This window comes from Aegilops tauschii, chromosome 6, assembly GCF_002575655.3.
Source record: "Aegilops tauschii subsp. strangulata cultivar AL8/78 chromosome 6, Aet v6.0, whole genome shotgun sequence".
Lineage (NCBI taxonomy): Eukaryota > Viridiplantae > Streptophyta > Magnoliopsida > Poales > Poaceae > Aegilops > Aegilops tauschii.
Window position 1 is genome coordinate 218412047 of NC_053040.3, and position 72089 is coordinate 218484135.

The following is a 72089-nucleotide window of genomic DNA, read 5'->3' on the forward strand; positions in this document are numbered from 1 at the left end:
AAAGAATAACTTTGAGGTGGTTTCATACCCTACCATAATCTGTTCGTTTGTTCTCCGCTATTAGTGACTTTGGAGTGACTCTTTGTTGCATGTTGAGGGATAGTTATATGATCCAATTATGTTATTATTGTTGAGAGAACTTGCACTAGTGGAAGTATGAACCCTAGGCCTTGTTCAACACACTGCAGTACCGTTTACATTCACTTTTACCGATTACTACCTTGCTGTTTTTATATTTTCATATTACAAAAACCTATATCTACCATCCATATTGCACTTGTATCACCATCTCCTCGCCGAACTAGTGCACCTATACAATTTACCATTGTATTTGGTGTGTTGGGGACACAAGAGAATCTTTGTTATTTGGTTGCAGGGTTGTTTGAGAGAGACCATCTTCATCCTACGCCTCCCATGGATTGATAAACCTTGGGTCATCCACTTGAGGGAAATTTGCTACTGTCCTACAAACCTCTGCACTTGGAGGCCCAACAACGTCTACAAGAAGAAGGTTATGTAGTAGACATCAAGCAGTTTCTGGCACCGTTGCGGGGGAGGTGAGTGATTGAAGGTATATATTTAGATCTTGCAATCGAATCTTTTAGTTTCTTGTTTTATCACTAGTTTAGTCTATAAAAGAAAACTACAAAAAATGTAATTAAGGTTGCCTCATATGCTTCATCTTTTTAATGTCTTTCGTGAAAATGATGGGAAGGAAATTGTGCTCAAGTACTAGAAGAAGAATTACATAGAATACTTGGCATAAAATATGTGAATGATGAGCATGATTGCAATGTTTTTAGTATGAATTATTGGAATATCCATGATGCTAATGATATGCAAAGCTACAAGCTGGGAAGCTATGTTTGATGAAGATGATATTTTTTGTCCCCCAAGTTTTGATGAGCAAATTTATTATGATGAAAGCATGCCTCCTATTTATGATGGTTATATTGATGAAAGTGGGTTTGGAAGAGTGTCAACTTTAGGAAGTAATGATCCCACTATTTTGGAGGGTGTTGAATCTTATTGTGATAATTATGAAAGTGGATTTGGAGAGGTCATGCCTTTATTTAGTGATGAATCCACTATTTCGGAAGAGGTTCCAATTGATTATGAGAATAAAGTTGCTATCTATGATGATTATTGTGATGACTTGTATGCTATCCATTTTAATTTTCAATTGGATTATGCTTCACATGATAGTTATTTTGTTGAGTTTGCTCCCACCACTATTCCAAATGAGAAGAATTTTGCTTATGTGGAGAGTAGTAAATTTTCTATGCTTGTAGATCATGAAAAGGATGCTTTAGGTGCTGGTTATATTGTTGAATACATTCATGATGCCACTGAAAATTATTATGAGGGAGGAACATATGCTTGTAGGAATTGCAATAATATCAAGTTTCCTCTCTATGTGCTTAAAGTTTTGAAGTGATGCTTGTTTTGCCTTCCTATGCTAGTTGATTATTGTTCCCATAAGTTGTTTGCTCGCAAAATCCCTATGCATAGGAAGTGGGTTAGACTTAAATGTGCTAGTCATATTCTTCATGATGCTCTCTTTATGTTTCAATTCTTATCTTTTGTCTGAGCATCATTGAAATCATCATGCCTAGCTAGGGGCGTTAAACAATAGCACTTGTTGGGAGGAAACCCAATTTTATTTTATTTTCTTTGCTTTTGCTCCTGTTTAGTAATAAATAATTCATCTAGCCTCTGGTTAGATGTGGTTTTATGTTTTAATCAGTGTTTGTGCCAAGTAGAACCTTTGGGAAGACTTGGGTGAAGTCTTTGCGATCTTGCTGTAAACAACAGAAACTTTAGCGCTCACGAGATTAGCTGCCATTTTTTTACTGGAGAGTGCTATTTAGTTGATTCTTTTTGAAGATGATTAATAGACAAATTCCACACGTCCGGAAATTTATTTCAGAATTTTTGGAGTTCCATAAGTATACGTTTGACACAGATTACTACAGACTGTTCTGTTTTTCACAGATTCTGTTTTCTATGTGTTGTTTGCTTATTTTGATGAATCTATGAGTAGTATCGGAGGGTATGAACCATAGAGAAGTTGCAATACATTATATATTACACCAATATGAATTTAGAATGAGTTCAGAACAGTACCTAAATGGTGATTTATTTTCTTATACTAACGGAGCTTACGAGTTTTCTGTTAAGTTTTGTGTTGTGAAGTTTTCAAGTTTTGGGTAAAGATTCGATGGACTATGGAATAAGGAGTGGCAAGAGCCTAAGCTTGGGGATGCCCAAGGAACCCCAAGGTACTATTCAAGGACAACAAAGAGCCTAAGCTTGGGGATGCCCCGGATGGCATCCCCTCTTTCTTCTTCGTTCATCGGTAACTTTACTTGGAGGTATATTTTTATTCACCACATGATATGTATTTTGCTTGGAGCGTCATTTTATTTTCTTTTGTTTTGCTTGCTGTTTGAATAAAATACCAAGATCTGAAATTCTTAAATGTTAGAGAGTCTTCACATAGTTACATAATTATTCAACTACTCATTGATCTTCACTTATATCTTGCGGAGTAGTTTGTTGTTTGCTCTAGTGCTTCACTTATATCTTTTAGAGCACGGCGGTGGTTTTATTCTGAAGAAATAGATGAACTCCCATGCTTCACTTCTATTATTTTGAGAGTCCTAAACAGCATGGTAATTTGCTTTGGTTATGAATTTAGTCCTAATATGATGGGCATCCAAGAGGGATATAATAAAAAAATTCATATAAAGTGCATTGAATACTATGAGAAGTTTGATTCCTTATGATTGTTTTGAGATATGAAGATGGTGATATTAGAGTCATGCTAGTTGAGTAGTTGTGAATTTGAGAAATACTTGTGTTAAAGTTTGTGATTCCCGTAGCATGCACGTATGGTGAACCGTTATGTGATGAAGTCGGAGCATGATTTATTTATTGATTGTCTTCCTTATGAGTGGCGGTCGGGAACGAGTGATGGTCTTTTCCTACCAATCTATCCCCCTAGGAGCATGCGCGTAGTACTTTGTTTTGATAACTAATAGATTTTTGCAATAAGTATGTGAGTTCTTTATGACTAATGTTGAGTTCATGGATTATACGCACTCTCACCCTTCCACCATTGCTAGCCTCTCTAATACCGCGCACCTTTCGCCGGTATCATACACCCACCATATACCTTCCTCAAAACAGCCACCATACCTACCTATTATGGCATTTCCATAGCCATTCCGAGATATATTGCCATGCAACTTTCCACCGTTCCGTTTATTATGACACGCTCCATCATTGTCATATTGCCTTGCATGATCATGTAGTTGACATCGTATTTGTCGCAAAGCCACCATGCTTAATTTTTCATACATGTCACTCTTGATTCATTGCATATCCCGGTACACCGCAGGAGGCATTCACATAGAGTCATATTTTGTTCTAAGTATCGAATTGTAATTCTTGAGTTGTAAGTAAATAAAAGTGTGATGATCATCATTATTAGAGCATTGTCCCAGTGAGGAAAGGATGATGGAGAGTATGATTACCCCACAAGTCGGGATGAGACTCCGGACGAAAAATAAAAAAATAAAAAAAGAGGCCAAGAAAAGAGAAGGCCCAAAAAACAAAAAAAAGGAGAAAAAGAGAGAAGGGACAATGTTACTATCCTTTTACCACACTTGTGCTTCAAAGTAGCACCATGATCTTCATGATAGAGAGTCTCTTATTTTGTCACTTTCATATACTAAGTGGGAACTTTACATTATAGAACTTGGCTTGTATATTCCAATGATGGGCTTCCTCAAAATGCCCTAGGTCTTCGTGAGCAAGCGAGTTGGATGCACACCCACTTAGTTTCTTTTGTTGAGCTTTCATACACTTATAGCTCTAGTGCATCCGTTGCATGGCAATCCCTACTCACTCACATTGATATCTATTGATGGGCATCTCCATAGCCCATTGATACGCCTAGTTGATGTGAGACTACCTTCCTCCTTTTTGTCTTCTCCACAACCACCATTCTATTCCACCTATAGTGCTATGTCCATGGCTCACGCTCATGTATTGCGTGAAGATTGAAAAAGTTTGGGAACATCAAACGTATGAAACAATTGCTTGGCTTGTCATCGGGGTTGTGCATGATTTAAATATTTTGTGTGATGAAGATAGAGCATAGCCAGACTATTTGATTTTGTAGGGATACCTTGCTTTAGCCATGTTATTTTTAGAAGACATGATTGCTTTGTTAGTATGCTTGAAGTATTATTGTTTTCATGTCAATATTAAACTGTTGTTTTGAATCTTATGGATCCTAATATTCTTTCCACAATAAAGAAGATTACATTGATAAATATGTTAGGTAGCATTCCACATCAAAAATTCTGTTTTTATCATTTACCTACTCGAGGACGAGCAGGAATAAAGCTTGGGGATGCTTGATACGTCTCCAACGTATCTATAATTTTTGACTGTTCCATGCTATTATATATTCTGTTTTGGATGTTTTAGGGGCTTTATTATACACTTTTATATTATTTTTGGGACTAACCTATTAATCCAAGGCCCAGTGCAAATTGTTGTTTTTTGCCTATTTCAGTTTTTCGCAGAAAAGGAATATCAAACGGAGTCCAAAAATAATGAAACCTTCGGGAGAGTTATTTTTGGAACGGAAGCAACCCAGGAGACTTAGACTAGACGTCAGGGAAGCTTCAAGGAAGCCACGAGGTAGGGAGGCGCGCCCTACCCCCTGGGCACGCGCCCCACCCTCGTGGGCCTCTCGTGGCTCCCCTGACCGACTTCTTTCACCTATATATATCCATATACCCTAAAAACATCTGAGAGCACAATAGAGCGGGAGTTCCACCACCGCAAGCCTCTGTAGCCACCAAAAACCAATCGGGACCCTGTTCCGGCACCCTGCCGGAGGGAGGATCCCTCACCGGTGGCCATCTTCATCATCCCAACGCTCTCTATGACGAGGAGGGAGTAGTTCACCCTCGGGGCTGAGGGTATGTACCAGTAGCTATGTGTCTGATCTCTCTCTCTCTCTCTCTCTCATGTTCTTGATTTGGCACAATCTTGATGTATCGCAAGCTTTGCTATTATAGTTGGATCTTATGATGTTTCTCCCCCTCTACTCTCTTGTAATGGATTGAGTTTTCCCTTTGAAGTTATCTTATCATATTGAGTCTTTAAGGATTTGAGAACACTTGATGTATGTATTGCATGTGCTTATCTGTGGTGACAATGGGATATTCACGTGATCCACTTGATGTATGTTTTGGTGATCAACTTGCGAGTTCCGTAACCTCGTGAACTTATGCATAGGGGTTGGCACACGTTTTCGTCTTTACTCTTCGGTAGAAACTTTGGGGCACTCTTTGAAGTTCTTTGTGTTAGTTGAATAGATGAATCTAAGCTTGTGTGATTCATATCGTATAATCATACCCGTGGATACTTGAGGTGACATTGGAGTATCTAGGTGACATTAGGGTTTTGGTTGATTTGTGTCTTAAGGTGTTATTCTAGTACAAACTCTCTGATAGATCGAACGGAAAGAATAGCTTCATGTTATTTTACTACGGACTCTTGAATAGATTGATCAGAAAGAATAACTTTGAGGTGGTTTCATACCCTACCATAATCTGTTCGTTTGTTCTCCGCTATTAGTGACTTTGGAGTGACTCTTTGTTGCATGTTGAGGGATAGTTATATGATCCAATTATGTTATTATTGTTGAGAGAACTTGCACTAGTGGAAGTATGAACCCTAGGCCTTGTTTCAACACACTGCAGTACCGTTTACATTCACTTTTACCGATTACTACCTTGCTGTTTTTATATTTTCATATTACAAAAACCTATATCTACCATCCATATTGCACTTGTATCACCATCTCCTCGCCGAACTAGTGCACCTATACAATTTACCATTGTATTTGGTGTGTTGGGGACACAAGAGAATCTTTGTTATTTGGTTGCAGGGTTGTTTGAGAGAGACCATCTTCATCCTACGCCTCCCATGGATTGATAAACCTTAGGTCATCCACTTGAGGGAAATTTGCTACTGTCCTACAAACCTCTGCACTTGGAGGCCCAACAACGTCTACAAGAGGAAGGTTGTGTAGTAGACATCAAGACCCTTCTTGTCGTGGAATTGTCACGGCAGATGTCCTTGAGCTAGGACTTAGTCGTGGAGCCATCGCAACTAGGAAGCTTAAAGGGGTTATGCGGGACAAGGAACACGAGGGTTTATACTGGTTCGGCCCCTTACGGTGAAGGTAAAAGCCTACGTCCAGTTTAGGGTGATATTGATTAGGGTTACGATCACCAGGAGTTAAACAACTAAACCCGGCTCTCGATGAGATTGTTGTCGCCCTCAATCCGCTGCCGGGTCATCCCTTTATATAGGGAGGCTGACGCCCAGTAGCCCTTAGAGTCCCGGCCGGCTTATAAGATTATCCGGCTCGGACTCTAAACTATACTTGCCTTACGCTACAAGTTCTACAATAATAATTATAACTACGGGCCTTAAGCCATATCCGGGTCTCAGTCCATCTCTGGCCCATCGTCTTGAAACTTGGCTCCGGGCTTCTAGCAACAACCGTACGAGTAACCCGGCCCCTCCTGGCGGGTGACTCTAAGGTCCATATCCTCAACATTAGGCCCCAGATTGATTTGAGCCGGCTCATGTCAATCTTCAACTCTTCTGACAGAAAAAATCTCCGGCTTACCATTCATGGGAAGGCCATAACCCGGAGTGACGTCATCCTCTGGACTCCGGATAATCCGCCATGACGTCATCCTCCATTAAGTCCATTTTTTACTCCGCCAGATCCGCAACGGATCTTTGCTTTACTGTCATTCCGAATATCGAGGCATCGTGGGGGGGGAGATAATCACGCCACGGTCTCCTTGAATCTCGCGCCCACTTATGACCTCGCCTTATAAATAGGCCGGCTCAATAGGTTCTTCTCACGCTCTCTTCTTCCTCCTCGCGCTGTCGCTCTTCTGCCCGAGCTCCGCCACTGCCGCCGCCGTCACGCCCCTGGTCTTCATCAACCCGGCCGCTGCATCACCCTGATCCGGACCAGATTCACGGCAGCGACCTCCGCTCTTTTCCAACTCCGGTGAGTCTCCTTTGCCCTGTCAGATAGATCTACTGTAGGGTTCGTCTTGTGTTCTTCGCGTTCATCACCATTGCCGCAAACCTCAGTAGCTTTCGTAGTCACCGCACTTGGTTGATCTTTAACCTTGCATAGAACTAGCACGGTAGTTGTTTAGGCCTCATTTCAAGTACCAGTAGATGTCCTTCTACTATATAGATGCTTCGTTCGAGCTCAAAAAACATCCGCTCGTCTGTTTCTAGGTCTAGAAAGTTTTCATTCCACCCGACCATTTTGATCCAAAAAAGTTACTGCCATATGTGAAACCTGTTTTACCACACTTAGTAAAAACTGCAACCACTGAATCTTGGCGGCTTACATTTCCGGCTTAAAGAGAACATGCGCCATAGAACTTTCCGGTTTTAAAGAGAACTATGCTCTGTAGAATCCTCCGGCTTAACTGTGGTAAAACCGTAGATAACCAACTTACTCTGAATCCCCCTGCGGCTTAAATAACCCACTGTATCTGAATATATATCATTAGTCCCCTTCATAAGCCGCCATCTTAGTTTGAACAATAGATCTCCGGCTTATATTTAACCCGGACACTTTTCTCTTTATCATAGACCACCAACCTTCACCATGCCTCCCAACGCTCCCATCACTTGCAACTGGATGAGGTCCAACGTCACCGACGAGACCCTGGCCAATTTCGTTAAGTCCGGATATTTACCCAAGAAGGAAACCATGTCCTACCGTGCCCCTGACCCGTCGGAAGAGAGACCACAGCCAAGGGACGGGGAGGTAGTGATCTTCGCAGACCATATGAGCCAGGGCTTCGCACCGCCCGGCTCAAAGTTCTTCAGGGACGTGCTCAACTTCTTTGACCTACGGCCTCAGGATATAGGACCCAACTCCGTATCCAACATCTGCAACTTCCAAGTCTTTTGCGAAGTGTACCTTGGAGAAGAGCCCAGTTTACTGCTTTTCAGAGAGCTGTTCTACTTAAACCGCCAAAACGAGTGTGCCAACGGGCCAAGTCTGGAATTAGGCGGCATCTCCATCCAGCGGCGTAGGGACTGTTTTTTCCCTTACGCAGAGCCGCCAAGCCACCCCAAGGACTGGAATATGACTTGGTTCTACTGCCAAGATACGTCCCCGGCTGATGAGAACCCGCTGCCCGGCTTTCGCCCAACACGCCTAGAGCCGACTCATCCGCTATCCGACAAACTGCCTGCCGCGGAACGCCAGCCTCTGCTTCCAACGATCAATAAGATCAAGGCCCTGCTAGGCAACGGTCTGAACGGAATTGATCTGGTCCGGGTCTGGATCTCATGGCGGGTGATCCCATTGAGCCGCCGCCCCGGCTTAATGTGTGAGTACACCGGGCGAAAGGATGACCCGCAGAGGCACAGTCGCAATGATCTTCCAGAAGACGTTGCAGAAGAAGAGACCAAGGCTCTTCTAAACGAGAGCTTGGCAGACTACGGAAGAACCTGGCTAGCCCCCTTCTGCAAGACCAATCCAGCCCCAGCGGTAAGCCGCTGACTTTAACTTTTATCTTCGTCTGCATATAACCTTCAACTGAACCGTTTTAAGAATCAATCATTGTATCTCTCAGGCTGATGATAAATTCTGGCGGGTCAAATATGACCATGAGGCGGCCAAGAAGGCCAAGAAGGCAAAGAAAGCCGCCAAGAAAACCGCCCCTCGCAAAAAGGGAAGCAGACCCACTGCTTCGGAGTTACTGCAATTAAGCGACAGCTCCGAGTCAGAGGTAATCCTTAAACCTTTAAATTCTTGCTATATTTGTTGTTTGTTGCTGTCCGCCTTATCAACACTTTGCTTATTGATAGGATGACACCGGCGCCAGTAACCCGGTGGTTGAAGAGGTAACGTCACTTTCCTCCGACTCGGAGCCTTTGCCACAGCTGAAAGTCCGAAGAGTAACCCGGAAAGTAAGCTTTTCACATCCATTAGCTCATCAAGACCCTCAATTTCTTTTGAAGCAACAGGTTCACGAAAGCCGGCGTCACACCCGGGCCAGCAAGGACACCGACCTCTCCGTTGGGTTACCTGACGCAACAAGGAAGCGTTGCACTGAGGTTTTTTCTCACCTGTACCCTTTTCATCCGTTGGCGGGTGTTATCCGTCGGCCACTCAACTCTTCTGACTCCAATTATCAGGAGACCTCCCCCTCTTCGGGTGACTCCATGCAGTCAAGTCTGCCGGCCTTCAAGACTGCACCCGGGTAATAACAATCTCCTTACATTATCTGTCTGTACTTACTCTTTGTGTGCCTAACACTTCTGCCTTTTCAGTGCCCAGGCAAAGCTCACCAAAAGAGCAAAGAAGACCAGGTCAGCCGGAGTGCCAGACTTGCCTGAACCGGAGGCGACGGCTCAAGAGCCGCCAACTGCCTCCGCCCTCGAAGCCACCACTCCAATGGACACGGCGCCTGAGGCCCCTGCCCCGACTACCAAGACAACGACCGAAGCTTCGGTTAATCCGGAGGCCTCCGGCTCAGCTCCACCAGCAGACGACCCGGACGTGATCATCACCCGGACGGAATTCATTGAGCCGGGGAGACCGACCGCGTTGGCCAAATGCTCCGCGAAGGGGGAGTTACTGCAGCCCCACCGGGTGAACCTGGATCTCTCCGGCTACACCGACTTGAGCATTGGAGAGCTCGTCTCTGGCTACATCAGCCAAGTCCACAAGAGCCGGGACGCCGAGGTTGCCATGGTCAACCAGATCCAACAAAAATCCGAGGTACCCTTCTGCTGTCTTCTTACTTTACTGCATAGTTACCTTTGCCATGCTAGCCCCCAAGTCGATGACTTATACTTGAATATGTTGTAGACTTAGGTTCCGGCTTACGCAACTGAGCCGGCAGTACGTAGATAGATACGTTCAATATGCATTAGCCCCCAAGTGCCAAGTGCCTTTGCTTGGAAAGCGCTTGGGACTTATATAACAACTGTTACTTAACCCGGAAATACATGCAGGCTATTGGCAAGAAACTAGAGGCGGACCTTGCGGATCTCAAGAGCCGGCTAAAGATGCAGGAGACGGAGACCCGGAAGGCAAACGCCAAGTTTGTATCCAGCATTGCCACTCAAGAAAAGTTGAAGACCGAGTTTGATGCTGAGAGGAAAGCCTGGGTCGAAGAGAAGGCCGCACTGGTAACCCGGGCAGAATAGGCGGAGAAGGCCCTTACTGAGAAGACCGCTGAGCTCTCCGGCCTAAAGCGCCAGGTTTCCCAAATGGTGGCTGCTATCTTCGGTAAGTCGCCTCACCGGCTTTCATCAAGTCTGTATATGTCATGATTCATCCTTGTCATCGGCTTATCTGATCTTGTTAAATAGGTCCCAGGAGTGCCAACCTCAACCAGAGCGTGGTCACCAAGTTAAAGGCCGTGTACACCCTGGTGGAACAACTCTACACCGGGTCACAGCGTGCCTTAGCTGTGGTGGCCCTATCCAACGAGGTGCCAACTCATCTGGCCGAAGTCCTGCGCCGGCTCGCTGTTCTGCCGCAGCGGATCCAGGAGCTACGACGGGCCTCCGCGAGAGCCGGAGCAATTGCCGCGCTGAGCCGGGCCAAAGCATTCCTGCCGGAGCTAGACCCGGCAGACATCGCCCTGGGTTACCCAAGCCTGAAGGAAGACGGCTCAGCCTTCGACCAGAAGGACTTCGCGGCATGTGAAGGCTGTACGCCCGGTGGCCACCCTCATCGGGAACGACACCGACTTAACCAAGTACCAGCCAGGTTATGATGCGGAGAATCAGAGGATTCCAACCCCTCGCTATGAAGCCCTCAATCTGATCCCTCCGGCTCGTCAGCACACCTTCGCCCCGGAGATTGACCCGGCCGGGTTAATTGACAAAGAAGCCCAGTTCGAAGCTCTCAGCGGCATCAACTGGAAATCATCGACCTTCGAGGTCTTGGGATCAACCGGAGGAGAAGACAGAAATGAGCCGGGGACTTCAACTCAGCGGGCATCATAAGTTAGCTGGCGGCTTATCAAACATTCTTCCATCTTTTAGACTTGAAAAATTATTGTAATGGAGCAAGTGCAACAATTTATCTCTGCCGTGTCATCGTGCACGTTTTGAATGCAAAAGCCCTTTGAATTTGTCTCTTTGATGTTTCTCCGGGTCACAATCATCCCTTTGTTTTTCTCAACCTCAAAAGATGCCTTTAAATATCTGCATAGAAAAGGCAAATCACAAGTCTCGAGGCGGCTTACCGCCCTGAGAATCAGGTGTTTGAGATAAATAACCCGGAATATGAATCAAAAAAGGCTGGTCCTTAATTATACTTTGAACATAGCCAAAATAACACACTTAACAGCCTGTAGACATCTTCCGGTTTAAACAACCCGGGCAGTAAAGTTGACACCTTAACTCTGATTTACTTGCTTTAATGACACCCATGACGAGCAACTAACACTGTAAACCAAAGTTAAGCCGGCAAGTGAGACCCGGCCATGCATACCTCAGAATAAACTTGTGAAAAAGCAGAATAACTTAGGGGCTTCCGGTTCGAATACGACCAAAGACCTGGCCCCAAGGGGTTAAGCTAAGATTCGGATATGATCATATAGCCCCCAGTGGGTGTGGCGATGCCAATCAAGAGGGTACCGACAGCTATGTTCTCTTTGGTTCGAATACGACCCATGTTTGAACAGGAAGCCCCCAAGTGATTCTTAAAATTGTTTAACGACGCTGATTCGAATACGATCCACGTCGGTTCTCAGAGGGGTTAAGCTGTGATTCAAATATGACCAAAGGCAACTTCCCAATGAGCTCGGCACTTTGCCAATCAAGTGGGTATCGACAGCTATGTTCTCTTTGGTTCGAATACGACCCATGTTTGAACAGGAAGCCCCCAAGTGACCTTACTGCTTACGGCTAGATTCGAATACAATCATAAGCCAGATCCTCCTTTAAGTCAGCATGTAAAAAGCAACACACGCATATTTGGAGGAGAAAAAAGGACAGAGGTCCTGCTTTATTGCTTATCATAATATATACATGTCTGAGATAAATATGTACACCACGAGAGCCGGTAGCTCAAGTGTAGTAAGGCCGAAGCTGAGCTATGTTCCACGGCCGACGGGTCTCCTCCTCAGATTTACGCGAATCTTTATGCTCCCGAATATCAATGAGGTAATATGACCCGTTGTGCAAGTTCTTGCTGACCACAAAGGGCCCTTCCCAAGGTGGGGATAACTTGTGTGCATCTGTTTGATCCTGGATGAGCCGAGCACAAGGTCGCCTTCCTGGAAGACCCGGGATTTGACCCGGCGGCTATGATAACGGCGCAGGTCTTGTTGGTAAATCGCTGAACGGGCTGCTGCCACATCACGATGTTCGTCCAACAAATCCAGAGCATCTTGACGCGCCTGTTCATTATCCGTCTCAACATAAGCCGCCACGCGAGGTGAATCATGACGGATGTCACTGGGGAGGACTGCTTCTGCTCCATAAACCATGAAGAAAGGCCTGAAGCCTGTAGACCTGTTAGGAGTAGTGTTGATGCTCCATAAGACGGAAGGCAACTCCTCCACCCAACAACCCGGCGTCCGTTGTAAAGGGACCAAAAGCCGGGGCTTGATACCCTTCAGAATTTCCTGGTTAGCTCTTTCAGCCTGACCATTGGATTGAGGATGAGCCACTGAAGAAACATCAAGTCGGATATGCTCTCGTTGACAAAATTCTTCCATGGCGCCTTTGGAGAGATTGGTGCCATTGTCAGTTATAATGCTGTGCAGAAAACCAAAGCGGAAAATCACCTTTTTCATAAATTGAACCGCCGTGGCTGCATCGCACTTGCTAACTGGCTCAGCTTCCACCCACTTTGTGAATTTATCAACTGCCACCAAGAGGTGGGTCTTCTTATCCTTGGACCGTTTAAAAGGCCCAACCATAGCAAGCCCCCAGACCGCAAAGGGCCAAGTGATTGGGATCATCCTCAACTCCTGAGCCGGCACATGAGCCCGTCGTGAGAACCTTTGGCAACCATCACATTTACTGACCAAGTCCTCTGCATCAGCGTGAGCCGTCAGCCAATAAAAACCATGACTGAAAGCCTTGGCCACAAGAGATTTTGAACCGGCATGATGACCACAATCCCCTTCATGGATCTCCCGCAAGATCTCTTGGCCTTCCGCAGGGGAGATACAACGTTGAAATGCCCCTGAAACACTGCGATGATGTAACTCGCCATCGATGACGATCATTGACTTAGCCCGCCGGGTTATTTGCCTGGCCAAAGTTTCATCCTCAGGCAACTCTCCCCGGGTTATATAAGCCAGATACGGCATTGTCCAGTCTGGTATGACATGAAGAGCCGCCACCAGTCGTGCCTCCGGGTCAGGGATAGCCAAGTCCTCCTCCGTAGGCAACCTAACCGAAGGGTTATATAGGACATCCAAGAAAGTGTTAGGCGGCACCGGTTTTCGCTGAGAGCCTAGCCGGCTTAAAGCATCAGCCGCCTCGTTCTTCCGGCGATGAATGTGCTCCACTTGGTATCCCTGAAAGTGCCCAGCAATGGCATCAACCTCGCGGCGATAAGCCGCCATGAGAGGATCCTTAGAATCCCAGGTGCCTGATACTTGTTGAGCCACCAGGTCTGAGTCACCAAAGCACCTTACCCGGCTTAAGCTCATCTCTTTAGCCACCCGAAGACCGTGGAGCAAAGCCTCGTATTCAGCCGCATTGTTAGTGCAAGGAAACATCAACCGTAGCACATAATGGAACTTGTCACCTTTAGGGGAAGCCAATACAACACCAGCCCCCGAGCCCTCCAACTGTCTGGACCCATCGAAGTGGATAGTCCAATAAGTGTTATCCGGCTTTTGCTCAGGCACTTGAGACTCCGTCCAATCATTGATGAAATCCACCAAAGCCTGAGATTTAACAGCAGTGCGTGGCACATATTTGAGGCCATGAGGTCCAAGTTCTATAGCCCACTTAGCAATTCTCCCTGTAGCCTCTCTGTTCTGGATAATATCACCAAGAGGGGCAGAACTGACCACAGTGATGGGATGACCCTGAAAATAATGGTTGAGCTTCCGGCTCACCATGAACACACCATATACGAGCTTCTGCCAATGCGGCTATCGCTGCTTGGACTCAACGAGCACCTCGCTGACATAATAAACCGGCCGCTGAACCGGATGCTCCTTACCCGCCTCCTTGCGCTCCACCACAATAGCCACGCTGATGGCTCGTGCGTTTGCTGCCACATACAGTAGCAAGGGCTCCTTATCAACCGGAGCAGCAAGGACGGGGGGCTCTGCCAGTTGCTTTTTCAAATCCTCAAAAGCGGTATTAGCTGCATCATTCCAGACAAAGTTATCAGTTTTCTTCATCAACTGATATAAGGGCATAGCCTTCTCACCCAAATGGCTTATAAACCGGCTTAAAGCAGCGATGCGACCCGCCAAACGCTGAACGTCATTTATACATGCCGGCTTAGCTAGGGAGGTGATGGCCTTGATCTTCTCCGGGCTAGCCTCAATGCCTCTGTCAGAAACCAAGAAGCCCAATAGTTTGCCTGCAGGAACACCAAAAACACACTTGGCCGGGTTAAGCATCATCATGTAGACCCGGAGATTATCGAAGGTTTCCCTTAAGTCATCTATCAGGGTTTCCTCCTTGATGGATTTAACCACAATATCGTCCACATAAGCGTGAACATTGCGCCCGATCTGTTTATGAAGACAATTCTGTACACAACGCTGGTAAGTCGCCTGTGCACACTTGAGTCCAAAGGGCATAGAAACATAGCAGAAGGCTCCAAAGGGAGTGATGAATGCCATCTTCTCCTGGTCCTTAACTGCCATCTTAATCTGATGATACCCGGAATAAGCATCCAAGAAACTTAAGCGTGCACAACCTGTCGTAGCATCAATGATTTGATCAATACGGGGGAGAGCAAAAGGATCAGCCGGACACACCTTGTTCAAATCCGTGTAGTCCACACACATCCGCCAGGTGCCGTTCTTCTTGAGCACGAGCACCGGGTTACCCAACCATTCTGGGTGAAAAACTTCAACAATAAACCCGGCCGCCAAGAGCCGGGCCACTTCCTCACCAATGGCTTTCCGCCTCTCCTCATTAAACCGTCGAAGGAACTGTCTGACTGGCTTAAATTTCGGATCAACATTGAGAGTATGCTCAGCGAGTTCTCTAGGTACACCTAGCATGTCAGAAGGCTTCCACGCAAAGATGTCCCTATTCTCACGGATGAACTCGATGAGCGCGCTTTCCTATTTTGGATCCAGATTGGCACTGATGCTAAACTGCTGAGATGAATCTCCTGGAACAAAATCAACAAGCTTAGTTTCATCAGCCGACTTAAATTTCATCGCCGGCTCAGCCTCCGTAGTCGGCTTCTTTAGAGAAGTCATGTCTGTTGGGTCAACATTGTCTTTGTAAAACTTCAACTCCTCTGTTGCACAAACAGACTCTGCATAAGCTGCATCACCTTCCTCACACTCGAGAGCCACTTTCCGGCTGCCGTGAACCGTGATGGTCCCATTGTGACCCGGCATCTTGAGCTGTAAGTACACATAACACGGCCGTGCCATGAACTTGGCGTAAGCCGGCCGTCCAAATATAGCATGGTATGGACTTCTTATCTTGACCACCTCAAAGGTCAACTTCTCCACCCTGTAGTTGTTCTCATCACCAAAAGCCACTTCAAACTCGATCTTGCCAACTGGATAAGCCGACTTACCAGGTACCACACCATGGAAGATAGTGTTTGACTGGCTGAGGTTCTTATCAACCAGCCCCATACGGCGAAAAGTCTCATAATATAGGATGTTGATGCTGCTGCCTCCATCCATGAGTACCTTTGTGAATTTATAACCCCCCACCTGAGGAGCCACCACTAAGGCCAAGTGGCCCAGGTTATCCACCCGGGGACGGTGATCCTTCCTACTCCACACTATAGGCTGCTCAGACCACCGCAAGTAGCGTGGAGCCGCCGGCTCAACAGCATTCACAGCCCTCTTGTGAAGCTTTTGATCTCGTTTGCACAAACTAGTGGTGAACACATGATACTGTCCACCGCTAAGCTGCTTTGGGTTGGTCTGATAACCCCCTGTTGCTGCTGGTGACCCTGATCCACCTGTTGATTAAAGCCCCCTTGACCGTTCTGAGGACCAGAATTTGAGCCGCCGCCCGGGCCATGAAAGCCGCCGGCGCCTGAGCCGCCGCCCGGGCCATTGTAGCTCTTAAAGGCCTTCATGATCGCGCAATCCTTCCACAGATGAGTCGCTGGCTTCTCTCTAGAGCCAAGCCTTGGACAAGGTTCATTCAACAGCTGCTCCAGCGTCGGACCTGACCCGCCGCCTTCGGGAGGGGGCATCCTTTTGCGTCGCGGGTTACTACCTTGGGAGTTGGCGTTGGCTACAAACTCTAGGCTGCCATCGGCCTTACGCTTGCCTCCTCCTTGGTTCCCCGGGTTAAACTGAGGACCCTTGCCATTGTCGTTCTTCTTTCCCTTCCCTGTCCTTTCATCGTCTGAAGGGGGATCCTTGGTACCATCAGAATCGGCGTACTTGACAAGAGCCGCCATTAGGGTACCCATATCGGTGCAGTCGCGTTTAAGCCGCCCGAGCTTCATCTTAAGGGGCACAAAGCGACAGTTCTGCTCCAACATTAAGACTGCAGAGCCGGCATCCATCTTATCTGATGAATGTATGATCTCCTTGACCCGGCGATCCCAATGGGTCGTGGATTCACCCTCCTACTGCTTACAGTTAGTCAGATCCACAATTGACATCTGCCTGCAGGTATCTTTGAAGTTTTGAATGAACCGGGCTTTCAGCTTAGCCCAAGACCCAATGGAGTTCGGCGGTAGCCCTTTCAACCACGTGCGGGCAGTTCCATCTAACATCATGGTGAAATATTTGGCCATGGCCGCCTCACTGACCTCCAGCAATTCCATAGCCATCTCATAACTCTCAATCCAGGCTGCAGGCTGTAAGTCCGCCGTATAGTTAGGCACCTTCCTAGGGCCCTTGAAGTCCTTAGGTAGACGTTCATTACGGATGGCTGGTACCAAACAAGGGACACCCCCGGTCCTGGTAGAAATACCCACATCAACGGACATCGTCGGATAAGCCGGGGGGTCTGGTAAGCCGTCAATTGAGGCACCTGCTCCGCCTCTTGCCGCGCTTGGTTTGCTGCATAAAAGGCCCCATTATGAGCCGGGCCATGGCCAGGGGGCGGGTTATGGCGTCGGACATTACTTGAGCCGGTTGCTGAGACCATGTGCCGGCTGTAACTCGGGCTCTGGCCTGGACGAGGGGTCGAGTGGATCCTGTCCCGGCTGTAGGAGTACGCCTCTTGCTGTGCCAGTGCCGTCTACAGGAGTTCCCTGACCCGGCGGGTTTCGATGGCCGCCGGAGAGTCGCCGTCAATGGGAAGAGCCGCCAGTCGCGCTGCCGCAGCCACCATGTTCTCCAGCGGGTTATCATAATGACCCGGGGGTATTGGCACATACTGAGGTAGGGCAGGGGGCACCTGGGGAGGCCCCATCACTCGTGGCTGAATAAGGGGTCCAGACCCGGGCGCAATGACCCCTGGCGGGTTACTAGACCCTGCACCCGGCGTGTTGAAGAGATTGCGTGGATCGTAAACCGGTGGGAGTCGAGACTGGGCCTTCTGATGCCTCCTTCTCATGACCTCGTTGGCCGCGTTCTGATCCATCGTGAGTTGGAAGGACTGCGCCTGAATCAGCTGAGTCCGGGCGTCGAGAGCCGCCCGCTCCGCAGCCAGCCTGATCCCTTCCGCTGCAAGATCCTCTTTAGCTTTTATCAAATCCAATTTTAACTGTGCCACCTCCGCATCATGCTGAGCTTGATTCGCTGGGTCAACCGTGGCGGTTAACAGGGCCGTCATCTTGTCCGTGAGATCCATCAGCACCTGAGCCGGAGAAGGCACCGGGTTTCCCGATCCAGCAGCGGGGTTCTGAATAGGCTGCGCACCAGCCATAAAAACTCCAACCTGACTTGGCGGCTCAAAAAGGTCCGGAATACTGTCGCCATCGGAACAACCCATGAGCCTGCCATCTTGAAGTTGGTACAACGAGTTTGATTCATCGGTGGCCGATTCGCCGTCAGAGCCGGCGGCCGTCTCATCACCGGATCTAGATCGATCGGAGAGTCCTCCATGGATGCACCCCACAAAAGCATGCCTTAAGGCAGGCCGGGCCCGGGCGGGTCGCGCAAGCTGAGCCGTCTCGATGAGATCAGCGCAGAGACCCGGCTCGGGGCCCGGCTCACCAATCTTGCCAATGAAAACGTGAATTCGCCGAAGGGGACCCGGTACCCGTATTCAATTGAGCCGGCGTCGGGGCCCCAGTTTGCATCGTCGATGTAGAGCTTGCCGCGACGACTCTTGGTCATCCGGCCCACAGCGTATCCCTTGAGCCCTTCGAAGCTGCCCTTCAAGAACTCAAATCCACCATGCGCTGGCCCCATGGTGGGCGCCAACTGTCGTGGAATTGTCACGGCAGATGTCCTTGAGCTAGGACTTAGTCGTGGAGCCATCACAACTAGGAAGCTTAAAGGGGTTATGCGGGACAAGGAACACGAGGGTTTATACTGGTTCGGCCCCTTACGGTGAAGGTAAAAGCCTACGTCCAGTTTAGGGTGATATTGATTAGGGTTACGATCACCAGGAGTTAAACAACTAAACCCGGCTCTCGATGAGATTGTTGTCGCCCTCAATCCGCTGCCGGGTCGTCCCTTTATATAGGGAGGCTGACGCCCAGCGGCCCTTAGAGTCCCGGCCGGCTTATAAGATTATCCGGCTCGGACTCTAAACTATACTTGCCTTACGCTACAAGTTCTACAATAATAATTATAACTACGGGCCTTAAGCCATATCCGGGTCTCAGCCCATCTCTGGCCCATCGTCTTGAAACTTGGCTCCGGGCTTCTGGCAACAACCATACGAGTAACCCGGCCCCTCCTGGCGGGTGACTCTAAGGTCCATATCCTCAACACTTCTTGAATACTGTTAATGCTAGGATAGATTGCGAAAAGGATGTTGTTACTATTGGTTTGGGGGATATGTCTCATGAGTTTAACTTTGCTAAATTTCGTAGACAACCCCGTGATGAGGAATTGCCTAGTAAAGATGAAATTATTGGTCTTGCTTCTATTGTCGTGCCTCCTAATGACCCTTTAGAACAATATTTGCTAGACCATGAAAATGATATGTATATGAATGAAAGAAGGGAAATAGATGAAGTATTCTTTAAACAAGGACCTATTTTGAAACACAACTTGCGTGTTGAAATCCTAGGGGATCCTCCTCCACCCAAGGGTGATCCCGTGTTTGAGCTTAAACCATTACCTGATACTCTTAAATATGCTTATCTTGATGAAAAGAAGATATATCCTTTTATTATTAGTGCTAACCTTTCAGAGCATGAAGAAAATAAATTATTGAAAACTCTGAAGAAGCACCATGCTGCTTTTGGATATACTCTTGATGATCTTAAGGGCATTAGTCCCACTTTATGCTAGCACAAAATAAAATTGGAGAAAGACACTAAACCAGTTGTTGATCACCAGCGACGGTTAAATCCTAAGATGAAATAAGTGGTAAGGAAAGAAATACTAAAGCTTCTGGAGGCAGGTATAATTTATCCGTTGCTGATAGTCAGTGGGTAAGTCCTGTCCATTGTGTCCCTAAGAAGGGAGGTATTACTGTTGTTCCTAATGATAAAGATGAATTGATCCCACAAAGAATTGTTACAGGTTATAGAACGGTAATTGATTTCCGCAAATTAAATAAATCCACTAAAAAGGATCATTACCCTTTACCTTTTATTGATCAAATGCTAGAAAGATTATCCAAACATACACATTTTTGCTTTGTAGATGGTTATTCCGGTCTCTCTCAAATACCTGTGTCAAAGGAGGATCAAGAAAAGACCACCTTTACTTGTCCTTTCGGTACCTTTGCTTATAGACGTATGCCTTTTGGTTTATGTAATGCACCTGCTACCTTTCAAAGATGCATGATGGCTATATTCTCTAATTTTTGTGAAAAGATTATTGAGGTTTTCATGGATGATTTCTCCGAGCAACCTTGATCGATTTTTGCAGATATGTGAAGAAACTAACCTTGTCTTCAATTGGGAGAATTGCCACTTTATGGTTAATGAAGGTATTGTCTTGGGGCATAAAATTTCTGAAAGAGGTATTGAAGTTGATAAAGCTAAAGTTGATGCTATTGAAAAGATGTCGTGTCCCAAGGACATTAAAGGTATAAGAAGTTTCCTTGGTCATGCTGGTTTTTATAGGAGGTTCCTTAAGGACTTCTCCAAAATCTCCAGGCCTCTGACTAATCTCTTACAAAAAGATATTCCTTTTGTCTTTGATGATGATTGTGTAGAAGCATTTGAAATACTGAAGAAAGCTTTGATTTCTTCACCTATTGTTCAGCCACCTGATTGGAATTTACCCTTTGAAATCATATGTGATGCTAGTGATTATGCTGTAGGTGCTGTTCTAGGGAAAAGAGTTGATAAGAAATTAAATGTTATACAATATGCTAGTAAAACTCTAGACAATGCCCAGAGAAATTATGCTACTACTGAAAAAGAATTTTTAGCAGTTGTATTTGCTTGTGATAAGTTCAGACCTTACATTGTTGATTCTAAAGTAACTATTCACACTGATCATGCTGCTATTAAATATCTTATGGAAAAGAAAGATGCTAAACCTAGACTTATTAGATGGGTTCTCCTGCTACAAGAATTTGATTTTCATATTATTGATAGAAAGGGAGCCGAGAACCCCGTAGATGACCCACTACCTATTGATGATAGCTTTACTGATGAACAATTAGCTGTCATAAATGCTTCTCGTACTGCTCCATGGTATGCTGATTATGCTAATTACATTGTTGCTAAATTTATACCACCTAGTTTCACATACCGGCAAAAGAAAAAGTTTTTCTATGATTTGAGGCATTACTTCTTGGATGACCCACACCTTTATAAACCAGGAGTAGATGGTGTCATTAGACATTGTATACCTAAGCATGAACAGGAACAGATCCTACGCAAGTGTCACTCCGAGGCTTATGGAGGACACCACGCTGGAGATAGAACTGCGCATAAGGTATTGCAATCCGGTTTTTATTGGCCTAATCTCTTCAAAGATGCCCGTAAGTTTGTCTTATCTTGTGATGAATGTCAAAGAATTGGTAATATTAGTAGACGTCAAGAAATGCCTATGAATTATTCACTCGTTATTGAACCATTTGATGTTTGGGGATTTGATTATATGGGACCGTTTCCTTCCTCTAATGGGTATACACATATTTTAGTTGATGTTGATTATGTTACTAAGTGGGTAGAAGCTATTCCAACTAGTAGTGCTGATCATAACACCTCTATTAATATGCTTAAAGAAGTTATTTTTCCGAGGTTTGGAGTCCCTAGATATTTAATGACTGATGGTGGTTCACATTTTATTCATGGTGCCTTTCGTAAAATGCTTGCTAAGTATGATGTTAATCATAGAATTGCATCCTCATATCACCCACAGTCTAGTGGTCAAGTAGAATTGAGTAACAGATAGCTCAAATTAATTTTGCAAAAGACTGTTAATAGATCTAGAAACAATTGGTCCAAGAAACTTGATGATGCATTATGGGCCTATAGAACTGCATAAAAAATCCTATGGGTATGTCTCCGTATAAAATGGTTTATGAAAAAACATTTCACTTACCTCTCGAACTAGAACATAAGGCATATCGGGCCATTAAAGAGCTCAATTATGATTTCAAACTTGCCGGTGAGAAGAGGTTATTTGACATTAGCTCACTTGATGAATGGAGAACCTAGGCTTATGAGAATGCCAAACTATTTAAAGAGAAAGTTAAAAGATGGCATGACAAAAGGATACAAAAGCGTGAGTTTAATGTAGGTGATTATGTGTTGCTATTCAACTCTTGTTTAAGATTTTTTGCAGGAAAACTTCTCTCTAAATGGGAAGGTCCTTACGTTATTGAGGAGGTCTATCCTTCCGGTGCCATAAAAATCAACAACTTCGAAGGCACAAATCCGAAGGTGGTGAACGGTCAAAGAATCAAATATTATATCTAAGGTAATCCTATAAATGTTGAAACTAATGCTATTGAAACTGTAACCCCGGAGGAATACATAAGAGACACTTTTCAGAATGTTTCAGACTCCGAAAAGGAATAGGTATGTGGTACGGTAAGTAAACCGACTCCAAAAAAGTGCAAATGGCAATTTTTCTCCGTTTTGGAATATTTAAGAAAATAGGAAAATAAGAAGTAGTCCGGGAAGGACACGAGGCTTCCACGAGGGTGGAGGGCGCGCCCTACCCCCTGGGCGCGCCCCCCTGCCTCGTGGGCACCTCGTGTGCTCTCTTGACTCCGTTTTCTTGCACGATACTTCTTTTGGTCGGTAAAAATTCATTATATAATCTCCCGAAGGTTTTGACCACCACACTGCGCAAATATCCTCTATTTTTGTTTCGAGCTGTTTCTGCTATGGATTAGAGCAAGATGTCCTCTCAGGAATCAGTCGGGGAGAGCCGGGTGTCTAATCCTACACCGGGACCAAGAGCAAGCAGTGATGCTGACCACTTTGGCCATCAACGGAGGAAGAGATGGAAGCCGACTTGAAAAGGATAGATGCCATGGAAGAGGATCAAGAAGTTACTTCCTGTTTTTGAGCCGGATTCATGATGGGGGAACTACAGAGCTCAGCCATCCCAACCTCGGTCATCCCTTCCAATGTTAAATTTCTCTCTTATGAAAATATGAAAAGGAGTGTTACTTGTTCTCGCGCAGCTATGCAACATCCATGGGTGAAAGGAGCTTTAACCGTCACGGGTAAGCTCCGTAAGGAAATAATGGATCTCAAGCAGCAAGTCAATAAGCTCGAGGAGGAGAATCGTATCCTGAGGGGCATCATCGCCAAGAATATCACATCACCACCTCCGAAGAAAGAGACATAATCACATGGGTATGGGCACTCCCCTTGGCAACTGCCAAGCTTGGGTCAAGGGCTTGATTATTTTGCTATGATCTTGAGGGAATAAAAGAAAAAGAAGAATAAAAAGAAATAAAGAGATCATATTGATCTTATGGAGAATAATGACTTCACATATAAAGAGTATGATGAATAAAAGTTGTTGAGAGTTGACAAACATAGTTTTGGTCATCGTTGCAATTAATAGGAAGTAATAAAGAAAGAGAGGTTTTCACATATAAATATACTGTCTTGGACATCTTTTATGATTGTGAGCACTCATTAAAGTATGACATGCTAAAGAGTTGATGTTGGACAAGGAAGACAACGTAATGGGTTATGTTTTCTTATATCTGAAATAAAGTATATTGTCATGGATCATCCAACATGTTGAGCTTGCCTTTCCCCCTCATGCTAGCCAAACTCTTTGCACCAAGTAGAGATACTACTTGTGCTTCCGAATATCCTTAAACCCAGTTTTGCCATGAGAGTCCACCATATCTACCTATGGATTGAGTAAGATCCTTCAAGTAAGTTGTCATGTTGCTTGCAATAAAAATTGCTTTCTAAATATGTATGATCTATTAGTGTGGAGAAAATAAACTTTATACGATCTTGTGATATGGGAGCAATAAAAGCGACAGACTGCATAATATAGGTCCATATCACAAGTGGCAATATAAATTGATGTTCTTTTCCATTAAGATTTCGTGCATCCAACCCGAAAACCACATGAAAACCTCTGCTTCCCTCTGCGAAGGGCCTATCTTTTACTTTTGTCTTATACCTTTTATAAGAGTCATGGTGATCTTCACCTTTCCTTTTTACATTTTATCCTTTGGCAAGCACCTTGTGTTGGAAAGATCCTGATATATATATATATATATATATATATATATATATATATATATATATATATATATATATATATATATATCCAATTGGATGTACGTTAGCATGAATTATTATGGTTGACATTACCCTTGAGGTAAAAGGTTGGGAGGCAACACTACAAGCCCCTATCTTTCTCTATGTCCGATTAAAACTCCATAACCATAAGTACTGCGTGAGTGTTAGCAATTGTGAAAGACTAAATGATAGTTGAGTATGTGGACATGCTGAAAAGCTCTTATATTCACTCTTTCCGATGTTATGATAAATTGCAATTGCTTCAATGACTGAGATTATAGTTTGTTGGTTTTCAATGAAGTTTCTGATTCATACTTGACATTGTGAATAGATTATTACTTGAGCATAGGAAATCATATGACACTATCCATATATGTTGCTGTTATAAGAATGATCATGATGCCCTCATGTCCGTATTTTATTTTATCGACACCTCTATCTCTAAACATGTGGACATATTTATCATTATCGGCTTCCGCTTGAGGACAGGCGAGGTCTAAGCTTGGGGGAGTTGATACGTCCATTTAGCATCATGCTTTTATATTGATATTTATTGCATTATGGGTTGTTATCACACGTTATGTCACAATACTTATGCCTATTTTCTCTTATTTTACAAGGTTTACATGAAGAGGGAGAATGCCGGCAGCTGGGATTCTGGGCTGGAAAAGGAACAAATATTAGAGACCTATTCTGCACAGCTCCAAAAGTCCTGAAACTTCACGGAAGTTATTTTTGGAATTAATAAAAAATATTGGCGAAAGAAAGTACCAGAGGGGGCCCACACCCTGGCCACGAGGGTGGGGGCACGCCCTACCCCCCTGGGCGCGCCCCCTGCCTCGTGGGCCCCCTGGCAGGCCTCCGGTGCCCATCTTCTGCTATATGAAGTCTTTCGTCCGAGAAAAAATCATAAGCAAGCTTTCGGGAAGAAACTCCGCCGCCATGAGGCGGAACCTTGGCGGAACCAATCTAGGGCTCCGGCAGAGCTGTTCTGCCGGGGAAACTTCCCCCCGGGAGGGGGAAATCATCGCCATCGTCATCACCAACGATCCTCTCATCGGGAGGGGGTCAATCTCCATCATCATCTTCACCAGCACCATCTCCTCTCAAACCCTAGTTCATCTCTTGTATCCAATCTTTGTCCCAAAGCCTCAGATTGGTACCTGTGGGTTGCTAGTTGATTACTCCTTGTAGTTGATGCTAGTTGGTTTATTTGGTGGAAGATCATATGTTCAGATCCTTTATGCACATTAATACTCCTCTGATTATGAACATGGATATGATTTGTGAGTAGTTAGGTTTGTTCCTGAGGACATGGGAGAAGTCTTGTTATAAGTAGTCATGTGAATTTGGTATTCGTTCGCTATTTTGATGAGATGTATGTTGTCTTTCCTCTAGTGGTGTTATGTGAACGTCGACTACATGACACTTCACCATTGTTTGGGCCTAGAGGAAGGCATTGGGAAGTAATAAGTAGATGATGGGTTGCTAGAGTGACAGGAGCTTAAACCCTAGTTTATGAGTTGCTTCGTAAGGGGCTGATTTGGATCCATATGTTTCATGCAATGGTTAGGTTTACCTTAATACTTCGTTTTTAGTTGTGGATGATTGCAATAGGGGTTAATAATAAGTGAGATGCTTGTCCAAGAAAGGGAAGTACCCAAGCGCCGGTCCACCCACATACCAAATTATCAAAGTAACGAACGCGAATCATATGAGCGTGATGAAAACTAGCTTGACAATAATTCCCATGTGTTCTCGGGAGCGCTTTTCTCTATATAAGAGTTTGTCCAGGCTTGTCCTTTGCTACAAAAAGGATTGGGCCATCTTGTTGCACCTTGTTTACTTTCATTACTTGTTACCCGTTACAAATTACCTTATCACAAAACTATGTGTTACCGATAATTTCAGCGCTTGCAGAGAATACCTTACTGAAAACCGCTTATCATTTCCTTCTGCTCCTCGTTGGGTTCGACACTCTTACTTATCGAAAGGAATACGATAGATCCCCTATACTTGTGGGTCATCATGGAGCTGAAAATTGGAGGAGTGTAATGATATGAGCACATAAGGAGGCATGCAAAATTTAAACTCATTTGGATACTCCTAGCTAGTCCTTCCTTCACAATGGCTTTGTCTGACAGAAAATTTGAAAAATCACTTAGGAAGGTTGGCTAGGAAAATGAAGTTGAATTTTGTCATGAGGCAATTATTTGGATGTAGAAGCATGCCCAAAAAGTTTGGGAGCAAACAAGGAAAGATAGATGGCACTTCCTTCATAGAAATCCACTATGAACAGAAATGAAGAAATAATATTGGGGGATTATTGTTGGGCTAGGAAAGGAAAGTTTGGGCATATTTGAGCAATATATGACCCAAAGAAATTATGAGAATTATCTGGGAATTTTGGGAGTGGCAGAAATATAGGTTGCTTCACAACCTAGGACAAATAGGGTTATTCCTTTAATAGAAAAATGAGTATTCCTTAGAAAATAATTTTAGGGTTTGGTCAAGAAATGAAGTGACATGATCTTGGGAAAGATTTGGGAATGATAACCCACCTGACAGAAGGATGAGGATGATCTCCCAGGTTTCAAGTCCAAAGAACTGTCGCACAAAGAAAATCAGAGCAAAAACAAATAAATCAAAAAGAAAAAGGAAAGGGCCAAAAACCAGGTGTTACAAACCTCCCCCCTTAAAGAAATCTCATCCTTGAGATTTGGTTGCTCAGGTTGTTACAAACCTTCCCCCCTTTAAGGAAACCGTTTCCAACTCGGGTATCCATCTCCTTTACATGTTGTTCCCTCAAGAACTTTATATGCTCCGCTTACCTTGCTCTGGGGTGGTTTGCTTCACCTTTCCCAAATTCTGACAGGTTTTTGCTCATCTGCCAAATCCTTATGCTGACTTTGATTCTTTCATATCTGCGGTGATATCCGAGGGATCTAAGCATAAATTCCCTTTTTCATGAAAACTTTTTACTTCTGCCATGGGATTGCTAAAACAAATGCATGTCTTCCAGGTTCAATTAATGCCGAGAATCATGGCCATTCTCCTAATGAGATCAGACTGCTTGTAGGTGGTGCTGACTTGTCTTGATTTGTTTCTTTGGCTCGAGCATGTGACATGTACCAAAGATTTGACTGCCTTCTGTCGTGAGCAATATAAAGGGGTACAAACTTGTAGGTGTATCATACCTCAAACATTAGCATCTTGAGACTAGCCTAATAGGGGTGCCGGTGGGAAGATACTTTTCATAACAGGTTTTCCGTGTACTTGGCTCCACCAGTGAGTATACCTGGTCCGAGCTGATTGTTCGGCTTTTGACTTTCCCATGTTGTCGGTATACCCATCTACGGTAATAGGCTGTGAGATGCTTTAACAATGCCGCTGAAGTCAAACTACTGAGGTTGCAAAGGAATCTTGGGCCTGAAAGAACGGACTTGAATGTTCCACACTAACCATTCTGGGCAGGTGCCGTGGGACAACTGGGTTGGTGGAATATGAAGTCCTTGTATAACAGAGTAGGCTTCAGAGGGTATGTCTTTTGTGGATTCATATTGAATCATGGCCTCCAACTGACTTGGGTATCCGGACCCTGATGGTCACACTAAATCATCATACTTTTGTTGTCAGTCTCACCCTTTGACGGTCATGATTTTCTTTGTCAGGATACCTTACTAAAATAGCTTGGCCACGTATGTCCTTGATTCTTCGTACGACCATAAATGTGGTTAGTGCAATATTTTGGCATCATTCCTTATGCTTGTTTTCTGACCTGGATCCGCACATATATGACATATATTCGGGGCTCGTAGCTGTAGGGAGCTCATGGTTGAGGCCAATCATATAAGAGGGTGAGATGAGTTCATGAGATCTCCTTGTCTGGTGCGGGAATAATGCCTTTGGTAGCCATTGTCAAGACTGTTGATTCTGCGTTGTCATCTCCAGCTCTTATCAATCCTTTCATCACATGAGAGGTATCTTTGCTTATCTTCCTTTGCATGACTTACGAGGTTGTTGAGAATTGTCGTACCTCGTATGGGTGACTTGTATGACCAGGGATGCATGCTCACCATATATAAGAATAATATGCCACCGAACACTCGATCCTTGGGGTAGGCATATGTCTTGACTGAGTGATACTTCTGACAAAATGTTGTGGATCCGATTCTTGAGCTGCACTGTCACATACTGCCAACTTACAGTGTAATACCTGACGATGGTGCGTAGTGTTGTACTGCCGCGGGTTGGGTGTCTTATGTGGTAGCCATCCGAGTAGCATGCTGAAGAAGACTCGATAGCTTATACTCGAAGCTTTTGTCACAGTGGCGTGCTAGAGAAGACTAGGTTCCGTACCTGAGAAGCTTCTCCTCCGGTTCCTTGTTGAGAAAGATTCAATTCCTTATGCCAGAAGCCTTTATCAAGGTATCTTGCTGTGAAAGACTGGGTATCTTGGACCGGAATCTGTCCATATATTGTACTGAGGAAAAATTGAGCAGCCTTGCATGATAGGCTTCTTTCGATAGCGTGTGGTGGAAGACTGAGTTTCTCTTATCCAAAGCTTCATACTGTGATCAGCAGACTGAAAGCCATACACACACCCATAATATTCTGCGGTTGGGTACTTGCATGAGAAAAATTGTTTGACTATCTTCCTTGATCATAGCACATTTTGGCCTTCTTTCGGAGTATAACATATTTATTTTTGAGCCAAAACTTTGTATATGATCCATTCCTTTGATGGAAAATATACCGTTGATCTTATACCTGACTTGTCGTCTTACTGGCTTGCCCATTACTGCTGTGGGGATTAAGTACGGATGTAGACTTGATGTGTTTAGATGGCTTCTTCCAAATATTTGAAATTCTTATTGCTTCTTCGAGTCCGGTGTCGGATGGAGGAGCAACTTCCATAAGGGGAAAATAGGGTAACATCGAGGACCCAAAAAGAAAGGAGCAAAAGAAAACTCAACTAAACAAAAGCACACAAAAAACAATCATCTCACACACAAACAAAGTCAAATTTTACTGTTATTCACACAATATGCATGCCTACTTAAGCACACAGATCTCGCGGGATCTCCGGTGCTATGATCTAACATGTTGTGACGGTGTGCACGAGGACGAATCAATGTGTGGAGGGGGTTGGTGTAAACATCGCTACACCAAGTGTTGGCTTAGCAAGGTAACATCCTTGACTAACTGGGAGGCGAGGACGTACTTGGTAACCATGTAACGGGACACGAATGTCGCGACCACATTATTATCAAGCGGACGGAAGGGATCCGTACTCGTCCACGGAATAGGATGGCAAGGAAAGCTGAATCGGTAGACATTGCCCTTTCTTGATGACTAAGATCATTAAGGGTTGCCAACGCGACAAGACGAAAAGCACGATCCGGGGTAGCAACATGTCTGCCACCGAAATAATAGGGATAGCTGGAAGGAAGAGATCGGCGTGATACCTGATGATAGAGGTGAGGGTCCCGATCTCTCGATGAGATGATAACTATCGATTTGGTGGAGTCAACTTTGACGATTTGACTTCAAACGTGCACAACGTTGCGCCTTAGCAATTGCTAAACCAACTCCGAGAGGTTATTGACCACGCCGGAGCACGATCAACCTGACCACGAGGGTTTATTCCTGCAAGCAATCGAAGAACAAGCAAGAATATGAATAAGCAATCTGAATATTGCGAGTATGGATGAAGTATTGATAAAAGTGGGGTTTCATAAGCGGTCTTGGTCTGGTCATTGGACACAAACGAAGTACACGAAGTTGCAGGGATGGCTAACTTTTAACTAAATAAAACCCAAAGAAAAAGCTACTTGATGGATCTACTTATATAGGAGCAAGGGGTGGCGGCCAAGGAGGTGGGAGGACGTCCCAAGGCAGCCTAAAACTGACCCTGAAGGTTATCAATTATATTTGCCACCATTCATGGACTTCCGTGGTAGAATCTATCATTCAGGTGTATTGCATTTTCATGAGAGTGATTTGTCAAAAAGTTTATTACTCTTTTTCTGCCGATCATCCTCAACCTCAAGCACAAAACAACCAGCCGGAAAAAAAGAATCTCAGTCAACACTTAGCATGTGTTGCAGCCTTTAAGTATCAAAAGTTCTCGAACTTAGATGATGCCCTTAAATGGTATAACGAACACCAGACTGAAATGCTTACTTCGGACGAAAGTTTCATTCAATTTGCTGCGCAAGCTAGTGATCCATTTTTTTCATAGCCAAGATCCTTTCTCGGGATGAAGGGGTGAGTAATTCTCATCAGGTTCCAGTGACCCAAGATGCGAGTGCATATCAAATTATGAGTTATCTCTTGGTTAACTTAGAAATGGGTAGGAGAACGAATCTTCTTCCATCTTCAGACGGTAAAATCCAAGATTTGTACATGTGCTTGTGGGATGAGCTTAATAAATTCTTGGATACCAGATTGAATAATGTTAGTAGTAGTAATTAGAAGAAAAAACTCATAGGTTCTATGTAAACCAGAAAGTTCGTCAAAGGATTGTTTATGCCATCTCCACAAGGGTCCGTCTGATTTTTCCTCAAATGGGTTGCCTCAATCTTTATCAAAGTTTTGGAATCTAGCTAGAGTATAGTATACTCCTTCCTTGCTCGATAGAGATCTTTGAATCCGCTTCAACTAAATGCGTAAAATAGAGTAATTTCTTCAAAAGCCAGTTTCTTTTGAGAAGGCATGAGACCCATAGAGAGTTACAATAGTGCCAGTTCTTGTACGGAAGGCCGTAATTTCCATAACCTCGACTGCTCTAAAAATGATCCGGGCTAGCCGGGCACATCACATCAAAGTTAGGTCATTTGTCAAAAACATGGCAAATATCCGATTTGAGAGTATCAATATAAGTATATCAAAATAAGGTCATAATCAGCATATTAGGATACCAATATCCTAATTCAGATTTGCTGATATCAATATCCGATTTGAGAGTCAGGACCTTAAAGCTGATTATGGTGAATCCGGTGGTAAGACTGGCAAAGCTTCTTTGCTCTAGGTAGAGGCGGTTGTGCTTTTCATTTTCTTTGATCTTTCCGCGAGGGCCTCCGCTTTCCTCGAGGGAATACAACGAGCACTCATCTCCAGCATTCAGGTGGTCCTATCATCTCTATTTCCTCCTGACATTTCCTTCACTAGTCAGGGAAGCCATAATCAGTCAGTAAGAAGTATATCTATAGGGAGTTTCTAATAAAAGAACTGGATGTGCCAAACTTGTGTCAAGAGGGGTGTTGAAAGGAGAAAAAGCATAGTTCAAACTACCCTCATCACAAAAAAGCCCATGTTCAAATGTCTTCTTTGAGGTGGCACAAAGACGAAAGTAATTAGTTCAACAAGGCCGGTGATAGAAGGGCTGGGCCTAATTAATTATTCTGGTATAGAGATGAATGAGAGGATGGAGATAGCGCATTGAATGGTTTGGGGAAGTAGTTAAACAATGATAAAAAAATTCACAAATAATGTGGGATGAAAGTTCGATATGTTCCTAAAAATATGCTAATTTTAAAGGTAGGAATTTTATGGTGACCTATGAAATATGAACTCGAAAATGCCAACCTCGAGAGGAGTAGGCGATCTCACTGCGTAATGCGAAAGTGCCCGTCTGGTCGAAGTAAGAAATAGCATTAGATACTGGTCAAACAGGCTAATCCTTCTTTTCTGACCGTTTGGAGCTGCTCACAAAGCCTAAACCTTCCTGTAATCCTTGGAGCTTCGTCAAAGCCTTTTCCTTCCCCACAGGCCAGATCTCAATTTACCTTTGCCACAACTCTAAAATAAGGACAATCAGCTCATTATAAAAGGGCTCGCACTCAATTGATCCGGGTTAACACTTCCTATATCTGGTTTCGACTTTATTTTGACTCCTTGTAGGGGCTCATGAAAGTCCTGTAGGGGATCCAAAGGCTTTCGAGCAGTAGCGGCAGCGGGCGGGGGAGTTGGTTATTCAATTGATCCTCTGATGTTGGCCCTTCTGCATCATCCAGCAAGGCTCAGAAGTCTGAGCTATTAAGGTACGGTTGACAGATAAGAGGCCTTCGATAAGTTAAGGGAGAGAGGGGAGAGTCATTCCAGAGTTGGGTGGGAATCATTCATAGAAATTTGGATTTTCCCTGAGGTATGATAGCGTCTGAACTAAAGAAAGGGAATATGGAAAGTGAATGTGGTAAAGGATACCAAGAGTAGGCTCCCTGAATGATTTTTAGGCATCTTTTTTTTGAACAAATAAATCTATAAAGAAAATAGGATGGATCTTCCACCTATGCTATGAGTGAATCTTATCATCACTGGTGAGTGGTATCGTATCACCGTCTTCGTCGTGAAAACATCTGCAGAGCTAAGCCAGCTCTGTGGTTCAAGTTGCTGGTTTCTCTTCTAGTGAGCATGACCCTGCACTTTTCACTCATACATCTGACCGCGGTCGTACCTTGCTTCTTCTCTATGTTGATGATATGTTCATCACTGCAGATGATCAGAAGTACATTGCTTTTGTTAAGAAAAAGTTGAGTGAGCAATTCAAGATGTCAGATTGATTTTCTCTCAGTTATTTTCTGGGAATTGAGGTTAATAAAACTAATGATGGTTACTATCTCTCTCAGCATCGCTATACTCAGGATTTCATCTCACGCTCAGGTCTTACTGATATACACACTGCCGCTACACCCATGGAGCTCCATCTCCAATTGCACCCTAGTGATGGTACTCCTCTTGAGGGATACCACTCGCTATGGTCATCTTGTAGGCAGCCCTGTGTACCTCACTGTGACCCGGCCTGACATTGCTCATGCAGTCCACATTGTTAGTCAGTTTGTCAGTGGTTACTTGAGGGAGATGCAAATACTTCATTATTCCATAGTGCTGCCAATGGAAGACACATAAAATGTAATATTGCTTCTTTGGAACATGAAGGAAATGTTATACAAGATGACAAAGAGTTGCAAGAACACATTTCTAGTTACTATAAGAGACTATTTGGTTCAGAGGACAGGGGGACATATCTCTTGGTGGAAGCCCCTTGGTCAACACAGCACATGCTATCCGAACTAGACAATGAAGAGTTGACTAAGCCTTTCACTATGGAGGAAATAGAGTTAGTAGTTAAAGAGATGAAAACCAATACAGCTCCTGGCCCAGATGGCTTACCAGTAATCTTTTCGAAAAAAATTGGGAGATAGTTAAAGAGATGGTCAAAAGAATGCTTGATAGCCTGCATGCTGAGGAGTTGGAACTTAGAAGACTTAATTATGGGGTGGTTACTCTGATTCCTAAAATGAAAGATGCTGCAACTATCAAGCAATATCGGCCAATATGTTTATATTATGTTTGTTAGAAAATTGTGACTAAAGTACTGACAGATAGGCTTGAGAGAGTTACAGATAAGGTGGTGAGTAAGAGTCAGACGACATTTATGAAAAAGGAAATATTTTAGATGGGGTGGTCACTATCCAGGAGGTGTTTCATGAGCTTAGGAGGACTAAACAAGAGGGGTCGTACTAAAGCTAGACTTTGAAAAAGCATATGATAAGGTGAATTGGGATTTTCTACAAGAGGTTTTGCTTTAAAAGGGTTTTCTTTACTGAGAAGTGGAGAGGTTGGATTAAACAAGTGGTAGAAGGAGGTGTAGTGAGTATCAATATTAATGGAGAGGTTGGCCCATATTTTAAGAGCTACAAAGGATTTTTTCCGGGTGATCTCACCTCTTCTTTTGAATTTGGTGGTGGTCACAGAAAAGGGGGTCACTCAAGTGTATGGCATTCTTTGATGAATGTCGTAATCAGAAAAGAACTTTGATGTGATGAACTGCTAATTAGCTAGTTGTCAATATCCGATAACTATATCAACAAATCTGATATAGTTAGCATATCTTTAAGTTTTTATCACCATATTAGGATTTCACAATAATCAGCTTTGCGGGTGGCATTTCTCTATTCCCTACATATCCACGATTCTCCCAGTGTAGGAATCACACTAGTTATCTTGACCTTGATTCGGTCAAGCAGTTTTCCTTACTATACTCCAGTACGAAGAGGAAAAAAATTTGTGTACTCAATGGTGCATTAGGAATTATCTAGGATTTATTCTGCTCTTTAAAGCAAAACGGTGTCTTGACTCTCAAGAATAGTGCGTGTTAATATCCATGTAGATAAAGATAGAGATAGCAACAAACTGGATGCATAGTCAAACAAAAAACGTGTGACTTGTTCTCGTAGGCTAACTAACCAAATCATAGGATCTAACATGAGATCAGATAAACACCGTGCCCCCGCCGTGTCTATCTATATAAGCTAATCTCTCGACCTCAACCGACTCCCAAATCTCAATTGCTTTGGCTCTCTCTCTCTGTCTCCCTCCCTTTCGCCGCGTGCGCCCTCCAATCCAAATCAATCCCAAGTCCCCACCCGCTCGCGGCGAGCAAAGCAAGATGATTTCCCCAGATGCGGCCCGCAACGTCGTCGGCAATGTCATGTCCTTTGGCCTCTTCCTCTCCCCTGTGTAAGCATAAGAGGAGCAAAGTGACTTGGACAGAACTAGTGACTTTTGGGAATTAGGGGTAAAACAGACGAGTGGGACACAACTAGGGGCATAAATCTAATTATCCCAAAAAAGAATCACCCAATTCGGAGTCCGTATGAATCAGAAAAATGCAAATAAGATACTAGGACAAAAGAATCACCCACTTCATAACTAGGGGCATAAATCTAATTATCCCAAAAAAGAATCACCCACTTCATAACTAATTCATACTGAATCAGAAAAATGCAAATAAGATACCAAAATGTTCAGAAAAACATCACCTGTATGTTAGTGTCATTCGCATTCATGAAGAAAGTGTTGGAAAGTGCACATCCGAGTTTTAGCTCTTTTGATACCACCATGAATAGTGAACTCTAAAAAAATTCAAAAAAATCAAAAAAAATATGGTGGCGAAGAACAACAAATGTTCTAAGTGCTTGCCAAGTTTCATTAGGGAACGACATTCGTGGAAGTCGTGGCAAAAAAATAATCTATTTTGGAGTGCTGATTGTTTTTTTGCCACGGCACCCACAAATGTTATTCCCTGATGAAACTTGGCAGGCACTTAAAACACTTGTCATTCTTTGCCACCAATTTTTTTAATTTTTTTGAACTTTTTTGATTTTACTATTCATGGTGGTAGCATAAGAGCTAAAACTCGGATGGGCACTTTCCAACACTTTTTTCATGAATGCAAATGACACTGACATATAGGTGATGTTTTTCTGAACATTTTGGTATCTTATTTGCATTTTTCTGATTTAGTATGAATTAGTTATGAAGTTTTCAAACTGATGGTCAAACGGTCAAAGGGCAAAAGCATAATAGGAGCAAAGTGACTTGGACAGAACTAGTGACTTTTGGGAATTAGGGGTAAAACAGACGAGTGGGACACAACTAGGGGCATAAATCTAATTATCCCAAAAAGAATCACCCAATTCGGAGTCCGTATGAAAGCGTTATTGGCGTTTTGAGTCAGGTATGTCTGTGTAGTCCGAATCTGAATGCAGAACGTGAGAGACTTGGACTCTATCTTCTCTCGGCCCAAAAGTGATGTGCGAAGACTTTTTGAACATCACCTAAACTTCTCTTTTTCCCTTATCTTCACATGTGGATTGTACAGACATCCCATACACCTGAATTAAACATGACACAAAAGTTTGTGAAGTATCTTTGTCCTGGATGACATAAATAAATTATTGCATAGTTTTCATTAGAAATCTCCTCACAAATATACATGTATGTAATATTTTTATTTGTATCCAAGGCAGTCATGTCCTCATAATCCTCCCCTTCTTTAAAACAAAGACGTCCTTGGTGTTGCTTAATCTGAAATGTGGCCATCGAAAGAAACAAGGTGTACATGTTGTATATGTATATGCCATCCATTTTTACTTCCCTTGGATTTTGCACATATGACACATGTATACATGAGTAACTTTCATAGTTCATAAAATCTGAAGCCAAAATATTATCACAAGAAGTAGAAGGCATGAAAATATTGCAACTCAGTTTGCATATATAAGTGAAGCTCTTATTCATTTAAAAAGGTTGACAATGTTCATCATTAAACCATCCCAACATTGGTGAATAAACCTTACTTGCACCAAATTTACATGCTACAACATGCTAAAAAAAGCAGACATGCAATAAGTCATTGGTCACAGAATCATCACAAAGATTAGAGGTCATATCAAAATGATTAAACATTGGTTCTTTTGCATCAACAGATACTTCAATGGGTACATTCAAAATTGTTGGTATTTCAGTTGTTTGATCACATGACACATTCATGACAGTAACACGATTCTCTAAAATAGGTGGTGTGCTCAAATCAACAGGTGACTCAACACATGATGTATTCAAGTTAACTAGGCATGCAACATTCTCATGTGAAAGTGGAAAATCTGTACCTTTGTCATTACCTCTTATGATCAACTCAGATGATGTAGGCACTCTCGGTCGTGATGTGTCACATGCTGCAGATGATGTACTCCTCGCAACAACGGATGTGGTTGTCATAGTACGCCTAGTAGTTGAAGAAACATCTGTATCAACAGTTGGAATGTGCACCGTGCGCTTGTTCTCCTTGTGGGCAACACGTCGTTTTATTTCCTGTTCAGCTTTGCAAGCAAGACAAAACAAATGGTCCATAGGATAACACTCTTCATGAATTAGTATCTCTTGAATATCACGGTTTAATCCTCCCCAAAATCTATCCATAAAATCTTCTTCACTTTCTTCTAAAAATGAGTGCAATAATGTAGTTTGTTAATCATCATAATCTTTTGTTACCGTGGCAGTGCCTTGTTTTAGATATTTTAATTTTTTAATCATGCCACGAGTATAATAAACATCAATGAACCTATCTCTCCTGACAAGTTTTAAAACATCCCAAGTAGTAGGTATAAAATCAGGGTTTAACCCACAATATTCACTCCACCAAACTAAAGCAAAGCTACTGAAAGTACTAACTGCAGCTTGAAATTTTCCACGCTCATCAAAATTATGGGAAGCAAATATAGCATTTATTGCATACTCCCATTCAATATATAAATCAGGCCTAAAATGACCAGTAAATGGTGGTATGGAAACATTAACCTGATCATGTGCATTCTGATGTTGTTGCTCCTCTTGTGGCGGTTGTTGTATTTTCTTAGGTGATGGCAAATCTCCCACGATCGATGAAGCCCAAGAACTAACAACTCCGAAACCTGCCATAGTTAGTAGAAAAAAAAGAAACAAAATCCGAGAATAATGTTCCTATGAACTACTAGGATGTGGAGGTAAAACTATCACATTATAACAAATATCAATATCTTATAAGTTCTTACCATGTAGCAGGTGGTGACAGGCAACCAACGGTGTCAAATAACTCTGAAGATTGAGTAAAGCGATTGCCAGGGGAACGTACGTATTTTTGGTGTAGAAATATGTGGAGCTTGGAAGGCTGAAATATTTGATAGCAAAAGATTAGCATTCAATAATCATTTCAGAGATGCAATGTTGAATAAACGCTCAACGACGGTACTGTGCTAGACCTAGGCTAGACCGGAGTAGAGACGCGAGCCTAGAACACTAATGACGTCACGACATAGCACAACTAGCATAAATAAAGGATATGAAGTAGCTCTGGACAGTAAGATATAAGTGAAGATCACAATAGCAGTAAAGATAATGATGTAAAACAACAACCAAGCAGGATATATCAACAACTTTTTCTCCAACTTTTCACTGGAAAAGTTTGTGCCAATTTTCTAATAATTTTTCTCAAGAATGGCACTGACTCAAGCTTTCAAACACAAAAAGAACCACTCAATTCCGAGTCAAAAAATTCTAAAACTGGCTTGAAAAAATGGAATAAGCTGTGTTCGCGAACTTCGGAGGGCAAGAAAACCTATTTAGAAGCCGATTTGAGGTGCCAAATATTGAACTAGCTTCTGAAACTATTTAGATGCGGCTTGTCACTAGCTTTAATTTGAGTACTCGCGGAGCCAAAATGGACATCATACGAGGAAGTTATGCATGTTTAGTGAACAGTGTGCAAAACTGATTCCAATCTGAATTCAGGTACGAGATTGAGTCTACATATATCCGAATTTTGTTTTTTTTCTTCGCTCCTTTTTTCTCACACTTTTTTCATTTTCTTTCTCTTTTTTTCTCTGACTTTTTCTAACTTTTTTTTCTCTCTCTTTTTTCTCTGATTTTTTTCTCTCTTCCTTTTTTCCAAAACAAACTAGATAAAATGCAGATTGGATCAAGCAAAGATGCGAATGATCTCAACTATGATGATGACAATGAATGATGAGTGGCACGCGGTGGAAATTGATGGATGGAGCTGATGTACAGCAGAAGGAATAATGATGCAGCGGCGGCATGACTAATGTGAACAGAATTCAAAACTCTATACGAACAATACACTAAGACCAGCAACTCGACACGACGATGCAACCGCAAATTCAACAAAGCAAACAATGAAAAGAAAATTGCAAAGGCTCGGACTGGCTTGGACAAAGGATGAATAGATCTAACTTTTTTTGTGTGGCTTTTTCTTGGACAATAGGTAAGAAAATAATTTTAGTCTAAGGATAACTGGAAATTCTCACCGAGCAACCTGAAAACTGATACCACTTGATAGAGGCGAGGGTCCCAATCTTTCGATGAGATGATAACTATCGATTTGGTGGAGTCGACTTTGATGATTCGACTACAAACGTGCACGACGTTGCGCCTTAGCAATCGCTAAACCAACTCCGAGAGGTTATTGACCATGCCGGAGCACGATCAACGTGACCACGTGGGTCTATTCCTGCAAGCAGTCAAAGAATAAGAAAGAATATGATTAAGCAATCTAAATATTGCGAGTATGGATGAAGTATTGATAAAAGTGGGGTTTCATAAGCGGTCTTGGTCTGGTCGTTGGACACAAACGAAGTACACGAAGTTGCAGCGATGGCTAACTTTTAACTAAATAAAACCCAAAGAAAAAGCTACTAGATGGATCTACTTATATAGGAGCAAGGAGTGGCGGCCAAGGAGATGGGAGGACGTCCCAAGGCAGCCTAAAACTAACCCTAGGTCGTACAAGGCTCATGGGCCCAAGTGGAAGTGATGCAACACCTTTGGACTTGTAGTTTGACTCGGATTCTGCTGCAGCGACATATTGTTTCGTTGATAACTCAACGCTCTTGATGAATTTGAAGGTGATTCCTTTTGGTTTGGAACGACAACGAAATCTACTTTCCAACAAAAAAAGAATCACCCAATTCGGAGTCCGTATGAAAGATTTATTACTGTTTTGAGTAAGGTATGTCTGTGCAGTCCGAATCTGAATCCAGAACGTGAGAGACTTGGACTCTGTCTTCTCTTGGCCCAAAAGTGACGTGAGAAGACTTTTTGAACAGCACCTAAACTTCTTCTTTTCCCTTATCTTCATATGTGGATTGTACAAACGTCTCATACACCTGCAATTAAACAGGACACAAAAGTTTGTGAAGTATCTTTGTCCTGGATGACATAAATAAATTATTGCTTAGTTTGCATTAGAAATCACCTCACAAATATACATGTATGGAATATTTTTACTCGTATCCAAGGTAGTCAGTCCTCATCACGTGAGCATCATTCCTGGAACTAGTGTCCGGATCACTTGGCATCACTTTGCTGAGACGGAGATGACACCAAATACCGAAAGAACAAGGAAACTGGGGTAATGCAAAGGCTGAGCTGTAGTGGCTCAGGATCCGATGCCAGCTACACTCACAAGATAAATCATTAGCAACAAATAATAAAGCTCTATTCATGCTATGCAACAAACAAATGCAGCAACCAAATAGAACAAACAAGATAGACTCTATGATGTAGGGTAGAACTCTAGACGCCCGATCTTTCACGAAAGGAGCGGATCCCGCGAAGAACACGAGGAACACAAGGGGAAAACACAAGAGAAATCACGAGGGGAAATGAGAGGAAACACTCAAACCAACAAGATCCGGTCACACATGTGCTAGATTCTCGAAACACGAAATAGATGCAAGATCCGAATCCAACAAGGGACGATACAAGTGGCACGATCTTCTTCGTGAGGAGGTCTTGAGGGGTCTTGAATCCAAGTGGATCTTCTCCGTAGAGGTATGGTCTCTCTCGGTGGAGTAGATCTGGATGGATGAGCAAAGCTCTATCTCAAATGAGCTAATCCTTTGCTAACCCTAAAACGTAGGTAGGAGAAGAGTATATATAGTCTCGGGGGCGAAAGGGTACACGGGCCTCAGCCCAAGTCACTGCCGCAGGTAGGGCCAGAAGTTCCGGGCGAGGCCGGAAGGTCCGGGCGCCGGAGGTTCCGGGGAGGGTCCCACCTAACCAGAGAGTTGGCACGGGAGAAGCTGTGATAGAGGCAAAGGTGTCTCGTCTTTCGATGAGATGATGGATATCGCTTTGGTGGAAGTCGACTTTGACGATACGACTACGAATGTGAGAGGATGTCGCGCCTTAGCAATCGCTAAACCAACTCTGAGAGGTTATTGACCACGCCGGAGCACGATCAACCTGACCACGAAGGTCTATTTCCTGCAAGCAAACGAAGAACAAGCAAGAAACTAAGATTGCAATCTAGATATTGCGAATATAAGATGAAAGCTTTATTGATCAAGGCGGGGTTCTATGACGTCTTGGTCTGGTCGTTGAATACAAACGAAGTACGCGAAGTTGCAGCTATGGCGAACTTTTAATCTAAACAAAACCCAAAGTCTAAACAATGCCCTAAAGGTTGTATATATGGAGGAAGAGGGGGGAATTTCGTGGCCCTTTGAGGAGTGGTCCGAAACCAACCCTAACTCTTGTTTCCGCACACATACGGACTCTAAAAACAGCCTATACTTAAGTATATCAAAATTACATGGGCCTGGCCCAATAATAAGGTGACGCAGCACCTAGAATAGCCTTTGGACGAACTTTATGAAGTGGCATCTTATATATTTCGTCCAAGGCTTCATGCACTCCTTATGGTGGCTTCAAAGTCTTGAAATCATCACTTGTAACTCCGTTCTTGTTCCCCTTGCGCATGCCATCATCTCCATGCTTGGTCTTGCTCAAGTGTTCATCCCTCTTATCCATGACAGACCCTTCATTTGTAAGCAAAACAAATGTATCCAATTTAGGCAGCATCATATTCTCATGAACATTAGAATCATTACCAAGAAACGGAAGTACCTGATAATTTAATTGGCGTGTGCGAGCTCTAGTAATTGGTCCAGTATGTACAACAGCAGGGGTTGTGGGTGTAACAATGGTATTGATGTCCTCAAATGAAGTCGTCCTCGACGGAAGCTCATCTTCCTCACCCAAATAAGGCTTCAAATCTGCAATGTTAAAAGTGGGACTAACCCCAAACTCTGCAGGCAACTCAAGTTTATATGCATTATCATTTATTTTCTCTAACACCTTAAAAGGACCATCAGCACGTGGCATTAGCTTTGATTTACGCAAATCAGGAAATCTCTCCTTACGCAAATGTAACCAAACAAGATCTCCGGGTGCAAACACAACATGTTTTCTACCCTTATCTCCAGCAAGTTTATATTTAGCATTCATACGCTCAATGTTTTCCTTAGTTAACTCATGCATTTTTAAGATCAATTCAGCACGTTGTTTAGCATCAAAATTAACCTTCTCCGAAGATGGAAGAGGCAACAAATCAATGGGTGCCCGAGGTAGGATACCATAACAAATTCAAAAGGGCTCATCTTAGTAGTAGCATGCAACGAACGATTATAAGCAAATTCAATATGAGGCAAGCATTCTTCCCACATTTTCTTATTATTCTTCAAAACAGCCCTAAGCATAGTAGACAAAGTTCTATTGACTACTTCTGTTTGACCATCAGTTTGGGGGTGACAAGTAGTACTAAAAAGCAGTTTAGTCCCCAACTTAGTCCATAAACATCTCCAAAAGTGGCTAAGAAATTTAGTATCATGATCTGAAACAATAGTACTTGGCACACCATGCAAGCGAATAATTTCACGAAAGAACAAATCAGCAACATTAACATCATCATTGCTTTTATGACATGGTATAAAGTGTGCCATTTTCGAGAATCTATCCACGACAACAAATATGCTATCCCTCCCCTTCTTTGTTCGAGGTAAACCTAAAACAAAGTCCATAGAGATATCCTCCCAAGGAACACTAGGTACAGGCAAAGGCATATATAAACCATGAGGATTGAGTCGTGACTTAGCTTTTTGACATGTAGTGCAGCGAACAACAAAACGCTCAACATCCCGTCTCATCTTTGGCCAAAAGAAATGTGTAGCAAGTACGTCCTCCGTCTTCTTTACGCCAAAGTGTCCCATTAATCCTCCTCCATGCGCCTCCTGCAACAACAAAAGACGAATGGAGCTAGCTGGAATGCATAGCTTGTTAGCACGGAACACAAATCCATCATTAACGACGAACTTGTTCCATGTTCTTCCTTCTTTACAATTCTGCATTACATCTTTAAAATCAGCATCATGCACATATTGATCTTTGATGGTCTCCAAACCAAATATTTTGACGTCAAGTTGTGAAAGCATAGTATAGCGACGAGACAAAGCATCAGCAATAACATTTTCTTTACCCTTCTTGTGTTTAATGACATAAGGGAAAGTCTCAATGAATTCAACCCATTTAGCATGTCTACGATTCAGTTTAGCTTGACTTTTAATATGTTTCAAGGATTCATGATCAGAGTGTATAACAAATTCTTTGGGCCAAAAATAATGTTGCCATGTCTCTAAAGTCCGAACAAGAGCATATAATTCTTTATAATAAGTAGAATAATTCAGACTATGCCCACTCAAATTTTCAGAAAATGCAACAAGTTTGCTATCTTGTAATAACACACCTCCTAATCCAATTCCACTAGCATCACATTCAAGCTCAAAAGTCTTTCTAAAATCAGGAAGTTGGAGTAAAGGAGCATGTGTCAACTTATCTTTCAATACCGTGAAGGTTCTTCCTGTGCGGTACCCCAAACAAAGGGCACATCCTTCTTTGTAAGCTCATTGAGAGGTGCAGCAATGGTGCTAAAATCTCTCCCAAAACGCCTATAGAAACCAGCGAGTCCAAGAAACCTCCTCACTTGTGTGACCGTTTTGGGCTGCGGCCAACTCTCAATAGCTTCAATCTTGGCTTTATGAACTTCAATTCCCTATGGAGTAACAACATAGCCAAGAAAAGATACTCGGTCGGTGCAAAAGGTGCACTTCCCAAGGTTACCAAACGAACATGCATCACGTAGAGCAATAAAAATAGCACATTAATGTTCCAAATGTTCTGCCAAAGATTTGCTATAAATCAGTATATCATCAAAATAGACTACCACAAATCGTCCAATGAAAGCACGTAAAACTTCGTTCATTAGTATCATGAAAGTACTAGGTGCATTAGTTAACCCAAAAGGCATGACTAACCACTCATATAAACCAAACTTAGTTTTAAAAGTTGTTTTCCATTCATCTCCCAATTTCATACGAATTTGATGGTATCCACTACACAAATCAACTTTGGAGAATATTGTAGAGCCACTCAATTCATCAAGCATATCATCTAGCCTACGAATAGGATGACGATAACGAATAGTAATATTATTAATGCCTCTACAATCAACACACATACGCGATGTACCATCCTTTTTAGGCACTAGTATAATAGGAACAACACAAGGACTAAGAGATTCGCGTATATAACCTTTGTTGAGCAGCTCCTGTACTTGACGCATAATCTCCTTCGTCTCCTCTGGATTGGTACGGTATGGTGCGCGGTTGGGTAGCGATGCACCGGGAATTAAGTCAATTTGATGATCAATCCCTCGAATAGGTGGTAATACCGGTGGCACGTCTTGTGGGAAGACGACGGCGAACTCCTGCAAAATGTTAGTGACAGCAGGGGGCAAAGAAGAAGGTACGTCCTCGAATGAAAATAATGCCTCTTTGCACACAAAAGCATAGCAAACAGATTTGCTAAAATCTAGCTCGTCAATATTAGATTTCGTGGCAAGTAAACATGCACTTTTCAATTTAATTTCAAAAACAACACTAGATGGTTTATTATTAGGCTTCATTTATTGCTCAAATTCTTTTGCCACAAACTGATTCTCACTCTTATTATTCTCCTTTTTTTGCTTTATTAGCTCTATTAATATCATCTTTCAAAATGGAATCAGGAGTCATAGGAAGCAAAGTAATATTTTTATCCTTATGAACAAGAGTATACTGATTGTTTCTACCATGGTGTACAAATTTTTTATCAAATTACCATGGTATACCAAGTAATAAGGAACAAGCTTGCATAGGCACCACATCATAATCAACATAATCAACATATGTAGAGATACTAAAATGCACACGAATAGTACGTGTTACCTTAACCTTGCCGATGTTGTTGAACCATTGGATGTAGTAAGGATGTGGATGTGGTCTTGTGGTGAGGATAGCTTCTCCACCATCTCCATGCTAGCCAAGTTGTTGCAGCTCCCTCCATCTATGATGACGCGAACAGAACTTTCCTTCACAACTCCCTTTGTATGGAACAAATTATGCCTCTGATTTTGCTCAGCTCGTGTAACCTGCACACTCAAAACACGTTGAGAAACTAAACATTCATACCTGTCAGCATCTTCAGCAGCCATGTATTGAGTCTCATGATCATAATCATCTCCACCGTGTTCTTCACTTGTAATAAGAGCCAAATTCTCCTCATCATACTCACTAGCGGACTCATACCCACCATCCTCAGTAACAATCATCACACACTCAGATGGGCATTCTCTCGCATAATGACCTCCACCCTTGCAACGACGACAAATAATATCATGTGTTTGCCCTATTGATGCCATGGATGAAGAAGAGCTCTGTGTAGGTCCAGAAGGTGTTCTCTTGGCAGATAGTGGTGGTTGTGCCTGCTTTCTTGTATCACGGTTGGAGGTGGTAGCTGACGGAGGTGCTGGTGCAGCAGAACATGTGGAAGTAGAGGATGCACGCAGTGTCCATGATGAAGGTCGACCTGCAGAAAAGTTAGTTCGTGCCAATGCTTGTCGATCCTGCACTTCAAGTTCAGCTTTACAAGCAAGATGGAATAAACGAGTGATATTATTATACTCCTTATACTCTAGAATGGTCTGAATCTCTCTATTTAATCCACCCATAAAACGTGCAAGCATAGCTTGTTTCTCCTCAACAATACCACATCTAATCATGCCAGTTTGTAATTCCTGATAATATTCTTCTACATAATTTTTTCCTTGTCTTAAACGCTGCAATTTTTGAAGTAATTCACGTTGATAAAATGGTGGAACCCAACGAGTACGCATAGCAATTTTCAAAGTAGCCCAAGTAGCTGGAATAGGATATAATCTACAATGTTACGACCACCAAACACGTGCAAAGCTAGTGAAAGCACAGACGGCAGCAAGAACACGTCTCTCCTCAGGATATTGTAAACATGTAAAGCATTGTTTAGTTTCTAACTCCCAAGTAAGATATATATCAGGAACATATCTACCCTCAGGTACATATCTACCCTCAAATGGTGGAATATTGAGGAAGATCTTCATGATCTCGTACCTCAGGTGGCGCAGCCCTACCGTTGCGATGATATGCATGAGAACGACCTGGTGGTGGTGGTGGTGGTTGCACGTAGTTCTGATTTTGATCAACCTCATCCTCGTAATGGTCCTCCATCTCTGCAGTAGAAGCAGGAGCTACAGAAGCATCAACAGCGGCACCAGAATTTTGACCAGGCTCAAGGGAAACGCACACTGCTCGTCCCACTTTATTTGGAAGGCGATGTTGTTGTTGTTGTTGTTTTTGTTGTTGTTGTTGTTGTTGTTGTTGCTGTAGAGGTGTGACAGGTGCAGCGGGCGGTGGTTGTGGAAAACGCGCAAGCAATTCATTAAACTTGTTATCGAGCTTTGTTTCGAGCGCCTTCTCAATGCCATCTATCTTCTCCATGGCCTCTTCAAATCTGTTTAGCACATCTTCCACCTGTCCACTCATCATTTGCCGAAACTTATCATGTAACGCTTTGTTCATCATGTTCTCCCAGTCAGTCTCATGGGCTTGTGATCCTGCCATCGTTAGCAGCAAGAGAAAAACACAAGAATATGATCCTATAGACTACTAGGAAGTGGCTGTGGTGTTGTGGAAACTCACAAATCCGTCAAGGGAATCTCAAATTCTTACCAGTTCTTACCAAGCAGCAGGTGGTGATTGGCAACCGTTGTAGTCAAAACTCTCAAAGCTTGGATAGAGCGATTACCAGGGAGAGTCAAACGCACGATGTAGATGTATGTGGAGCTCGAAAGGCTTATAATATGGTAGCGAAAAGGGTCAGCAATAATCAATTCAGAGATGCAAAGTTGAATAAACGCTCTACGAGGGTACTGTGCTAGTCCTAGGCTAGACCGTGCTAGAGACGCGAGCCTAGAACACTAACAAAATCACGGCGCTTCACGTAAACAAGGGAAAAGCACACTCTGGAATTTTTTTCGCTCTGTTTTTTTTTTGCGCTCCTCTTTTCTTTTGTTGCGAAAAATCACTATAATGGCGAGTGTCTCAAAACACTTCCCAGGTCAAAATGATAGGGCGGGCACGGAATTTTTTTGACTATTTTTTTCAAAAATCAGGGCAGCGACGACGAAAAAGTGCGACAAAAATCACTATGATGGCATGTGGCTCAAAAGACTCAGAAAAGCTTAAAAATAGGATAGAGAAAAAATATTTTCGGTCGCCGAAATTTTGGCCTAAAAACTGCCTGGGGGTCTCCAGACTTTTTTTTCTTTTTTTTTTTTGAAACCTACTCAGGCAAGGAAACACGAATCGGAAATTAGATGGATGTCGAAAACAAACCCAATATGAAAGGAACTCGGATTGGTGGTGGATATATGGTGGTAGGATATGGCAGAGGTGGTGGTATATGGCAGCGATGGTGGTAGCTGTGGTGGTATATGGATATGGATCGGTGGTGGTATATGGATACGGATTGGTGGTGGTATATGGATACGGATTGAGAGCGGCGGCGGATAAGCGGTGGTGGTAGATGGTGCAGTGGCGGCGTGACAACTTATGACCAGAACTCGAAACTCTAAAATACTAGACGCTAAGACCAGCAACTTGACATGACGATGCAACTGCAAATTCAACAAAGCAAAATACTAAAAAGACTATGCAAAGGCTCAGACTGGTTCAGATAGGATGAACTAACCCTAAATTATGTTTTATTGGCTTTTTCGTGGACTATAGGTATGAAGAACAAACATGATCTAAACTATGAAAAACTGTAAAAACTCACCGAGCAACCTGGAAATCTAATACCACTTGATAGAGGCAAAGGTGCCCCGTCTTTCGATGAGATGATGGATATCGCTTTGGTGGAAGTCGACTTTGACGATCCGACTACGAACGTGCGAGGACGTCGCGCCTTAGCAACCGCTAAACGAACTCCGAGAGGTTATTGACCACGCCGGAGCACGATCAACCTGGCCACGAAGGTCTATTTCCTGCAAGCAAACGAAGAACAAGCAAGAAACTAAGATTGCAATCTGGATATTGCGAATATAAGATGAAAGCTTTATTGATCAAGGTGGGGTTCTGTGACGTTTTGGTCTGGTCGTTGAACACAAATGAAGTACGCGAAGTTGCAGCTATGGAGAACTTTTAATCTAAACAAAACCCAAAGTCTAAACGACGCCCTAAGGGCTATATATATGGAGGAAGAGGGGGGAATTTCGTTTCCCTTGGAGGAGGGTTCCAAAACTAACCCTAACTCTTGTTTCCCCACACATACGGACTCTAAAAAAAGCCTATACTTAAGTATTTTGAAATTACATGGGCCTGGCCCAATAATAAGGTGACGCAGCACCTAGAATAGCCTCTGGACGAACTTTATGAAGTGGCATCTTGTATTTCGTCCAAGGCTTCATGCACTCCTTATGGTGGCTTCAAAGTCCTGAAATCATCACTTGTAACTCCGTTCTTGTTCCCCTTGCGCATGCCATCATCTCCATCCTTGGTCTTCCTCCAGTGTTCATCTCTCTTATCCATGTCAGGCCCTTCATTTGGAAGCAAAACAAATGTATCCAATTTAGGCAGCATCATATTCTCATGAACATTAGAATCATTACCAAGAAACGAAAGTACCTGATAATTTAATTGGCGTGCGCGAGCTCTAGTAATTGGTCCAGTATGTATAGCAGCAGGGGCTGTGGGTGTAACAATGGTATTGATGTCCTCATCAGTCGTTGTACTTGGCGCTCGATGGTGTGCCTTGTATCTTCATGCATCTTCTTGAGGTAGTTCACTCGGGCACTCGCATCAATGTTGATGCACTCTTGTAGAGGTAGATGAAGAATGTCCAATGGAGACAACGGGTTGAAACCATAGACGACTTCGAAGAGGAACTTGCTGGTAGTCGAATGTCTTGCGCGGTTGTAGGCGTACTCAGCGACGGGTAGACACTCCTCCCACTCCTTGATGTTCTTCTTGATCAACACGCGAAGGAGAGTGGAGAGTGTTCGGTTCGTCACCACCGTTGGGCCATCGGTTTGAGGATGGTATGCCGAGGAGAATAAAATCTTGATTCCGAGCTTCAGGCATAGAGTCTTCCAAAAGTAGCTCAAGAACTTGACGTCCCGGTCCGAGACAATAGTCTTTGGGATTCCATGAAGACGCAAGGTTTCTCTACAAAAAAGATTTGCAACATGCGAAGCATCGTCTATCTTGTTGCAAGGAATGAAATGAGCCATCTTAGAGAATCGGTCCACAACAAAAAACAGGGAATCTTTGCCATTTCTAGTTCTAGGCAAGCCAAGCACAAAATCCATGCTAATATCTTCCCATGGGCGATACGGAATTGGAAGAGGCATATAGAGACCATGGGATTGAGCTTTAGACTTAGCTTTGCGGCATGTAGAGCACTGGTTGGTGAAGCGTGATACATCGCAGAACATGTTGGGCAGAAAATAGTTCTTGGAGACCGTAGCAAATGTCTTGTCGCGTCCAAAGTGTCCGATTAGTCCTCCTCCATGAGATTCTTGCAAAAGTAACAAACGAAGGGGATACAAAGTTTGTTAGATCTCATAAGATAATAATCTTTGATGTAATAGCGTTCCCAAGATGTATGCGTCAAACATTTGGCATAAGGAATAGCAAAAGTAGGATCATGCGCATACAAGTCTTTTATGTGCTCAAAGCCAATGACATTTAGTTCAAGTTGAGTAACAAGCATCCATATGCGGGAAAGAGCATCCGCCACAACATTTTCCGTACCTTTGATGTACTTGAGACATAAGGAAAAGACTCAATGAATTCACTCCACTTAGCATGACGCTTGTTCAACATAGTTTGACCCTTAAGATACTTAAGTGTTTCATGATCGGTGTGAAGAATGAACTCATGAGGGCGGAGATAATGCTCCCAAACATGCAACACTCTTATTAAAGCATAAAGCTCTTTGTCATAGATGGGGTGATTGAGTTGCTAATGTAGGGTGGAACCCGATACGGCCGATCTTTCATGAAAGGAGCGGATCCCAACAAGGAACACAAAGGACACAAGGGGAAACACGAGGGAAAAGACAAGAGAATCACTCAAACCAATAAGATACGGTCACACATGTGCTAGATCCTCGAAACGTAAAGAGATACACGATCTGAATCCAACAAAGGACGATACATAGGTAACCGGTGCTTCTCCGTGAGGAGGTCTTGAGGTCTTCCCATTAGGGGTCTTGAATCCAAGATGGATCTTCTCCAAAGAGGCGACGGTCCGTCTCGGTGGAGTAGATCCAGATGGATGAGCGAGGCTCTATCTCACATATGATCTATCACAACGTAAACCCTAGAAAGAGGGAGGAGGAGGAGTATATATAGTCTAGGTGGGGGAAGGGGTACATGGGCCTCGGCCCTTGCACTGAGCGCAGACAGGGGAGGCCGGATGTCCGGGCATCGGGCCGGATGTCCGGGCCCTCACAAGGTGCCGGATGTCCGGGCGGTCGGGGCTGGCATTGACGCTCTCTGGATAGGTGGGGTCCGGATGTCCCGGCCGGAGCCAGATGTCCGGGCCTCTGGCCGGATGTCCGGGCTAACGTGGTTCAACTTCGGGTGCGTTCGTTGATGGGCGCCGGATTTCCGGGCAGGGGTCGGAAGTCTGGGCTATCGGGTCGGATGTCCCGTCCCTGTAGACTTGGCTGCTGGTCCGTTGCTGCAGGCGACACCTCCAGGGGCCGGATGTCCGGGGTCATGGCCGGATGTCCAGGACCTGGGAGCTGTTCTTGACTCCATCCATTGGTTCTCTTCTTCCTGAACTTGGGGACTTGTCCGTCTTCACGTCCGAGACAATCATCTTTGGCACTCCATGTAGTCGCAAGATTTCCCTACAAAAAAGATTTGCAACATGTGAAGCATCGTCTATCTTGTTGCATGGAATGAAATGTACCATTTTAGAGAATCGGTCGACAACAACAAACACGGAATCCTTTCCATTTCTAGTTCTAGGCAAACCAAGGACAAAATCCATGCTAATATCCTCCCATGGGTGATATGGAATTGGAAGGGGCATATAAAGTCCATGAGATTGAGCTTTAGACTTAGCTTTGCGACATGTAGAGCATCGAGTGGTGAAGTGTGAGATGTCGCGGAACATCTTGAGCCAAAAATAGTTCTTGGAGAGTGTGGCAAATGTCTTGCCGCGTCCAAAGTGTCCCATTAGTCCTCCTCCATGAGATTCTTGCAAAAGCAACAAACGAAGAGAAGACTCGGGGATGCATAGTTTGTTAGCTCTCATAAGATAACCATCTTTGATGTAATAGCGTGCCCAAGATGTATGCGTCAAACATTTGTCATATGGAATAACAAAAGTAGGATCATGCGCATACATGTCTTTTATGTGCTCAAAACCAATGACATTCAATTCATGTTTAGTAACAAGCATGCATATACGGGAAAGCGCATCCGCCACAACATTTTCCTGACCTTTAATGTACTTAATGACATAAGGAAATGACTCAATGAACTCACTCCATTTAGCATGACGCTTGTTCAACTTAGTTTGACCCTTAAGGTATTTAAGCGTTTCATGGTCGGTATGGATGACAAATTCATGAGGGCGAAGGTAATGTTCCCATTCATGCAAAACTCGCACTAAAGCATATAGCTCTTTGTCATAGATTGGATAATTGAGTTGCGCTCTAGAAAGTTTCTCGCTAAAGTAAGCTATGGGGCGCTTCTCATGCGTTAACACACCTCCTATGCCATTACCACTAGCATCACAATGAATTTCAAATGGTTTGTCAAAGTTGGGTAATGCAAGCACGGGAGCATGAGTAAGCAAATTCTTAAGCTCATTGAATGTGCTATCTTGAGATGGTCCCCAAACAAAGGGTGCATTCTTCTTACTCAAAGCATGTAAAGGAGACGCAATAGTGCTAAAGTCCTTCACAAATCTACGGTAGAAACTGACTTAACCAAGGAAGCTACGCACTTGTTGCAAGTTGGTTGGTTGGGGCCAAGTTTTAATAGCATTGATCTTAGATTCATCTGCATGAACACCCTTAGAACATACAACAAAACCCAAGAAAACAAGCTTATCAACACCAAAAAGTATTTGTCCATATTAGCATAAAGGCGCTCTTTCTTGAGGGTTTGCAATACGGTCTGAAGATGGGTGACATGATCTTTGAGGGATTTGCTAAACACAAGAATATCATCAAAGTAGACCATAACAAATACACCAATATAGGGTCGAAGAACAAAATGCATGAGTCACATGAAAGTACCAGGTGCTTCGGATAAACCCATTGGCAAAACAAGCGATTCATATAAGCCAAATTTGGTCTTAAATGCGGTTTTACATTCATCACCTTCTTGGATGCGTATTTGATAGTAGCCACTTTTAAGGTCAATTTTAGAGAAAATGGTGGCTCCGCCAAGCTCATCTAGCATATCATCTAGGCGTGGGATGGGGTAATGATAACGCATGGTAATAGCATTGATAGGACGTCAATCGGAACACATGCAATATGTACCATCTTTCTTGGGAATAAGGATTACCGGGACGACACAAGGGCTCAAACTTTCTCGTACATGGCCGTTGTTGATGAGTTGTTGTACTTGCCGTTGGATCTCCTTAGTTTCCTCAGGGTTGACGCGGTAGGGAGACTTGTTAGGAAGGGGTGCTCCGGGGATGAGGTCGATTCGGTGCTCGATTCCTCGTAGTGGTGGTAGACCCGGAGGTAGCTCGTCGGGGAATACATCTTGGACAATAGAGAAGATAACACTAAAGGTAGATTGTGAGATGTGTTATCTTTTGGTGCCTCATCCTTGCACAAAAGGACATAGTGCATGACACTTGATGAATTCTCGACCACTTCTCTCATCTCACGTTTGGTGGCAAATAGGACTAAGTTCTTCTTGTCGCTCATCGTGGAGGCACTCGATTTTGGCTTGTGGCGCTCACTCTCTTTTTGGTGGTTCGCTCTCTCACTATTCTCTCCGCGGTGGGTGGCTTGCTTGTCGGCGATCACTTGGCTTGGAGACATAGGTCGTAGCACATATTCCTTTCCTTTCATCTTAAAGCTATAGTGGTTTGTACGCCCGTTGTGGATGACGCCTCGGTCAAATTGCCATGGTCGTCGAAGAAGGAGGTGGCAAACGGACATCGGAACGACATCACACTCCAAAGTGTCTTTGTAAGCTCCAATCTTGAAGGAAACTTGTACCCTATGCTCGACTTGGATAGTGCCGGAGTCGCTTAGCCATTGAACTTTGTATGGGTGCGGGTGCTTCATCTTGACCAACCAATTGGAGCTTGGAGCATTGTTCTTCATAGCAACTCCCTCCATCGATGATGACCTTGACGGACCTTCCATTGTTGCCGGCCTTGGTGTGGAAGATATGGCATCTTTGGTCTTCGTCTTGTTGATGTTGAAGAGTCAAGACCTTGGATACAACGAGAGCGGGGCTCGAATCTTCGTCACAAAATACTTGATCATCTTCATCCTCGTTCACTTGCTGGTGTATGGCCACTTGCTCAAGGGCTTCCATTTCTCCTTCACTCATGGAGTCATAGGTTCCGTCATCGTTTAGGATCATGGTGCGCTTGTTTGTACACTCGAAAGACTTGTGGCTTCGGCCACCGCATGTGAAGCATTTGAAGGAACTTATCTTGATGGTCTCATTGGTTGGGGTAGAGGATGATGAAGCTCTCGGCTTGAAATTGCTTCTTGTAGGAGGACGACTTGAGGTTGTCGAAGTTTTCTTGTAACTTGACTTGTCGCCGTTGCTTGTAGATGGCTTGGTTGAGGTAGAAGGTGTTGGAGTCTTTGAAGCTTGGTTGTTGGAGAAACCATTGGACTTGGATGAGAACTTGGCGTACTTGAAGTCATCTTGCACTTGACGTTCCGCTTTGGTTTCTTGATGCACTAGCTCATTGAGGTTCGAGTATGGTTGGAAGTCGGCTATCTTCTTGATAGGATGATTGAGTCCATTCAAGAAACGTGCCATAGTTTGCTCATCATCTTCCGTGACATTGGCTCGTATCATGGCAATCTCCATTTCCTTGTAGTACTCTTCAACGCTCTTGGTTCCTTGCTTCAGGAGTTGGAGTTTCTTGAAGAGGTCGTGGTTGTAGTAGGTAGGCACGAAACGTGCTCTCATGACATCCTTCATTTGTGCCCAAGTTGTGATGGGTGGTTCACCTCTTGCCGCTCGGCGCTCAATGACTTGTTCCCACTGAAAGTGCAACTATCCCTGGGTGGTTTTGGTAATTCCTAACAACATATAGCTCATTGAGCTAATGCTATTTCAAGATAAATATTTCAGGAAAGCTCAATGATTGGCATGGCATGGATTAGGAATGTGGACCCCTCAAAATGCTAAGGACAAAAGATTGGCTCAAGCTCAAGACTCTACATTTTACTTTTAGTGATCCAAAATCACATTGAGTCCATGGGAAAAGCCAATACTATTAAAAGGGGATGAGGTGTTACTTAATGAGTTACTTGCTCAAAATGCTTAGTGATATGCTCCAAAACCCTCAACTACTTTCTCATATCCACATATATCGCAAACCAAAAGTCAAACTCGGCCCCACCGAAATTTCCTATCCGGCAACACCGAGTTCACTTGACATAGCCACTGCCACAAAACCTAGTCACTTCGGTCTCACTGATAGGGATCTCGGTCTCACCGAGATGGGATTGCAATCTCTCTGTTTCCCTTTGTCATGTTTCGGTCCAACCGAGATGAGCGATCGGTCCCACTGAGATTGCAATGCAAACTCTCTGTTTCCCCTTCGTAATGTTTCAGTCTAACCGAGATAAGCGAATCAGTCCCACCGAGTTTGCCTGACCAACTCTCTGTTTGCTTATTACCAAAATTGGTCCCACCGAGTTTGTGTAATCGGTCTCACCGAGATTACGTTATGCCCTAACCCTAATGGAATCGGTCCCACCGAGTTGACATGTCGGTCCCACTAGAAATCCTAACGTTCACATTTTGAACTAAATCGGTCTAACCGAGTTTTCTGATTCGGTCCCACTGAGATTGGTGATTTGTGTGTAATGGTTAGATTTTGTGTGGAGGCTATATATACCCCTCCACCCACTCTTCATTCGTGGTGAGAGCCATCAGAACATGCCTACACTTCCAGCATACATTTTCTGAGAGAGAACCACCTACACTTGTGTTGAGGTCAAGATATTCCATTCCAACCACATAAATCTTGATCTCTAGCCTTCCCCAAGTTGCTTTCCACTCAAACCCTCTTTCCACCAAATCCAATCCTATGAGAGAGAGCTGAGTGTTGGGGAGACTATCATTGGAAGCACAAGAGCAAGGAGTTCATCATCAACACACCATCTATTACCTTTTGGAGAGTGGTGTCTCCTAGATTGGTTAGGTGTCACTTGGGAGCCTCCGTCAAGATTGTGGAGTTGAACCAAGGAGTTTGTACGGGCAAGGAGATCGCCTACTTCGTGAAGATCTAACCTAGTGAGGCAAGTCCTTCGTGGGCGATGGCCATGGTGGGATAGACAAGGTTGCTTCTTCGTGGACCCTTCGTGGGTGGAGCCCTCCGTGGATTTGCGCAACCGTTACCCTTCGTGGGTTGAAATCTCCATCAACGTGGATGTATGATAGCACCACCTATCGGAACAACGGATAAAAAATCTCCATGTATACATTGCGTCTGCTCCCTCCAAACTCCTCCCTTTACCTTCATATGCACATTTTTTACATTCCGCTGTTATACTCTTAGAATTGCATGTGTAGGTTGATTACTTGATTTGTGCTAAGTTGCTAAAATCTGCCAAGACTTAAAATTGGGAAAAGGCTAGATTTTATTTGGTCAAGTAGTCTAATCACCCCCCCCCTCTAGACATACTTTCGATCCTACAAGTGGTATCAGAGCTTTGGTCTCCATTTGCTTTGATTTCCATAGCTTTTGATGATCATAGCCTTGGTTTCACAACCTAGGAGAGCATGGCATCTAGCGAGGGAAATTACCACCATAGAGGTCCTTACTTTGATGGCACTAATTTTGCTAGTTGGAAGCATAAGATGAAAATGCATATTCTTGGACATACCCCCGCCGTTTGGGCTATTGTGTGTATTGGCTTGCGAGGTGAATTCTTTGATGGGAGAGAACTGAACCGTGAAGCTACCACGGAAGAGTTGAAGATGCTGCAATACAATGCTCAAGCTTGTGATATTCTCTTCAACAGATTGTGCCCCGAAGAATTCAACAAAATCAGCCACCTTGAGAATGCAAAGGAAATTTGGGATACTTTAATTGATATGCACGAAGTTACCGACTCCGTCAAGGAATCCAAATTGGATGTGCTTCAAAGTCAACTTGACAAGTTCAAAATGAAGGATGGTGAAGGTGTCGCTGAAATGTACTCTAGGCTTGCTCTCATCACAAATGAGATTGTCGGCTTAGGAAGTGAAGAGATGACCGATAGATTCATCATCAAGAAGATCCTAAGAGCCTTGGATGGAAAGTATGATACCGTGTGCACATTGATCCAAATGATGCCCAATTACAAAGATCTCAAGCCAACGGAAGTCATTGGAAGAATTGTTGCTCATGAGATGTCACTTAAGGATAAGGAAGAGCTCCACAACAAGTCAATTGGTGCTTACAAAGCCTCATGTGAAGCTCCCACATCATCAAGTGAGAAACAAACCTTCATTCAAGAATTGAGCCTAATGGTGAAGAACTTCAACAAGTTCTACAAGAGTAGAAGCAAGGAAAGAAGCTCGAAGTCAAGGTCCTACAATGACAAGAGATCTTCAAGTCGTGAACGAAATTGCTACAATTGTGGAAGACCCAGACACTACTCCAATGAGTGTACGGCTCCCTACAAAAGAACAGAAGATTCTCCCAAAAGAAGAAGTAGAAGAGAAGAATCACCACCTAGAGAGAGGAGGAGTAGAGATGATCGTTATGAGCGAAGACCCTCTCGGAGAAGTAAGGATTCGGAAAGGAAGGACAAGTCATCAAAGAGCTACACAAAAAGAAGACATCAAGCTCATGTTGGTGAATGGGTATCCGGCTCCGAATCCGACCATCACTCCGAAAGAAGTTATCACTCTGAATATGTTGATTTCAATAGTGATGAAGATGATTTGCTAGGAGATGATGATTTACTTGTTGACAATTCTAGTTATGAAAACTATGATGAACTTGCTATTAATCATGTTAATCAAGATAAAATGAATGACGATGATAAGAAGGAGATTGAGTGTCTAACTAAAGAACTAAACACTCTTAAGTTAGCTCATGAAACTACCTTGGAAGATCATCGAGAACTTTTAAAGACTCATGAGAAGCTACGCTTTGAAAAGCTCAAGCTTGAGCAAGAGCATGAGTTCTTAAAGGCAATCAATGATGATCCTCACAAAAAAAGTTCTTACATTGCCAGGCATTTACTCTTGTCTACTTACATGCCACAAGTTAAATCTAGCAACAAGAACAAGAAAGATTCTTCCTCTAGTAGTAACAACAATCATGCTAAATCCAATGTTGTTGCTTCTAGTAGTTCTCTTGATTCCACTAATGATTCTCTTAGCCAAGTTACACTTGAGCAAGAAAATAGCTTATTGAAGGGAATTATAGAGAAAGGTGTTTACAAGAGTCTTGCCGGAAGTAAGCAATTTGAGGAAATTGTATGCAAGCAAGGAAGACACCGGAAGAATCAAGTTGTTGGTTTTGAATGACAGTTCAATGCCAATGGAGTTGAGTGGGAAGAAGATCAATACCCTAAGACAAAGTTTGTTCCTCAACAAGAGAAGTATGATCCTACTTCTTTCCAAGGAACACAAGCTCAAGATGATCTTCCACCACAAGACCACAAGCTAAAGGGCAAGGACAAGCTTCAAGAGGAGATTGATGCATTCGAAGAAGCTCCTAAGGCCTTGATCAAGTGGGTTCCCAAGACTACATCAAGTTCCACTTCATCCAGTACGACTACAACTCCAAGGATTCCCACCAAGATGGTGTGGATCCCGAAGAAGAAGAACTAGAGAGTTCTTGAGGGTGACTCCGCCAACATACTTCACTCCTATCATTTTGGCGAGGACAACTGCAAACAACTTCCACATCTTGCACTAGTTCAAGGAGTCACAAACCCTCTTGTTGGTAAGACAAGGGAAAAGGTAACCTAATGCTTTCATGGACATCATCCTATGTGAACATCACTCTATGTCTATGGATATCCTTGCACTACAAAAAAGGACACATCCGTGACATTTTGGGCCGAACGAAATTTTTTTCTGTCATACTTATGACACTTCTATGATGATAATTGTGACAAAACCCGGTATCATCATAGATGTGGTGGGCTCCTACTTCTATGACAAAAAATCATGACAGAAAATGGGCTTTTCGTCCTGGGCGGGCCGGAGATGCAGCTGCATGACATTCTTTGGGCCGTCCATGACGGAAAAAACCGTGGTAGAAGCGAGGGCTAGGAAAATATCGGGGTGTTCCCAGTTACGGTGGGTGGTCGGGGCCAAGGGATGCACGGAGGTTTGCGCATTTCTCTCATACACGCACGCGCGTGGGTGCGAGGCGTTGGGCTCTAACTGAACTCGAGCGAGGCGTTCGCCTACTGAACCCGAGCGATTGCACTGTTGGCTACACGTTACTGAACCTGAGCGATCGATCGATGGCTGTTAACTGAACCCGATCGAGTGATTCCTTCGCTACTGCTGCTAGCTGAAGCCGATCGATGCTGCCTCTGGATGAACAGTGAGTGTTGCTGGGGGGGGGGGTTGGATGAACAGTTCCCAGTGGGGGTGGATGAACAGGACCCCATGGTGTTGCCTCTGGATGAACAGGATCCTGATCGATCGAGCTGGTTGGGTCTGGATGAACAAGACCCCGTGGAGGGCTGGATGAACAGGACGACCCCGTGGAGGGTTGGATGAACAGTAGACGGTGGAGCGCTGGATGAACAGTAGCCCGTGGAGGGGTGGTTGAACAGGAGCTCGTGGAGAGGGCTGGTTGAACAGTAGCAGGTGGAGTAGCGCGCGGTGGAGGCTGGATGAACAGGAGCCCATGGATGAACAGTCGCAGGTGGAGGCTAGAGGAGGTCGACGGTGGATGAATAGTAGCCCGTGGAGGCTGGAGGGGGTCGATGGTGGAGATGAACAGTATCCCGTGGAGTCCCGTTTTGCGGTACGCCACACACCTCCTGATGAATAGGACCCCCGTTTCGACCGTAGCGCTCCAACACAAGTCTGTTTCCTCCGTTTTGCGGTACGCCACACCCCTCCCAATCAACAGGACCCCGTTTCAACCATAGGAGGTCCAACACAAGTCCGTTTCCTCCGTTTTGCGGTACGCCAGACCCCTCCCGATGAACATGATCCCGTTTCGAACGTGGCCAGCCGAACACAAGGCCGTTTCCTCCGTTCTGCTGTAAGCCAGGCCTCGTTTCCATCGGCTGTACCGTCCAAGCCCTCCCGATGAACACGACGACGCATTCCATTCCGACCCAGCCGGTTGGCTCCCCGTGAACACGACGACGGCGTTGTTTCTCCGTTCGGACCCAGCCATGTACACGAGCCCTGGCCGTACGTATGCGCGAGTAGGCGTTTGAGACCCCGCCCGTATGTACGTATGTGGCCGTATTTTCTTTCTTGTACCCTGGCCGTCGTACGTACGTGTACATGCTACGTGTGTGCCTCTACTATGACACGTCCGCGCCTCTACTACGATACGTGCGCACCTCTACATCGACCAATATGTACGTACACGTTCGCGACCAGAATGACAATGCTACATACGCTTCGACCAGGTGGGTCCCGACTGTCAGGCACTTCCTTCCATGCGAAGATGTAGCTAGTGGGTCCCAGCAGTCAGGGGGGCGAATCAATTTTTTTTGCCCGGACGCACTTCCTTGTGTGCGAAGATGTAGCTGGTGGGTCCCAGCAGTCAGGGGGGAAACGTTTTTTTCATGAAATACGGTGGCCCGTCCGGTGGGTCCCCGCTGTCAGGTGGAGGAATAATTATTTTGCGCGTAATAAGGAGGCACTTCCTTGCGGCCGTCGTGGACCTAGCTGTCAGCCTCTCCACGTACAGTACTCTTCCGATGGAAGTCGTTCCTTGACCACGTTGACCATGCTGCGCCGAGAGCACCAGGGCGGTGGACGACGGCGAGGCCTAGGAAGGGGCCGATGCGGAGCCGGGGACGACACGGAAGTGGATGCCCACGCGGAGAGGAGTACGAGGGTTCACTGGTTCGGCTGCGGTGTGAGGCTGCCGTCGCCGCAGAATAACAGGGGGTGTGGGTGAGTAGAGGGATGCCCTGGCCAGCGGTGGGAGTAGTAGGGGGCGGTGAGGCCTGCGCGGCAGCACAGCCGTCCATGGGAGGCGGGAGCAGGCAGTCCCGCCGGCGCTGGATTTGCCGGCTGGAGCAAGAAGATCAGAGATTGAAGAAACACGACGGCCGTTGGATTGACATCCCATGGTTACGTCTGCTAGAATCGTTTGTTGACGTATATAATAACTAAAAAATCTTGCATATGCGTCAACTTAATAGGCCCACAAATCAGACCATTCCCTCTTTTTTTAATAATTTATATATAGCTCATTGCGACTTCTTATGCAATTTATTGCAGTCCATTTTTTTGGTTGGCCAGGGCCAATTTCGCATGTTTCTGTGGGTTCCAAACTATTTTTAATACTGAAATGTCAAGCCAGATTTAAAGTACTTTGAAGATATATTTAAATTAGGTTAATGCCCAATGAAATAGGAATCCGAAAATGTGAAAAAAATCAGAAATTATAAAGTAATTGCCAATTTGTCATCTGTTTTTATATTTACAACCCATTTCATATTACTTTCAAGATTTGCAGGCGTCTTGAAAGAGTCGCAGCTCATCAGGGCGTAAAAAAATAAGTAGGCCTGGATTGGGTATTCTTCAGAAAAAATAAACTGGGCTCATTTTCACTAAGAAAAAATAGCTGGGCTGGTCACATGGTGAACATAAAATATAAGCCTGGGCTAGACGGGCCACAGCCCAGTTCAAACCCTGCTCCGTCTCAACAATAACAAAAAAAATACTGCTCGAGCAGCTATGTCCTAGGTGTCAGCCGATCTTGTGCTGTTCTCTTGTCTATTGACTATATACGCTCACAATGTCGTGGGTCCCAGATGTCAGGAAAACACTAGGAGGACGCATTTCATTTTTCCATACGCTGACATGGTGGACCCCTATTGTCATCCTCTCCACATACTTCTGCCGATTCCTGTTGTTTGTTGACCATGTTGACAACACGAGAGGGCGGCGCTGCGGCGAGCGCACCAAAGCGCGCGGAGGACGACGGCGAGGCCTCGGACGTCGGTGTAAACGATTTAGGAGACGGTGGGACGGCGATGCGTGCGCTGAGGCGCAGCCAGCCATAGGAGGCGGAAGCAGGCGGCCCCGCCGGCGCTGGTTTGGTTTTGGCGGCTGGAGGAAGACAGGACTGAAGAAACACGACAGAATCTAAAAGCGGCCGGAGTACTTAACAACCTTAACTGCACCAGCAGGGGCACTTAACAACCATAGCTGAAAGCAGTATGAGTACTTATACAGGTTCAACCGTATAAAGCACGCCTCGAACAGTGCTACTTTGCCTACAGTTAACCAAGGGTGAGGCCGCCAAGCCCCATGACAAGGCCCAGGCGCCACCCCGCGCATGCACAACCTTCTAAAAGCGGCTTCATCTCGCAATGTGGTCAATAAACAGGATATTCGCTTTAGAGCCATGGAAAAGCAGGAACATAATCTTCTGTCCTATTCTCCAAGATGGACGGGCCTTCATTATTTGAGACCACCCATGAATAAGTATCTTTTCACCTCCAAGGGGAATGGAGTAGGTCGACATAAACATCATGTTGTGACCAAGCACAAGTCTAACCCGACCATGGTCAGGCATATGTATAGGAACAATAGAACTGGGCAGTTTCTGTTTCAAGAAAATCACAGTTTCTGGTGGAAGATCGCAGTGAAGATGAGACCAGGTTCTGCTATTTCCATCAACATTCGTGCGCCAACTTTCAGTCTGTAACACTTGAGAAAGTTTATCCAAGTTCGGCCATAAAAAAAGCAGCGATCTTCTTGGTTCATGAACCCAACTTGGAACTTATATCCATGGCTTGTCTTCACTGTGACCATTAAACTGGTGTATTCAGTTATGGCAAGGCCGAGCATCTTGAGTACATGTGTTCTGGCAGAGCAAATAATGCACTACAGGAAAAATAATATGAGAACACAATGTATTCCCTATCCAAATCTAGAAATAACTTCCTCCTTCACGTCAGTGTTGACCATCGTACTGGTAGTACCTTTTATCCAAATATAGCAATCCAAATTTACAGATTAGTTGACAGCATGTTCAAAAAAAACCCACCCTCCCGGATAGAAAAGAGGATTCTAGGAACATACCGTGCGCGTTTTAAATCCTGTGTTAGGATGGGAAGGAACAAGTGTGGCGTCTCGCCGAGGGCGCAGAAACCTGTAGGGTCCTCGCACTTTGGGCACTGCAAATGAAACACACTAGATTCAGTAGGAAGAAAAATGCATCAACGGCGACGGCTGCCATCCTAGGATTACCCGCGACCAAGGGACTTGGATTTATCGGGGATGGATGAAGAATTCGTACCTGGTTCTCCATGAGAAAACCCTATGCAATCGCCGAGAGGGGGTTTTCTCTGAACATGCAGACGAGAGAGAAGGGGATTCAGGCCTAGTGAAATACTGCCGCTTTGTCCGTCCAGCTTACTGCTAAAGCTGGAGAGGGTGGGGTTTTGTGATTTGACGGCTCATTGGGCATTACTGCGGCGCTACAACCGGGGTGTGTCTACCGTGCAGTTGTGGACTCTAATTTGTGCATATGGCATGTGGACCCCGTTGCCGGATGCCCCACATATCAGCGAAAGGAAGTAGAAAGACAGGAGTAACTAGTTACACATACATATATTTTTGACAGAGAGATACTCCCTCTGTAAAGAAATATACAAATCTTTTATATCTCAACTTTATACATAAGAAAAATCAAGGGGAATATATATAACATATATAATTATAAAAAACAGAGTTGTTTTTAACACAGTATAGACGAGTTGGTGATGATGGTGTGCCTGCCATCCTGCAATATAGGCCGTCCGATTTATATCTGACGGATAGGAAGGAAACTATGGCAATTTTGCAAAAAGGTACCCACACACCTCTCCTCATTTGCAAATAAGGCCTTCCCTCGTTCATCCTTTTCTCTCACAAGATAAAATACTCATACAAATGCATCTTGATGTTACGTGCAATGCACGGGCATTATGGGGGTTCAGCTGAGAATATAATACTCAGACAGGCTCACGGTTCTGGACTTTGGGCCGCAGGCCCACCCTGCATGTTTGGGGCCCATGTGTTCTACCTCAGCGCTTTTCATATTGCAAGCGATCGGTACGACGCTGGTTTTAGATGTTGTCGCAAGGCGAATACACAAAATTGAATAAAGCACGGCAGCTGTTGGAATGAAATCAAACGATAGTTCCTAACCAGCAATGAGAGTTGCAATTCTATCAACGATATACCATGTGATAAATAATACTGTCGTATTACTTATACACACAGGACACTTGTTTCACCATGCCAGATTATTACATCAAAATCTCTCGGAGGATAGATCAGTTCGGCAGTTGCTGCTGCTACTGAAGAATTTCAAAGTTGATTTGGACCAGCTCTCCTTGCCGAGAAAGTTTGATTTTGAGATCATCCCCTACTGCAAGATTTGATTTAGATTTGAACCTTGACCATCCTTTAGCATCAATCATCATGCGACCATCCTTTGTACTTATGGTATATTGAGCAGGTTCATTCACACCAAGGCTGCGCATGGTAAGAGAAACTTGGCCGCTGTCTCCCGGATTGTTGAACGACTCCCTCGTCGCTCTAGGAATTCTCTGTTTGCAAACAAGAAGACATACCCAAACAGTTAGATCAACACAGTGAATCATGTGAAACAACATGGAAAGAAAAAGAACGAAGCACTTGGGCGGCCAATGCTTACCAAGAAGGTGGACATGTCGGTTTTTGTAAGGACTTTGGTATATGAAGTGCGGACTGTAGCCCAGTCTGTTGCCAGTGCAACTGCTCGTTCGGTTGCCGCTGCACAGGCCGGAGCAGATGCAAGTGCAAGTGTTGGTGCAGGTGCTGATGCCGCTGATGCTGCCGGAGATGGTGCTCCTTGTAGAGCAGGTGACGGTGTCGGAGCAGGTGCCGGTGTCGATGCCCGATCCTCCGGTAGATCAGCCTGATCGCTGACGCGGTCGGTGCCCAATACTCAGCTGGATCAGACTGAGCTGTTGCTGTCAGTGCTAGAGCAACTGTCGGTGCTCGATCTGTTGCTGAAGGTGGTACCGATGTGCGAGACAGCGGCGATCGTGTCTGGTCTGCTATGATCAGCTTTCTAACTTGATTAGGCTCCGTGACCGTGATCCAGTTTTTTTCTTCATTTCTTTTAAACGCGAGAAGGACTAATTGTGGCGTTTTTGTTAAACCAAACTGCAGTTCATCATAGGGATTCAGCTTGTACTCAGACAACAGACTGATCCAATTTTTTCCAGTAATATAAGTGATGGACAGTGCCTTCGTTACTCACACAACATAAGAAGTGAAACCTGCAAAAATAGCCATCGTAGAGCAAACCAAACGGTTTATTCTGTGATGAATGTCACATGGCAAAACCTGCATCATAAAATTGCAGGAAAAGAAATAAAACATGACATTAAATCAATAAGATTTAGACAGTAAATCAATAAGATTTACTTGATGTGACACGAGTGAATCCTTACCAGGAAATCACTATGTTGAAGTACTAAATAGAAGATTGATCGTCCAACTACGGGTGGCATGCAGGGGCCCCGCCTACTCCCACAAGCAGGACAGTCCAGAGGTCGTGACAAATCGTATGGACCGAACATCCATGGGACTGGAAATCCTGGTGTGTGCGATAAACCCTGCAATCCATACAGATATTGGAGTGTAACCATAATTGATAAACCGTCCTCACAAAAAAGATGATCTGGATACTTCAAAATATACAGACTGAATTGAGTGGACAGACATTAGCATAGACCGTTCTCAGGACTAACCACACACCAAAAGCGGTAGTACTAATAAACAATACAGGGTTCACAAACACAAATCAAGTACTGAACATTAGTACTTACTACAGACAAGCAAAGTTGCACTAATTAAACTCTGCAGACTATTTCTTGCCACCGGCCTACGGGATGAACCCCGCATAACTGACTAGGCCATGGACTTCGTGAGAGATGTCTACATGCACCATCACCATCTCGTCAACCTTGGAGAACCTAATAGAGTGGTCTTTCCACTCATAAACATGATGATGAAGACAAGCAGCATCGGATTTGTTGGGAAGCTTTACAAGAACCACACCCTTCGTAAACGAAGGCACAACCAAGAAATTGTTGTGGTCAAGTAAAGCCTCGAGAACACGCATGACAACAATGCTACAAGAAAACACTAGTTCAGGACACGTGGCGACAAGGACTCAGCAGCTGGATAGTTTAGCAGTAGAACTCATCCTCAGGTCTTCCAATTCACACGGCATGACTTTGAGAACTTCATCTCCACCGCGGACCTGGTTCTAATTCAAACAGAAACCATATTTTATTACTACCTCTGTTCAGAAATATAAGATGATTTTCGATATTATACTCCATATATGACTTCATATACGCACAGAAATGAGTGAACAAAGACACTAGAACATGTCTTCAAAGGCATGAGAGCAGAGGGATTACTTGCAATATCCATAACACAAGTTACTGAGGCAAATATACCCTCTTCAAAGGTAGCATTGATGTTGATAAAGTACTCCCTCCGTCCTAAAATTCTTGTCTTAGATTTGTCTAGATACGGATGTATCAAGTCACATTTTAGTATTAGATACATCCGTATCTAGACAAATCTAAGACAAGAAATTTGGGACAGAGGGAGTAGTTGAAAGTAATCTATAAGAAATCAGTGTCAACCTCTCGCATGTTTTGGTCAAAAGAGGAATTTAGAACCGTCATTTGGCACACAAAAATCACATGCAAGATCACCCAGAAAGTTGTACTACTAGTACTAGTACTGCGTGCTAGATGAAAAAACACGATCAAGATAGAGAAAAAGATCGTCAAGAAGAGATGTTACCTGGACTTGCTTATTGAGGGATCCCAGAGAGGGGGGCTTGGATAGGCCGATGGCTTTGAGCTTGTCTGCGGTAGTCTCGACGGGGTGCTTGCGCTTCTTCGTACCATGAGCCTCGACGGTTTTGGCCAGAGCCATAGACATCACTTCGGCCGGTTCTCCAGCGTCCATCAAGAAACTGTCAAATAGAAATAAAAGAAAAGAAACCATAATCACAAACCCAAAAGAAGAACAGAGAGGGAGTTATAGGATCAGTCTCGGGGTTGCAAGACCGGGCCTTGGCCAGAATCAACACCATTGATGCGCTCACCTTTCCTTCTTTGGGAGAGAAGAACAATGGCAGAAGCAGGTCGGTGTTTTCTTGAAGAAATGAGGAACAAGATGAGGGAGAAGCGAGTTGGGTAGAGAGGAAGCTGAGAGAGAAGAGTGAAATGATGGTTGCTTCGTCCGTCTGACTTACTGCTGGAAAGGAGAGGGTTTTGTGATTCGACAGCTCATTGGGCATTACTGCGGCGCTTCGATCGGGGTAGTCTACCGTCACTCTACTACGGAGTAATTTAGTGCATGGCTGGTGGACACCGATGCTGGCTGTCCCACACGTCGGCGAAAGTGAGTAATTTAGTGCATGGTTGGAGGAGGATCAGCACGGTAGAGCGTGTCCACTATTTTTCTGAAGAAAAAAATGATTACAGCAATCGTTTCCACTCTTACGACGGAGGAGTGCGAAACACGGCAGCCACTTGAACATACACAGTGCTCCTACTACTAGGAATGTGCAGTGGTTCATACGTCAGTACTACATAATCTTGTTGCTAGTGTAGTAAGATATGACGACAACAAATGATGTTGTGCGCATGTCAACTGTATGAACAGTAATGTAGTAACATAGTACCACTTTTTGACTGTCCGGTCGAGAATGAACGGTGAGATCAATGTTAACAGAACTAGGTCTACAGCGTACGGAGAGTACGGTGCTACAGTACTCCACGAAACATGAACCATATGAAGCACGAATAGTGTTAGGCAGGGTGTATGAAGGGTGCACGGGATGTGAGCAAAAGTTCCCTTCTCGACCCACTTTTGGGTGTTTGGCAGAGCGCATGAAGGGTGCATGAGCCCACACTAGTAGGTTAACACAAATACACGAAGAGGAAACCACTATATTGAGATGAGAATGCAACTAAACACACCCACACGCTTTGTGCTACAGTGACTGATCTGCACCGTCTGAGTTTGATCCAACGGTCATGTTGCGCTGAGACATGGACATGCCCATGCAGAGTGCGCCTAAACACCACCGAAGTCCCTCTGCTTCTCGAGGCGCACGACATTGGTGATGGAGGGGGCGAAACAGCTGAAAGGCAATGCAATCTAAGGGAAGGCGGAGGGAGCCAGCCGAGGAGCGGGGAATCTTTTGGTTTTCACCATGGTAAAACACCAGTCGACGACTTCTCACATTAGGGACCAGTGGGTTTTACAGGCGGAGTCATCGTGACTAATTGCTGCCGTGCTTGCTCCCGTCAATCAAAAAATTAAAAATCCTGCCGCGCCTGCACCCGTCAATCAAAAAATTAAAAATCCTGCCGCACCCAAACACCAGAGCAACGCCGCAGTGGATATTTAAATTTACCTGCCGGCAAGTAGATAAAAAAGGGGTGAAAAAACAAATGTGGCGGCGGCCTAGCTAATCGGTCGAACTAGCCCAACTAGTTAGCCACTGTGCTTCACTGATGTACTCGGCGGGAAAGGTGGTCTTTCGTGATTTGATGACTCATTTACTTGCTTCAGCGAAAATGCGCGGTAGGGCGTCCCACGTCAGGAAGAATATATGCTTGCACCACCCGGGAGGACCCCGAAACCACGCGGTAGGGTGTGCCATGTCTCGGCACGGAGGAAAAATGTGCGTGTAAAAATATACTGTATCAGATGTAGTACCTATGGTTCGACCTCGGGACCCAGCCAGTTGGTCAAAAACACCCCACTAGCCACACAGCTTCATCATGCTAACGTGGCACGGAGAATAGGTGTGGTTAGCTCCGTCTCGACCAGCCACAACGTCTCTTGTTCTAGGCGATTCTTCTATTTTCCAAGCTTTTTTTAGTTGTAATAACACCACGGCAAGCTAGCGCTGCTCTTCGTGTGTGCCCGTGCAAAGGTTAGACGATGGAGAGAAGAGAGAGATCGCAGACCTAGGACCCACCAGTGAGTGAGTCAATGGTCATGCACGTGTTGACGAGGCACTCCCTCCACTCTACTCAACGTAATACTGTATAAAATCAAGTTATGGGACAAAGCCAACAACTGTTGTTGTTTCAGGCTATCGACTTACGCTTTGTAGTCCAGGTTGCTAGTTCGAATCTCTTCTTTCAGATTTGTTAGTTTTAGGTCCAAATTTGATTAATGACAAGTGGGACCCCCGTGTGTTGTTCCGATATTTCAGTGTAGGATGGGTTTTTTTGAACAGACACTTTGCACGGTTAGACAAGTAACGGCACGAGTTACACGTATTTTGCAAGTTTGCGAACAAAAATGACAGCGGCATAGAATATCACATCCACCCCGCAGCTTAGATGCTATGGCGATAAAAAATTTACACCGTTGGAAGTGAGATCCAATGGCTTGGGAGTAGTCTTTGTAATTATGCGCAATTTCCAAACTCTCCAAAGGTGTTTTTCCAAATAAAACATTCAAGCCTCGTGTGTGCCGCTGCATCTTGGATCCAACGGCTCCCTGTTTATCATATTAGGTGCTCCCCGTAGCTTAATTACCCGCTACAGTGATAGAGCATCTAGGTCGTAGGATCAGTGATCAGATGGCACATGCGTAGTACTTGTACTTTCTGCGCAATTCCCAAACTCTCTCAGCCGTATATTGCAAAAACATTCAAACCTCCTACTGTGGGCCGTTAGATCTCCGTGAACTCATATCACCATAGAATCTACGGTGCGGGAGCACCTCATATTCTCCCGTGCGAGAAAACTTAAGGTACTCTCGCAGCTTGGATGCTATGGTGATACGAGCTTCGAGGTTGTTTGGTCTGAGATCCAATGGCATTTGAGCAGTCTTTGTGCTTGTAAGTAGTGGCCGAATTCTTTGGGGGACTCTTCTGCAAAAAACCATTCGAACCACCGAGGAGGTGTTGAGTCACAAATCCAACGGCTTCGAAGAGCTTGTATCACCAAAGCATCTAAGGTGTGGTAGCACATGATATTCTTACATATAGGAGAATATGATGTCCTCCTTCATCTTAGATGCTACAGTGATACGAGCTTCGAGGTCGTTGGATATGGGATCCAAGGGCATCTGAGTAGTTTTTGTACAAATTGTGTGCAATTCTCAAACTCATCAAGGTTTCCTGTAAAAATATTAAGACATCATGTGAGCTGCTATATCTCAGATCTACAAGCTCCAAGCAACTCGTATCAGCATATAGCATCTAAGGTATGGGGGCACATGATATTCTTCTGGGGAGGAGGGGTGGGGGTGCACAACCAATCGGTGGTTGGGAGGGTGGGGACAAATATAATCTAAACAACCCTAAACAGAGCTTCACAATTTTATCTAAGGTCGAGGGGTTGACCCCCGACAATCATAGCTCCGCCTAATTAAACACAACATTTGCATGTACTGTAGTACTAGACTTAATATTCATGTTTCAGTTTCATGTTCATTTTAAATATTGAATTGAGGACCATGCATGTCTTACATTTTACTCCCTTCGCTCCTAAATATTAGTCTTTTTAGAGATTTCAAATGGACTGGCACATACGGATGTATATAGACATATTTTAGAGTGAAGATTCACTCATTTTGCTCCGTATGTAGTCACTTGTTGAAATCTCTAAAAGACTAATATTTAGGAACAGAAGGAGTATTTTTGAATTTGTGTCATACATGCATGGTTTGGAAAAAATAGATGCACTATACTTATTGGATTGTTGTTGTGTTCGTGTGTGTGTCTCTCTCTCTCTCTCTCTGTGTGGTCATATGCTTGATACATACAAAGTTTTCTCACCTCCATATTGTTCATCTTTTAAATTTGAATTTGCATTGAAAAACTTACTAGGGATACCATGAAATGTGAAATCCACGTTGAGATCACTATATCACAAACTTACACTAATTCAACAACTCGTCATAAATCAATTACCACGTTGAGATTAGTATTTTCAAGGAAAATACGGGCATTGTAATACACATAGATTCGTTTGGCAATTTAAAAGGTTCCTTTCGTATTCTCGAATGGTAGGACCCAACGGCGTACCAGCCAGACCTTGGCTCGTGTTGATCCTAAAAAAATAGAAAAAAACGGGCTCGTGTCCTTCTGGTGGTGTGCGTGCTACGCACATTAGGCAACCCCAACCAGTCGAGCCTTTGCGTTTCGAGTCAAAATATCTGGCGGCCAGAATTCCAGCCCTAGGAAATTCCCCTCATGTCCCCGGTCCATAATGACTACCGATGAACAATGGAGGGATGCTTTAGTAACTAGACAACGTTACCTACCGTGCCGAGCACGGTTCAATTCCCTCGGTCGCCGCTCGCCAAGGTCACCCGTCAACTGCATTGCCTAGTACTACTACTACTACTACACCAGGATGAGGACAGAATTGAGCCCGTTTGTTCGTGCCTAGTACTTGAGATAATATATCAGGCAATGCACTGGTACGGAGGGATTATCCTTTTACTCTGCATATATAACTTGTCTGAAGTCTAACTAAGAAAAATGTTTGACCAAATCCTTTCTTAAGAAATACAACCGGACAGATGTATGGCTTGAAAATTTATTGCATGATGCAGGTTATGATATTGTTTCGAATCCTGGATCTTAAATTTCAGAAAATCCAAAAGTGACCATAAATTCTTGAAACTGAGCATGGTCATGTGATATGGCACAAATATTACTTCGTAATTTTTTTTCTTCAATTTGAGACAAGCTGCTTATGACAAGTTGCACAAATGAAGAGTCAAGGTATTATGGAACAAAGACCTATCACGTTAAGGCGAACGCTTTCACTATTGAAACCGTGGGCGTTTACGTGCCACCACAAGTCCCGCTTCTCATCGGCAGGTGCTGTCCGAGCAAGCGTGTGAGTCGACGGGAGGCGTGCGAGCAGACCGCTGCGCCGGCTGACAGGGAGGCATGCGAGTAGACCGCTGTGCAGGCTCACCGGGAGGCGCGCCCTTTGACCAGGCTCCGCCGCCCACCTTCGTCTCAACTGCTCCCACTTTAATGTCACCGGCGCCGCAGTTTAAAATCAACCCCGCACTACTCGGTATCGCTACAATCTTCTCTCTTCCTCTCTGATTCTCCTGTCGTCTACCTCCAACCAGCCTGACCTAAACGTATGCCATGCCGCATCACGATGGTCTGCCCTTAGTCTTCCAGTTTCCTAAGGAAGACACCTAGCCGAAGTCTCAAGAACATAAGGCGCTTTGGGACGAGCTTGAACTAGCCTTGCGGGAAGACGTCGTGCCTGTCCCCGCTCCCGTTCCGGCTCCCGTCGCCCTGACTGCGCCAGTGCCCATCCCTGTGGCATTGATGGGCTGGGAGCCGCACATTGTTGCCGAGCTTGATGCCACGGGGTTCCACGAGGTCCCCGCCCACTTTCACGCGCCCGTGCACCTGCCAACGCATGCGCTTGCGCGTGCACTGACGCGCACGCCCGTGCCGGTGCCCGTGCACCTGCCAGCGCATGCACCTGCGCGTCCACTGATGTGCGCGCCCGTGCCGGTGCCCATGCACACAAATGTCTCCGCCGCGGCGTTGACAGCGCCTGTCCCCGCGCGGGTGCCAGTTCCCACCTCAGCGGCATGGATGGCCGCCATCGACCACTTCCTTGCACCAACGCCAGTCACCTCCTCCCACCAGTTGACTCGCTCCGAAGTCCAGAACATTTGTCCTTCCTTGAAGCTAGGCCAGCGTCCAGGAGTACGCCAACAATGGCGCAAGGCGCCGCCGTCGCCGTCGGTCAGTTGCCCGACGACACAGAGCACGACAGAGGAGCCGCTTCCCACCGCAAGACGCCGCCGCCACCGCCGCCACCGCGTAATCTAAATTTGCCATGAAAAAAGTTCGGATTGCCATGCTTAAAATCCGAACAGGGAGTCAGACTGAACGAAATCTATGGTTTGCCGCGTAATTTCCGTTTATTTTATATCCATCTTCGTATAATTTAAAGTCGGAGTCAGACTGAATGAAATCTATGGTTTGATCGATTGAATGTTCTCCTAGAGCCGTATCAA